The sequence below is a fragment of the Cyprinus carpio genome, unplaced genomic scaffold (genome assembly GCF_018340385.1).
Source record: "Cyprinus carpio isolate SPL01 unplaced genomic scaffold, ASM1834038v1 S000006694, whole genome shotgun sequence".
In the NCBI taxonomy this organism is placed as follows: domain Eukaryota; kingdom Metazoa; phylum Chordata; class Actinopteri; order Cypriniformes; family Cyprinidae; genus Cyprinus; species Cyprinus carpio.
Genome location: NW_024879306.1, coordinates 209,846 through 281,934, shown reverse-complemented (window position 1 = coordinate 281,934; position 72,089 = coordinate 209,846). Strand labels below are relative to the sequence as shown.

The following is a 72,089-nucleotide window of genomic DNA, read 5'->3' as shown; positions in this document are numbered from 1 at the left end:
CACGTTTTATGGGACTTTGACATGTTATTTGTTCCCTAGTGCATGTCGATGGACAGTCACGGTCCACTACAGCTTACTTCATTCCCAATTATCTTAAACTCTGGATGTCCACAAAACAACAAATGCTTTTACTTGTTTGGAACGCGACATTGGGGTAGTGAATTTATTACTGACAAAATCTTCATGTTTGGTGTGTGGTATCCCGTTAATTAGATCCTACTAGTCAGTTGATCAAAAAAACAAAAAAAAAAACAGAATTGGCGCGTATGATGCCACACCTGTTTGAACCGAAGTTTTAAAAAAGTGGGTCCAACATTCTCAAAGCAAACAATATACTTCAGCCTAACGCATGCTGTCGGTTTCCTACTAATCTTGAAGATATCTGTGATACTTGCTTTTAATGTGTAAATCTTATTGCTGCTTTTCCGTTTCCCCTAAGTCACTTCCTTAAGTCGAAAATCAATTCCCTTCCACTTACACCACAAAAACAGAATTCAAAGCAGAAATTTGGACGATCGACAGCTAAAAAAAATTACACTCCTGGCACTGAACTTATCGCTCTGACACACAGCGACAGCATGTTTTACAGATTAAAGTTCCATTTTATATTCCTGAAAAACTCTGACTTGACTTGACGTTTTGGAGTCTATTAAAACTAAAAAATCTTTGAATACTTTATCAATTGGAAAAATCTATCTCTCATACAACTTATACCTATTCAGTATAATCACATCAAATAGACTATTCCATGGGGACGAATATCCTATAACTGACTAATTTTCTCCGTAGTTACTAAATCAAAACATTAGATGCTCATTATTGCTTTCAATACGCTTCTCTCAAGGCACAGTACGTAGATAACATACGCCGGGTTTGTTCTTAAATAATTTCTGATTCCGCTACGCTACCACAAATGAAGAAGTCGGAGGCCTAACACAGACTTTTGCAGACAGCTTGCTGGCAATTCCCAAAATGCTAATTGACTGTTTTTAAGTACTTCATCTGCACTGTGTCCTGGTTTTGCACTTCGTACACATTGCAATAGTCTTTGAGATACTTTGAGCATATTTGAGAGAGAAAAAAAAAAGCTTTGACCTGGGAAGCAAATAATCCTATGTAATGAGACAGATCAATTATACATCACACCCAATCGTCTGCAAGTAACAAATAGCATACTCGTCCATACTCTGTTTCAAAAATAATATGCCCTACGTTTCATTGCAAGGAAATGAAAAATAATAATGATGGCGTGACCTCACTTTGCTAGGAAAACTAAAAAATCACAAAATCCACATGATTTTTCTGGAACGAACAATCCAACAAGAAGAATTAATAATTTGAAAACATCTTTGCCAGCCCATTATATTGAATTAGTAAGGTGTTCAAAGGAAAATACTCACGTTCGCTCGGCAAAAACATTATTATGAAACACTGTTTTTCGAGTTTTCTAAAAGTTTTATGATGCAGTTATGACATCGACTAAGAAGATTAACGAGCGTGCATATGGTATGGATAGGAGTAAAAAAACTCTGTCCTTCCCTCTTTTCACATGTTTTTTAGTTCATGGTGTTTTAACCTGAGTTATCTTATCTGATCTTTTAGTGCCTATTATAGAGACAAAGCTGGCAAAATACATAGCATGGATAACTTAGCCGGCCTATAGCTTTGGCCTGATTTTAAACCAAGGTCTTCATGAGAGGACTTTACTACTGAAGTTGGAACAGTTTCTGTCGCTACTGACCATCGGTCCTGCAAGAGTTTAGCTCCACATATTCTGAACGACCAGTCCTGACCAGCTTCAGATTACTAGAAACTTCCAGGCATGTATTTGGGGTACCAGGCTAAGTCCAACTCGATGTGGCACAGTGCTCAACAGTGTTGACTAGAATACTTTAATGTCGGCTGAATAGTTTCACATTTTTGAACTTTTGATTAGGATAGATTTCACTCACACAAAGTTGATACGCAAAATGCCGTTTTTGTTGAACATCACATCTTGGGCCTCCCCCTTGATTTAAAACCACTAAATAAATCGGGGTACACACCTTTTCATGAAAGTCCAATGTTATGTTAAACACATCTTCTAAGAGCGTATTCGTAAGGCATCTGTAAACTTATGCTAGAAGGCTATTATACAATTATTATAAAAAACCGTAATAGGTGTTTCGATCTAATTACATAATTCATAACAAATCACAGGATATAACAACCTGACTTATTGTGGTTCTTATGTAACCCTTTTATGATGTATTATTATTTAGAACAAACTATAAACACCATTTTTAAATCCACTGTTACATTTATAACAGATGATAAGTATAATATCTTATTTTTTGTTAAGAGCTGTCACAGTACCTAACTATCTTACTGATATAATACCATAAAGACTATTTTAAGATACAAATGTGCCATATTACACATTCATCGTGCCCATCAGATATACAGATCTAATGGCATGTTTAAGATAAAATCTTACTTTTATTTTGTGGTTGTTGTCGCTGGTGTATTTCTATACCAATAGTCTTTGTCTGCTGTTAAGGTGAAGAGAGTAAATAATGCTAAAACGACGCAGACTGATGCAGATTTAATAAATTTAGAACTATTGGGCAATATATAGAATCCATTGTTAAGTTAAATGGATGGCGTGGTGCTTCATTGTGGGGTCTATAAATCAGTAAAAAATTCTTGAAAGCTTTAACACACAACTAAGTGAAATATGTAGGTGTAAAGGAAGTAGTAAAAAACTGTGTAATGATTTACTCATAAGAGATGAGTATCAACATATTATAAGGTGTTTTTATAATGAAATCTATGCATTAATCACAATGCATTCTTTAAGAATACTCCTTATGTATGTGATGATACAATACGGGCTTCATTATGAAGAAAGTGGTAATACAAATCAATTTACCTTGTCAAACTAGGCCAGTCCAGTCGGTGATTTTGTTGGTTGATGGCAGGGGATTAGAATTGTTTGGAAATCACACAGAACAGAAAATAAAAAAAAAAAAAAGTGTAGAAGTGTCAAAATCCAAGGAATAAATACATTTGCCGTCCTGCCTAGTAAGGACTAAACTAACGTGCGAGAAGGGAAAACGGTAGGCCCACAACACAAAGTAGCTTAGGGTACTCATGAGGGATGACGTGAGGAGGGAAGGCTAGTGCAGCGAAGGAGATGTGAAGATAGGGAGGTGTATGAGGGACTAGAAGAACTGTCAGGCCGAGTGGTAAGTCAAAGGGCAGTGATTACGACGGGAGGGACCGGCACGGTAAAGATCAATCGATATCCGGGGGTGTCAAGCACACGAAAACACAAACCTGTAGTACTTCCATGCCTACTATACAAGAATGCAACGTGCTGTTTGCTGAGCGTTGGTGTGGTATAGGGTGTTGGCATTTGGAGCAATGTCTGTTGTTCCCGTTCCCCTGCCGAGCTGTGCGGCGCGAGAAAAAAGGATGGAAGACACAACATTGGGTGTAAACAAGGCAGCCCGCAGACCCAGGATTGGCATGGGGATCAATTGTCTCATGTACAAAACAAACCTCTAGGCGAGCTGAGATCTCTCTCTCTCTCTCTCTCTCCCCCCCCTTTCTCTTTCCACCCTTTCTCTCACCCCTCGGATTTCATCAACTCTGTGTTAATGATTTGGGTTAGTCTGTTTTAATTAGATTTCAGAGTTCAGGCAAAATGAAGATTGTCTCATCCCTGACAATCAGAATGAAATTTCTTCCTCACATAATCCAAAACAACGAAAATATGAAATGGAAAGAAGAGCTTAAGCGTTAGCTTGTCTGTCTTATAGCTTCGTACAATTTGGATTTTAGTTGGATTTTGTAAATATGAATTCTCAATGTACTGATCAAACAGATATGTGCAATAAACTGAAGTGCTTCAAGATGATCTACGGCCTAGTATTTCTGGACCTGGCGAGCTGAGAGCATGATTGATGGATTCAGCTGAAATATCTCTTGACCTTTTGGCCTTGATAGTTACCTTAGAAAACGAACGAAAAAAACATAAGAAAATAATGACTAAAAAAAAGTAATAAAAAGAGAACACAAGAAGGAAAATGAACTATTACTCGTGTGGGTCAAAAATTACAACTGTGCTTGCACTTGAGTTAATGAATTGGAATGGTCACACCCTCACATGGAGTTGAAATGGAAATTGACTAGCAATTTTTCCAGTTTTGGTGGCACACAACCCTGTTGTCAAATTTGTAAATTTAATGATAATACTTTAAAAAACAGACACTTATTTGACTTTTAAAAAAATAAATACAACCATAGTTATAAAGATTAAATAATAAGAACGATTTTTATATTTATTTTAAAAAAAAAAAAAAAAAAAATATATTATATATTATATATATATATATATATATATTATATATATAGATATATATATATTTCTATATATATATAATATTATATATAATATAGTCCAGCGTTTGTAACACTGTCCTTAAAAAAAACGCTACTTTTTTGTCATTGTGAAATTGTCCTTATTCCCTTTATTGTGGACTTTTTGTCCATTGCTTGACGGTTCAAAATGATTTACAGACAACCAGAGTATAATGAAAAGTAGTTGTCTGAAATGAATATACTGTATATATAAAACTTGCCACAACCTTCAACCCGAAACTTAAACTGACAGCAGGGCCACTACCGAACGAAGAGAGCAAGAATAAATGAACTTACGAATAAAAACTTGCGGCGGTCGGAATGTTGTCCTTCTTTATACAAATCCAGTCTGTTCTGTGGTCATGTTTAATATCTCTTTCCTTTTTGTTTTCCCCCCCCCCCATTGTCCACCTAAAAAGAATCCTCAAACACAAATAAAGCATCATTTAGTAGACAAAAGACAAATTTCCTAGATATCAATTGTTTTTTTTTCCCCACAAGGGCAATCCGTGGGGAAACAAACACACATTTCAAACGACAAATTCCAAAATGGAAGGAAACGAGGCTACAGTTATGAAACCAACAGGACCTGATGCCTCTGACTGTTATCGACAAGCTAAGCATCTTTATGGAAGGTCCAACGATGTATACCCATCAAACAGATAAATTCGTAGGTACTAACCATTTCTATTTTGCCACAACTAGTAAAAAAAGAAGATGTTCTCTTGCCATCGTACATCGACAACCAAGGGAACGATTCTAATGCCACGTCTTTCAGGCATGGACTGTTATTTCGTTAGTCAATCTAAGAGCATGTTTTTCTCTTTCACCACTGCCTTCAAAGTTGGGCTTAATCTCCTACTATCAAGTTAACAACCGTGATACAAATCCCACTTGGCATGTGTGCTGACAACCAATCTGAGGCAACCAAAAAAAAAACATATGCCCCAGTTGGACTAACTTCTATAGTAAGGTAAAACATGACTTTTGGCCACTAGATTCTGACAACTGGACCTTTCTCACAAAAGGCTTTATGCAATATCGTGACATATGAAGAACCAAAACCAGCCTTTAAAATCAAGTTCACTTCAAGGTACACAAGCACTGACTTAACGGAAGGTCTCATCTATGGTATTAAAGTTTACCTATCAAAACATTTCTTTAAGATAATAGTTTTAATCTAGGGATTTATTTATTTTGTTTTACTTCTTCTGCCATCTTTATTTTAACCACACAATGATGTCTACTTGACCAAATATCACAGAAGTAATCATGTTGTCTGAAATCACAAATGTCTCCGGCGACAAGCCTACGTTTAAAAAATAAACATAAATAAAATAGATAAAAATGAGGGAAGGGTGCCACACTTTTTTTGAGCCCAAATCAGAGTTTTTTTTAGAAATAGAAATACTCTAGTTTTCTGTGAATCATTTTGCACATTTGCTGACCTGACTTTGGAAGGAAAAAATAAAAATAAATAAAAAATGGGGAGAAATAAATAAATAGCTCCTTTAAATTTAATTAAATAAAGATGAATGTAATAATATTTTATTTTGTTAATTAACTTTAATTCTGAAAAATTGCCATGAAAAAATGCTTTCCAAAACTCTTTCCAACAATTATAATAAACGGAAATGCTTTACCACTGGCTCCTGTGGCTCAGTGGTAGAACATTGCGGCTGAAAAAAAGTGACATCGGTTTTGTCCACGAAATGGCAGTTCAAATATATTAAAATAGAAAATTGTAAATCAATTGTAAATGAATATTTTGCAATATTTCTGTTTTTACTGAAAAATGTTTGATCAAATAAATGCAGCACTAAATAAAATAAAATAAATAAATAAAATGAAACTAAATAAATACAGACTTCTTTCAGAAAAGTTACAAAGCTTGAATGTTGTATTGACTAATCGCATACATACATCAATCAAATAAAAAAAATATTGTAAATATATGTAACGCTGAATGTTTTGTACCATGTTTTTCAAGAAACATGTATCAATAACAGATGGTTTTGCAAAAAATAAAAATATAAAAAACATTATTTTTATCTAAACTCCCCCACCCTCCACCATGTCCAATCTGTCTTCTCGAGTTGAAAACAATCATAATTATTTTCTTTTCTGTCCCTATTAGTCAACTTTTTCCGTGTCTGTGACTTCTCCCATCTTACAAATACAACATGTGTGGACTCATGTGTTAGGCCAAACTGCCTGGATCCCATATGCAGTGTATCAGCGCCTGAGTACTTCCATGTGCACAGGGACTGTTGCCAGAACCAGGGGTTCCAAAATAAACACAGAGAGTGAGAGCAACAGGAGAACAATACCATGCCTCTGTTCTCGCGTGGGCTGTGTTCTGTTGATCAGAGGCGACGCACAGCAGCAACAGCAGCTGTAAAACATCTGCCGGAACGCTGAAACCCAGAGGCTCTAGATGTTCCTCAAAGCAATACCAGCTGCCATAAATTACCGCATTGACACTTCACAGCAATTAGTCTCAAATAACTTCCGACATTCTAACTGGAATTTATTTATATTTAAAAAAAATAATAATAATAATAATTGGATAAAAGGGAGATAAAAATAGTTTTTTTTGATTTTTTTTTAATTTAAATGAAGTAACCGTTATACTGCCATCAACTGCAAAGAGAAAAGCTAAAGGAATAGAGAGAACTTATGTTTTGTGCAATACCATTACATACTATACATTACATACATACATCCATATATATATATATATCTATATATATAATATATATATATATGATCTATATATATATATAATGTTATGGTAATTGTTAGTGCCTGTCAAATGGGGCAATTAAATCGCAATTAATCGCATCCAAAATAAATGTTTTTGTGTGTCCATACAAAAAGTATATGCGTGTGTACTAGTGTATTTTATTATGTATTATATCATACAAAAAAATACATGTATATAATATTTTTAAATTATTTACATCATGTGTGGATATATTTATTTATATATATATATATTATATAATATAGTATAATATCTATATATATATATATATATACTACTTTATATTTTATATAAATATTATATTTTCTATATAACAAAACATGGTTTTTCGCTAAATTATATATACATGCGTGTGTAATTTATATCTAAATAATAAGTGTGGCACAGTGACAGTACAGTACTAATATATTACTGCTCTCAAATTATTAATAAAACTTATAAATATATATATATATAACCAGTTCATTTAAATTGTGAGGAGATAACTGATTCATTCAAATTTTCTTAGTTGTTTCTCTCAAATTGTGATTCTTATGTAAATATTAAAAATCCACAGAAAGTAGCTGCTTTAGCATGTTATCATATCAGCGGCATATCACCTGTAACCCAAACATAACTTTTTGAAGTATAGCAAACACCAGTCTGATCTGATTAAGGAACGGTGTCATTAGTAGCTGGGACAACTTCTTTTATCGTTTACAGACGTGACCTAATGATGTGGCAGTATGCTCGAATTTCGTGTGAAAACCTACCCCTACCACTCAAATTAGAAAAAAATTATTATAAGCTAACCATTGTGAATCGGGCTAAAGTAAGGCGATAGTTTTGAACACTGGCAGGTTATGTACTTGCTCAAATATTGATTTCAGATCATTTTTAACCAAGTTACGGACTGCAGCTTTAATGAATTTGCTTAACAAATGGGCCTGCAGAATAAAAAATGTCTAAAAGCGTTGCAACTTCCTTTTGCAATTTTGCAATTTTAATATACACGAAAAAGCATGACATGTGGTACCATATTGCTTAATAATAATGGAGGGTTCAGTCACTCCTTGTTAATTCTGTGTCAAAGCAGAGCATTTCACATTAGTAAGTGTGAAATTACATTCAAATCAATGAATATAAAATCCATTACAATGTCACAGGGCACAATCAAATATGCTTGTTTATGTAATAGCATTGCGCTAATAAAGTTTAGATGCATTTGATCAAATTAAAAAGTGTATTTAAACAGAACCAAATTTTCTCAGCTGTCCTACATAGGAGGTTTTCATAATGTTTCTCCCAGAAAAAGAATAAAACGGAGGAGGTATGAGCAGACTCCTCTCCTTGTATTAGCCCTGATGTTGACACATTAGCTGATAGGTTACCTGTTGCACAAAACCCCACTTTCAATCTTCCCTCCTGTCATTTCCAACTCAAATAAATTCTCAAGATCAGTGAATGTGTTGGCTGAACTATAGTTTATGAGCAGAAGAAAGAAGAAAGAAAGGAGAAACACAAACAAGCACTCCCAGAGAGAGCTGGAAAAGGTGGGGAGGCCGCAGACGGGAGGATCTCAGAATCGCCCAGCTGACCATTGATTTAATGCACTTCATCTCAGTCAGTCACACAGGCGATGACACCGAGCGACTGGAGATGAGGCCAGCATGTGCACACCACATGATACACCACACACACACAGCACCTACACCCACAATATTTAGTTTGCTTTTAAGAAGCAATTTGTCTTCCTAAATATCATGCGATCAAACGAGGGAGGCTGGGGTCATCCGTCGTACAAAAAGGTGTGAGGGGTAAAAAGAAGATACAGAAGAGGGGCAAGAAAAATCCATTTTCGGCACCCACTAGCAAGGGCCTAAAGACTGTCTCATGCCTAGCATGCTAAACCCTGAACCCTCTTAACATATGATTGCAGTTGCTCGACTTGCATTCAATCTATATGGGGCAGACACGACTGTACAACACAACAGAAAGGGCTTAAAAAATTGCAAATTTTAGTTTTAATAGTAATAACGAGAATATAGTTAAAAGGGATACTCCACCCCCAAAGAGTGAAAAATTTTGTCATTGAATCCAAACGTACCCCATGTCGTGTTCCAAACCCGTGTTAAAAAGCTACGTGTTCATCTTCAGAGCAGTCTCCTCTGTGGTTTCTCTCCATAACCTCTCATTACTGTTGACAAAGGAATATTGTTGAATAAATAGTCGATTTATATTTTGTTTTCTTTGGTTTTCGTCAACAAAAAATGTTGCCCCGTCGCTCTTTAACGCTTCATAGTAACCCAGATTGCACATCTGGATGTCAGATGGAGAGAATTTCTGACGGACAACTTTCATACCTTTTATGGACCTTAAACACTGGCTATTTACTTGGCAGTCTATGGGGACAGTCACGGGGCCTCCCGGTTTTTCATTCCCAAAATATCTTTGCGTAATTTGTGTTCCGAATAGAACAGAGCTTTTACTGGTTTGGATACGACAAGGGGGGTAAGTGATATTAATGACAAAATTTTCATTTTGAGGTGGAAGTATCCATTTAATATGGTTTAGCATGTAAATTTTTCTTAAAATCATCAACTCACATAATAAAATAATTAATCCCCTATAACCAATAGATAACCACGCTACTACACAAAGATGGAGAAAAAGTACAGTATAAAACCCAATTTTCTCATACAAAACACTGTAAAAATTTTGACAAAAAAAGATATCCGTAGAGATATCGTTATTATAATCAAATATTAAATAGTAGATTGGATCAATAAAGGCAAATGCCCTGTGTAATTAATTGTGCATCTAGACAATTTTGTCACTCGTATAGGACCAACAAAAGACAACTTTCCCGTACACTAAACGCACAAATACACCCCTTTGCAGGACATCTTAGGTTTTCATGCAAAAGGTTATTAGGAGTAACTTCCAGTCTTTCAGTTGTCACATGATCCTTCAGAAAATCATTGTATAGTGATGATTTGCTGCTGAAGAACCATCTTCTTGAAAACATTTTGTTGCTGCTTTAAGGCTTACTTTTGGTGTAAACTACATTTTTTCAGGATTCTTTGATGAATAGAAAGTTCAAAAGAACAGCATTCATTTGAAACAATTATTTTGTAACAAAGTCTTTACTGTCACTTTAGATTACTTCAATGCATTCTTGCTGAATACCAAAACTGTACAGTATCTATTTCTTTTTCTTCCCCTCTCTCTCTCTTATATATATATAGATATATATTATATATATATATATATATACAATATATATATATATATAATATATATATATATATATATATAGTATATAGAACACACACAATTTTTTTGTAGTCTGCAGCAGAACACTACAGTGGTGGTAATAAGTGAAAATTAATGGATTAATTATTTACAACAATAGGGAAAAACATATATTGAAATACTTAGGAGATGAACTGAAGATCAAGTCTGATAAATTCCTTGATTTGAAACTATTGCTGTACCAACAAACTGACCCATTGCTAGGTATGAACGCTTTGCTTTTGTGAGTGTGTATGTGTGTTATGTCCACACAAAGGTGACCTAATGTTCCAGTTTACAAATACATATCCGCTGTCCTTGAATCTTCTTTACTTTCCTCAGGGCGTTTTCCATAGAAACAAGTGGGGTAAGCCTAGGGGTGTGTTATAACAGCATGTAAGAAAGCTCTGGCACCTTACTGAATATTTAAATCCTGTTCAGCCATTCATCTCAGATCTGATTTTCTGAACTTTCTTTGACTGGCACCGTTTCAGCGAGAATTGATGAAACTAAAATAATCATTATGCTGGATGACTCACAGTAAGTACAGTTACACATTACACATGTGCTACATACACATAATGTGTTTATGGGATTTACATTGAAGTGCTGTGACATATTGTGCTTGTCATGCTCTTTTTGTAAGTGCTTACAAATTTGTTTTATTTAGATTTTATTTCTTATGTATGTCATAACTGTCTTTGTTTTTCTTCAGAATAAAACAACACTAAATTAAGGTCTTGTTGTATACTAATTACACCATTCTTTAGGGACGTCCGAAAATTTTGCTCATGTGCCAATGATTAATATCACTTTAGTATGAAGGTATAACCATTACGCTGAAATGGTTTATGAAAGATGTGGTAAGAATTCCTTAAAGGTGTATTCTGAAAGGAAATACCGCACAAAAATAAGGGCAAGATCATTTTCTCTACACAGGATCCAAAATGTTTCAAAAAAATAGATGGTCACTTAGCCATCTGGGGTAATAGTGTTTATATTTGATGTTTTCTAACAGTGTTTGCTTAAATTTGGGGACCACTACTAATCCCTCATAGCTTTCAAGTTTTTCTGTGATACCTGTCCTTCATTCTGGAAATACAGAGATATCAACACAATCCATTTGTACCTCTACTTGGTTCAAGTATTCAAGTAAAAGAGAGTTGCTTTCTTAAAAAAAGGAAAGAGAAGGAGATAGAAGAAGGAGAAACTGGTGTTTGTTTCTTCTGACTTCATGAACAACCACTCTAAAGATTTAGTTAGTCAAAAACAAAATTTGGATACACAAAAATGAAAACATCTATCATAATACTTTCATCATTCATATACCTAAAAGCCAATTTTTTGTCTAAACATTAAAACGTATCGTTAACGCCCAAATGTCATCAAACGATGAATTATTTAATGTTGATCTGAGATGGTGAGCATACACAAATATATTATGTATTCTTTTATCTTTCTATAAATTTTTCTGTTTATTAGTTGCTATTATAGATATATTATTATTATTATTAGTTATCTTATTTATTTATTTATTATTTTTTATCTTAAATTCATTATGACCTGGCTTTATATTGCTTTTATGGATATGTTTAAGCAGGCCACGTGTCGACTTTCATTGTAATGGATATAAATCCATTAAAAGCCTATTGTTACTCATGTATGATTGTGATTTTTTATTATAGTGGAAGTAAGTTTTGTACAAATTATAAGGCTGGTCTTTTAGCAACTATACATTAGAAAAATGATTTTTTAATTTTATGCTCACAGACCGTTAAGGCAAAAAGCCCCAACAAGAAACCTTCTGCTTAGATTACCAACCTAAGCAAAGAATTCAGTATGTGTAAGGGAGGTTTAGTGGTGTGGATATGATGGATACAAGGAATCAATGGGACACTATTAGGTTGAAGATGTGAATTTACAATGTTCCACTGACATTTTGTGCTCTGATTGCCAATCTTCTTCAACAATCAGAAAAGTTGAAAGTTGTACAGCGAGACGAGTTTGAGCGCTGCATTACATAGGAGGTCCGTTCACCATAGAGTTCGCTCTACGGATAGATAAACATACCCCTGAAGCGAGACTCAAGTTAGGGCTTTTGCTTTGTCTGGTTAGCTGGGGAGAATTTTTTGCCTCCAGGAATGGTTCCATAGTAGTTTAGAATTTATCGCTACAACAGAACATCGATTCAACTGTCCTCTTTTCATCAATGTAAAAAGCAGTACCTGACCGTTTGTTCAGTAGCTTGTACTGTTGTTGGTTATCTAAAGGTGGGGGTAGCTGGGCTCTATACCTATTAATACATGTAAAAAATATAAAAAACACAACACAAAAAATCGATTGACGCCACCCAAAGAACAGCTAAGACACTACAATAATTATTATTGTTTATTACTCTCTATTCCACATTTTGCATAAGTTTCAAGTTTAGTTTATTGACAAGTTACATTAATGTATCACGAGTAACCCATGTAATGTTTAATCACATCTTAACTTTTACTATCCCTGTATATCGTACATATGTATTGTAAAATCCTTCTATTTGAAAAAAAAATATATAACTAATCATTAACAGGTTTAGAAATATAGAAATACTATTTTAGATTAAATTTATAGTTGATTTTAATATTCTTATTCTTATTTCGTTATTATTTATTCCCATCCGACACAATTAATACATCATACATACATCACAGTTATATGATGAATGAATAATGCTAAAAATAATAATAAAATCATTTCTTATAAATAATAAATTGCGAGAAATTATAATAATAGGAATGGCTAAAATTATCTCTTATATAATTGTATTATATATTACATTTTAAACACAATAGAATATTTGAAATCTTATTATTAATTAGTATTTCTTATTAATAATAATAAATGACGAATTGGATCCCCTTTCAAAACACAATATATTGTTATCAGTGTTTGTATTCTTAGTAGGAGTCGTATTAGTTACCAGTCATTAAATAATTAAACGGAAATTATATTTAAAATGTAAACATTTGCCTTTAATGTATTTATTAATTTTGTATTACTGTTATTATAAAATCTATTATATTGTATTATCAAAATATACTATTATATCATTCCTGTTAACTATATCATATTTTATTTTAACCCAAGATAAACTTGAATACTTTGAATCTTATATTATTGACTATTTAGTCGCGACAAGTAGATGTTAATAATAATAATAATATTATATATAAATTTAATATCAAACTTTATTAAAAAAATAACACCAGAGATTAATTTATTAGTAGTAGATGATAATTATTATTATGGAATACTAATAAAAATGGAAGTTATACTTAAAAAGTAATACATTTACTGTAACCAATTGCTTTTATTTGTATTAATTATTTAACAATTATAATAATTATTACAAAGTACAATTATAAAACAATCCAACATATACAGATGACAATATTAGTATTATCAAAAAGTTATGGACTATTTTAGTCATGTGTGTTCAAAACTTTGAAATGCCCGTGTAGGCTTCGTCAGCTACATATCCTAGCTGTTATTTGACTAAAAGTTGTAGATAATATACAGTTTTATTATGCATGAGAGAAAAGAGCAGTTCTACGTCCAAGGCAGCTCGGGGCTAAAAAATTAAAAAGCTGGTCTACATAGATCTGAATAAACAAAGGAAAAACTTTAACTGCACAATGTGTTCAGCGAAATGAGCAAAGAACACAAAAACAGATGACATCTGTACCCAACATTAATTGCTTGCAAAAAAAACAGGTTGAAAGCCTCAAAAGAAATGAACCAATTACCATGTACGGAACACAGACAACCAGACTGAGAGGAACTACGCAGCAAAAGAGAGGAACTGTAACATGGCTAGGCACGAACAGGGTTTGAAAAAGATGGAAAGAAACTGCACCAACCAGAATTGTGGTAATAAAATGAAAAATAATAAATTATAAGGTACGTAGATCCAATAAATGAAACTAATACGAAAAGAGAAAAGGAATCCACACACCAAACAAAGGCAAAGTTCAAGGTCATTTGAACAAAAAATTTACTTCTGAACGATTTACATGGAGAATATGCAACAAAAAACTAAAGTGCACTAAAAACAAAAATGTGACAAAAAAATATATATTTGAAAAACACAAGGGCGAAACCCCTGAAACTTGGAAATCAGTATAAAGCATTGATTGGTAGTGAATGCCGCTAAAACCAGTCATCTCTAGCGTCTAACACATAAACGAACAAAACGCTTCTTTCAGATATTTCATTCAGTGCGTCAGTGGGTGGTTTGTTTGGGTGCATTTTATGCTTTTACATTCACTGAAAATATTACATGTAATCTGTGAATTAAAAACCACATTCATTATTCCATAGGTGATGTTGAAACTCTGTATCCAATTTTCATATAACTACTATGCAAAACCCCACGTTCCAGTTTAAGTCTTGGAAGTGGATCAAAATAGTCCAATAACTCAAAATTTTCCTCCAGACTGTCGTGACGAGGGTGACTTAAATCTGGCAGACACGTTAGACTCACGGTAGGGAATTTGGCACACAACTCTGATCCACATGCATTCATTATAAAATAGCATGAATACTCACAGAGAATCTTCATTTGTAAAGCTTTAATCCGGGAATTAAGGGGTTTTTTTCTTTCTTTTTAATCTAAATATTACTTACATTTAAATATTTTGTCATGTCATATTCATTACTTTTACATCAAAAATTACTTTTCAGTTGACAGTAAATGTGCAAAATGGCCAAAATGTGTCATTTAAAAAAATACATAATTAAATACATAGAAAATTAAGATTTTAACCAACATTCACATTGTTTTTTTTTTTATCTTCTTTTATTCAGCCAAGATTGCATGTTACGTGATTAAAAAGTAAAGACCTTTTAAATGTTACACAGAATAATATTTTTCCAATATAAATACTGTGCTTCCGATACTTCTACTCAAATTAAACCTGAAAGAAAAAAATGGGTTCCCTCAAAAAATAAAAGCAAAACAAGTTGTTTCAACACTGATCAGAAATGTTTAAATGAGCACCCAAATGTATGTAACGTAATTTTTTTTATAATAATAATAATAATAATAATGCATTTTTCTAGAGTTAAAAAAAAAATCTTGAGAAATGTTTTGAACGGGAAATATCGCCAGCTATCGCAAAAAAAACAGTCGGTGATTGCCATTGGTTCAGCTCGTCTAGCCAAACTTTGTCAATCCCTACCTCTAAAATTAAAAAAACCAAAAAAAAAAATCATACCAACAACCCGTTTCATCTGTAATTTGCACGTGAGCACGCACAGCCAGGCCCCATACATGCAGTTGTTGAAGCAAGCTTGCTATTGATGCGTGGAATAGCGATGTGACCTGTTTCATAAACAGTTGTTCCAAGCGTTCTGTCCTTTAAAGTCGTTTGTGCGGTGACCAAATCCAAAAGCGAATAACCAGCCTTTAAAATCAATTTTGCGTAGCAAAGACAGGTCTCTGCGAATCAGAAAGCTCATAGGGGCGATACGTTGGCGCGCGAAATTAGTCCAAAAGTCAAGCCGCTGCCTTTGGTTTGGTTGGAAAGAACGTAACCAATCAAATTCAGTGCCAATGTCCTAAAGGACCCTCATTTATGGTAACGCATAGAAAACAACATAAAATCCTCCAAACACAACTCCATTTGTGTGCTATTTGCTGCCAAATCTGGTGATCAATATCATAGGCATAGTTGTGGGTGGGGGGGTGTTTGGCCACCTTGATGTTTAATGTGTATTATATACAGCTATGCGTCTTGTTGAGAGTCCTTTTGGTATGACGTAAGACCACGGTGTTCTCCGATTTCCAAAGATCAATGAACCATACGTCTTGCTGACTTCAAATACATATGAGAACCACTGGCAACCTACGCATCGAAGTTCAATAATGAGCGGTAAAGTGAGAGTCCACCCAAAACTGAACATTCTGTCATCAGTTTATTTTCACAACCCTAAGGGCGCTCCCAACCTGTAGGACTTGAAACTAGTAAGCCGCAAGGGGGGAGATCAGGTAAGCACATCCATCGGCCTTTAAAAGGAGATGTCACTTAACATGGTCTCCACCCCGCTGCGCGTCTGTGACAATTGTGTCATTACATACACTTACACGCCATGTCGTTTCCAAACACATAAAAGCTGGTTCGTCGTGCGGAACAGACACAATTTAAGATAGATTTGGAATGAAAACCGGGAAACTTGTGACTGGTACACATAGAGCTGCCAAGCTCAAAAGAACATGGCCAGGTCCAGAAAAGTATGAAAAGCATTCATTGGACAATATCTTCCAGCTGCCATCAGAGGTTCAACGCATAATGGTTATGAATCTACGACAATACCTTTTGTAACGATGAACTACAACCAAACTACACGACTTTAGTCAAACAATTTGGTCTAATCTTTGTCACTCCGCATAACCCTCGGAGCGCCATTTTGGAGAATCTGAGCGATACGCAGGCAGCTTACACTCTTCTGTGTCAGCTGCGCTACACTGATGCACCTGTGTTCCTTTCAGATCATACTAGTGTAACTTATACGTAATCAAACTCTTCTTTGTGGCATGGCGGACGCCGAAGAGGTTTAAGCTGAACCTTTATAGCTTATGAGTTCTCCAAAATGGGACACACGCTAATAGTGGGAGTGTCACAGAAAGCTGCCAAATTTTTTGCATAAAGTTCATTTCTTTTGTTTTATTCGAATGGGTTACACAAAAGTGTAGTGTAGTCGCGTCATAACGGTAGCGTTGAACCACATTTAACTGCCTCCATACACGTTGACTATGTCCGCCCTCTTGGCATAGTTAAACGTGTCATCACGCACAAATACATCTCAATGAGTTTCAAAATGGACACAACATTTGCGCACGATCGGCGTTGTTAAAAAATGCCTAAATGTAATAGCTTGTGGTGGTTTGGTGTTTTTAATATCCATTCACTCAATATTACAATGCTTTTTTTTAAAACTATAGTATTTTTTTGTTGTTATTTAGTGTTAGCTACATGGAGTTGTCTTCTTAGTATTAGTGTTAGTTTAGCAAAATCATCCTGCTGAATTCCTATTGCCGATATAGATCTTTATCCTAGGGCTGCCTGACCTACTTGCTCTCCGAGTTGTTCACAAGACCTATTTTGACCCTGTCCATATGACCAGAGTGCTTACATATAGCATCCCCCCCCTCCCCATAGAAACGCATCTCAACCATGACCTATCTAGGTTGTGTCACTTTTGAGCCGACCTCTTTTTTTAAAAAACATTCAAAAACCAACAAGGTGTTTCTCATATGACATGCCATCATACGGTACAAGTACGGTTGAGGTTCTGTTCTAATGTTATGACTGATTCAATGTCACATCGATCATGATGAATTACAAGGCCTAAATTGATACACCCACTTTCTCATATTACGCAATCGAATCATCTTGACTTCAGAAAATTTTGGACTCACGAGGCTGATTTCTATGAATTCTTCTTATACAATATCTCTGCTAATTGAAGCTTTTTGAAATAAGTAAAATGTGCCTAGAAACCTCTCAATGGAGTCACAGCATCTCTTAAGATTTCTTTAAAAAATACCTTCATGTTGGGTTTTTGAAGATGAACAAAAGTTCTTATGTGGGTGATTTCGGAGGTCTTAAGGGGGTTCCCTGGTAAGATGCCTCTTCTGTTCCACACGTTAGAATCATGATTCTGTGGTGTCGTCTACTGAACACAGTTTTATAAACAGTAGTGCTTTGTACTAACTCTACAATTCTTTTCTCTAATGGTTTAAGGGTTAACACACCACCCTTCTTTTACACCCCTGTCAAGAAACCAACTTTCTTCAGGATGACAAGCTACCATTTGGTAGCATGTTAATTTAAATGTTAATGATTTCTCTGCTGACCCTCGCCCTCACTTTCGTATCCCGAGCTGCTCACTTGAGTCTGTTTACACTATTTAGGGATGGTTTTACCGTCATTCACTATTGACACTTGATTATATTAGCACATATAGTTCGAAAGGCGCGATTCTGGCAACAGATTCATTAAAAAAACCTTATACTAACGTTATTCTTCTGGTTGTGAAGCTGGATTCACTAATGATTTCGCACGAACATCAGAGTCATTTAGGTAGATTGGTGGTTGCAGCAGTTCCCTCGTTCAAAAAACAGCAATGTAATTCAGTGTGTCCCTCAAGCAGGCGTCCAGTATGATGTCAGCGAGTAAATGAAGGATGTCTATGTTCATTAATTACATCCAACTACCAAACACCTGCCAATCGCGTATAGGAGACAGGATCTTGTCTGTCTACACCTCGTGTCTCATTGGGCGGTTGAAACCAGATCGCGCAACGAGTATCGGACCAGCTCCACAGTTGTCAGGGCCGTTCCAGTCGTGTCTGACACGCCACTTCTCAATCCAAACTAATCGTGAGATGGCCGCGCCTTCTCTGGGTGACTGTTCACACAGACAGACAGGGATCTTACGTATCGAGGCGTCACTTCTGAGAAAAGGGAACATATTGAGTATTCAGCCGCGAAATTTAAAAAAAAAAAAACAAACATCCTGTGCTGTGTTTTTATCATTATAGGGTGGTTGTGTACACACACTGTGCCACACCAAACGAGTGCGTCAGTGCAACAAACTTGTACCTCGCAAAGTGAATGTAGCATGTCCGAATACGTGACTCTCCTTTAAGCCGTGTGAGTAATTATGACAGAATTTTTCAATTTTTTGGATGAATTATCCCTTTAAGGAGGCTGGCGCTAGCAAGCATAATGACCTTGTGGTGATGAGTTCAAAAAAAAAAAACATCGATCTAATGGTAATTGTGGGCTTGACATGACAGAACCACTTGCACCGCTTCTGTTATAACGACCGAAATTGGACAAGTTGGGCTTCTTCATTGGTGAAATTATGCAAGCGCTCTGATGGACAAGGATCGTTGCAGCCACTGCGAAGCGCCCCATCATGAAGCCTCAGCTGTATTGTTTGGGCTCGTCAAGGCTACCTTAACCCCTTGTATCGCTTTATCGTATCTTAATTATCATGGGTGGCCATGAAGACAAATACTCTTTCCTGGCTCACAGTCCCTTGAGAATCAACGGCTCACCCGGAAGAGTATCAGGTGGCCCTCCCTTCACCAAGTCCGCACAATCGCGTGCATACAGAGTGTCTGTTCATGAAATAAGGCAGTATCCCTCAACACTGATAATTAAAATAAGACCTTTTCTCTGCCTAACATTTATTAAGCATCACTGACAAAATTGCCATTTGTGACCCTACCAGAGATACTGATACTCATGACAATATTGGCAGTTATAGTGCATTTCAGGTAGTTGTTCAATAGTACTTTTCAGACACTTTGTAGAAAGGTACTGTAACCATATTTCTACTTAAATGTTTACTTATTATATTTAATATGTTATATTAATATTGTTTGGTGGGAAAAAAAAAAAAAATCCTAACCATCCTAATCCTAAACATTTGCCGAGTCCCCACACGGCTCATTTCTTGCACCGCTCTTGTTTAAGCTTTCCCACTAAGGTCCAATATGAGAAAGAACCAAATTGCCTAGGGTCACAGCTAGTGCTGATGATACCCAGATTTACCTAGCCTTATCGCCACAATGACTACAGCCCCATTGACCTCCCTCTGCCAAATGCATTGATGAAATTCCCAGTTTTATGTGCCAAGAAAACTTTCTTCAGTTAAACAAGGAAAAACTGCAAGTCATTGCATTTGGAAACCAAGATGAAGTTTTCAAAGAAGCAATGCAGTACCTTGACTCTAGGGGTCTTTCAAACAACTAAAAATATCAAGACAGGAATCTTGGTGTGATATCTGGAGACAGACCTTAGTTTGTTCAGTAGTTCATGTCAAAGCAGTAATTTAAATCAGCATTCTATCATCTAAAAACATTGCAATAATTAGATGCTTTGTTTCCAGTCAAGACTTGGAGAAACTTCCCAACAAGAACCATTACACAGCTGCAGCTCATCCAGAACGCTGCTGCCAGAATTCTGTCCTAGGAACCAGAAAAATGCGCCTGAGCATATCACACCAGAGACCTGCATGCTTTCCTAACATTGACTTTCAGTTATATTTAGGATGATTTTAAAGTACTTTTAACCTCTGTTCATAAAAATCACTCAATGGCTTAGGAAAACCTTAAATACATTGCAGATATGCTCAGTTGAATATAAACCCAACAGACCACTCCGATCATTAGATCGATTCAGTTAGAAATACCAAGGGCGTTCACACAAAACAAGGGTAGTCTGCTTTTGGCCTGCCCGCAAATTGTGAACCAGCTTCCCGAAGAGATCAGGATGTGTTAAAACATAGCCACATTTAAATCCAGACTCAAAACTCCTCTGTTTAGCACTGTGCGATGTCCGAACTGATTGCAATGTATTTTATAGTATTGCACTGTAGTTTTAATGTAATCCAAAATGATTGCACTGTATTTTATGTATACTTCATTTTCTCTTTTTGTTAATGGTCTTAAATGCATTATTAATTTTATAAATTTTTAACCTCAGTTTTTAAATTGTTTTTATTTCCTTGTGGTCTTATTTTTTTTATGATTATTTTACTTCTATTTTATTTAAGCACTTTGAATTCTACCAATGTGTACTAAATGTGCCTATAGAACACTAAACTTGCCTCATGACCTTACAAGTACTTCAAAAATCCTCTCAATTATTATAACATCTGGGCTTCCCTGGATATATACAAACAACTAACAATAATAAATAAATGAAGAGGAAGACTAGAAAAAAAAATCATTTTTAATGCATCCTGGCGCTGCTAGAATATCAACAGTAAATAAAATAAATAAATAAAAAAAAGAAACTGTTAAAAGTACTCACTACAAAACCTTTGGACCAGTAAGTTGTAAAGGATTATCACAGTTAGTTTCTAAGGCACACATCAAAAGCTTGGTTTTGGCTTGTCATTCCTCCTGGCCTTGTTTTGCTTTATGGTCTGAAGCAGAACTTTGCGACCAGTAAATCAACACATGAAGCGAGTCAGTCATGTTTTTCACAGGCTTTTGCATGAATGCGTGTAGTCAGGTGCAATGGGTGTTGTTGTAATCTGAGGAAAGAGAAAGTGATGCTACGAGCGTCACACATCTGCTATCACTTAGCAGATTTCAAACTCTGCCACCGTCAGTGTGCAAGTAACCAACAGGCGCAAAAACACGGCCTCTCCATCCATCTTTAAAGGCCTACTGCTGCAAGATGAAAGCCTGGAAGGGCATAACCAAAACAGAAGACATACAAGTCTGCAAGGAGAAAATGAAAGCATCAACTATCACTGCCTTTACTTCTTAAGAGAGTGGATTTAGGTTGGCTCCACATCATGAAAAGTACAACAGCACTGAGCTTTATTTGCAGAATTGCAGTCAATTTTGATTGAAACAAGTTATTTCCCATGAGAAAAAAAATAAAATAAAAGCATCTAAAACTAATTCACACAGTACTTTTATAAAAAGGTACAGGTTTGATATAATCACATGCTATTATTTCAGGAGCCTAGGTTTTCACAAGAATGCTATGTTTTGTCTTTGTTGGTCTATGTTCTCAGCTCATATTTGTACCTCTTGGATGTGTAGTGGCCTGCTGTGGTCCTTCTGTTCACAGGGCACCACCTTGTGGATAATAGATCATTAAGCCTCTCAAGGAGAACAAAACAAAAAAGCCACTTATAAAAAGATTAGCAAAACACAATTAAAACTTTAGGTGAATGAGAGTGGCCTGACCTATAAGTAGCATAATGACTCAAAGACTCAGAGGCAGAGTTGTCCAAACTTTCCTGCAGATTAAATGAATTAACAACAGGTAATGAAGCAGAAAGAATTTATTATCAACCATAGATAGGAAAATACATTAGTGTAAAGGAACCTCTATGTACAGATCTCTAGAACTAAGAATACAGAGAACGAGAGAAAATAGTTGTTTTACCCATTCTTTTCCAGAGATTTTTTAAAGAGCTGCCTTTTTCGGATTTTGTTAGAGATTGAACATTCATTGAATATCATGAAAACTTTTTTTTTTTTTTTAATATGGATGTGTATCTCTGCTGGCTTTATCTTGAATGGTAAACAAGAGTTGATCCCATGTACTACATGATCTTATGTACAGTGTTAGTCACAGAGAAACTACTACAAAAGGACATTGGCCTCTACGAAACATAAGTATCTGGAGGGTAAAAACCAAAAGGTCCAGCTAATCTATCAATTTTATTGCAGCAGGTTTCTGTATTTAAAAAAGGCTGGAAAGTTTGTTCTATAATATAAAGGGTAAAGCAGAAAGAAAGCAAGAGGTAATGAAAAAAAAAGGAAAGAACAGTAAAAAAAGACATGATCCATTAATTGCACAGTTTCTCATTAGTTTAAGCATACATGTTGGAGGTGCACTACTAAAAGTAAGATTTTTTTTCATTTAATGTCTTTGTCTGGGAAGGATGAATTTTGAAAATAAATAAACACAAAAGTCTCTGAATTTAGTTTCCATTACTTTCTAGCACTTTAAGCAGCAATCGTCAAGTACAATCACTTATCACTGATTGCACCGATATCAAGTCAAATACTTCACCAGACAGTTTAATTTAAGCAAGGACACCATCTGCCGACAAACACCTGGTGTCAAACAGCTCTCCATCACGACATTCAATTTCATAAAAAATAGTCTACTAACAAGCAGGACGATCTACAGATTTAAACATGATCTGTCTTTCTATCATTCAATCAGAGAAGTAAAATATGTTATAGGACCAATAATCAAATGTTAGTAATTGTGAACCAGATCATTAAACAAAAATAGACACCAATAATGCAGGAGAATTCATTATATACACATACACAACACAATTCATTTGTTTTGTAGAAAGGAAATATTCAATACACATTTTATTCACACTTTTAAAAAAAACGAATCTCATTTCTACTATAATACCATTAACAACTCATGGTCACTTAAGACAAAACAAAATGCTGAAGAATATTGTGAAGAGGCCCCAAATAACAAAAGACTGCTCTGGTTCTTACTGCTAAACAAAGCAAGACGATAAAAGCCATGCTGCTGCATAGTTAAAAGACACTGATTAGTGACATGTTGAAATGTTGTGATGGTCATGCTGATGTCAGTTTAGTGAACCAAAATACATTAACAACAAATAGACCACTGCCAGGACACATCATTTACAAATCACAGAGATGAATAATTTGGTCCAAAGGCTCCGAACTAAAGGTTTTGGAGATAGTTTCAAAAATAAAAATCCCACATGGAAGTACCATATGAGGAAAATCTAACTCCTGCAATTGGCTTCAGAAGAAACACATCAAACTGGCACTACACAGAAAGATTATGGCTATATAATATGAAATTGAAAATGTAAGTGTATCAGACTTTAAAATGTCTGGTGCGGTTGCAAAAATTATAAATGTTTAGAAATTTGGAATAAAATGTGGATAACTAAAGATCAAAACATTCTTAGTACCCAATTTCTAAAGACTCTTCGACCTCAGAAAAATGAAGATACACTGATAGCATAATGCAATCTAAAAGGAAACTACTGAATATCCTTTTTTTTTTTTTTTTTTTTTAGACCAGTGGTTGGGAAGTTGCTCACCGAAGAGTATGCAAGACAGATACAGAGTTGCACGATATATAGGAATGGTAGAAGTGTTACTGACTTGATTCACACTAGACAGATGGCATGTTACGTAGCTTCGTGATTCCCCTCCCTTTATGTATATCTACAGTGAGACACACCTGAAATAATAGCTTAAGATGAATGATTGAATGGACAAGAAAAGCATGAAACTCTGAAATTTACAAAAGAAAATAAATTACTATAGTAAAAAAAAAAAAAAAAAAAAGAGTGCAAAATGAGCAATGAGTGCAAAAAGTATGGCAGTGAGAACCAGAAACAACATCTTTGTCTTTTACACAACTGGTTAATGTTTTGATTAATTTTGATACAAATGTACAACACAATCTTAATTGTCTGAATTTGGATCATAATTATTTCTTGATACAAAAAAAAAAAAAAAAAGCATTCTTGCATGTGGCTCATATACAATCAGGTCAAGCTTAAATCTGTCCATTTATATTATATTCGATTAAATTTTATACAAAGACCTGGGAGGACCTTTCTGATTCAATAAAGAAGGTGGCTAAGGCTAGGTCAGAGCATTACTACCTTAAGAAACAGTGCTACAGATCTTTCCAGGGATGTGTGTATGCGTGTGTGTAATGAGAGGATGAAAAGGTATGGGAAATCCTTTTCAGCCCAATACAGTGAGAAATCGCTGTGTTAAAAGACTCCCTGGTTTAGTCTTCTTATATAAAACCTCCCTTTCTAATAAAAACCTCCTGTTTAAATTATTCACATAGCCTGTGGTACAAAGAAACATAGAGAGCCTGCCTCCATAGAACGGGTTAAAATAAAAGTGTGCAAAAAGCAGTGCCGCTGAATCGAAACATCTAAAATAATTTGGTTTACATTTAGCACGATTAAGCTCACAACTTTTCCAATTCCCACCTGAGGGAGAAGGACAAATAAGTGCTTTTTTTATGTTGTCTAAGCTTGTTTAAAAAACATTCCGTTACAGTGCCCTCGCATAGAATGTCTAAAATGTTCTGAATATTGCACCATTGATGGGAGAATAAAAACATCAGGAGATGAAGCACCGATGTTTAAGCACCGCACTAGCTCCACAAAGCTCGCTTCCACTCTCCTTTCTATTTGGGGACTGATTTTACTTACTGAGTTTGGTCTGTAAAACACATTAGTCACTCATCCAAAGGAGAGTTATGCAGGTGTGCATGAAATGAAATTCAACTGCAAGTCCAAGTGGAAAATTAACTTTAAAGAACTTTAAATTTAGGCTGGAAAAAAAGATTAATGCTTATTTGCAGGATCAGAAGTGCAACAATGGCTGTTTGTTAGTATTAAGGTCTGACCATAAAAGGAATTAAAATAATCTGCAATTCCTTTGAGTGTGTGACAAAGTGAGTTACCCTCCTCTTACAGTTTGGACACATTTCATGCACACAAGCTATGCCCAACAATTAAAAGTATGATAATATATCAGCCTATGGGGAGGGAATGATTCAACAAAAATAAAATGAGATCTACAGCTTAACAGATAGAAAAAAAAAAAAAAAACTCCCTTACAAATAGAAACTATTTGTCTAAATATATAAATTGCTTAGAGGTTTCATTCATCGTTTTTTTTTTTTTTTTTCAGAAAAACTTATAAGAACCTGTGACTCTGCAGCAACCACCAGTGGCCAGAAGGGCTCACTACCTGTGCCCAGCTAAGTGGACTCCATTGAGAAGGGGAGGATAAGGCAGGACCAACTCCAGTTGTGCAAACAGGGAGAAGTGATCAGAGGGGATGTGAGGGTGTGGGCAACCAATGATATTGTTCCTCCAGGAGCCAGTCTGTGTCCAAAGGCCTGAGGACACCCAGCACGTTCAGTTGTGGTCTGGAGTAGAAGATGTAGTCAATGACACCCTAAAATGGGTTTAAAAAAGGGAGTTGTGAGCATGCACCGTTGAATCACAATAAACAATTAATTCTTTCTGCCATTCTTCTGTCATGTTACGGTACACGGCAGAGCAAGCAACAACACAATCACACAAACCTTCAAATACAACCACAACTAACTATGGAACTACCCACTCTATACCGTACCAACACATTAGGGCCTTTCAAACCACGGGAACCTTTTCATAGTACCAGAACTAACTATGGAACTACCCACTTTTTGGCGTTTTCACACCGCCGGAACTGGGTGCGATTTTAGTACCGGACTGCCTTTTTCGAGAACCAAATTATCTGCTACTCCAGAGCAGGGTCTAACCAGCACAACTGGTTCTCTACACGTGACGCAAGATACATTGACTGGCCAGACGCGTTCGGAAAACGCCCTCACCCGCCGTGATTTAAAACGCTGTGTAAACATACTGTAAACAATCAAGTGTCAACTTATTTCACAAGTTTGATGAACAGCGATAGATGGACGCTGAAGTGCAGGCACTTGTAGCAAATGTATCACTGCTAGTTGTCGTTGGAGATTCTTACTCCTCCTTTCCATTCTTTCAATCACTTTACGTATACGTCGACATTTCATGTCCATTATTGTGTAACCCGCGAAACACAACAAAAAAACAGCTCCGATACTTCAGTACTGTACATTTAGTTCTGGAACTAAAGCGGTGCAAAAGGCCCTACTGTGACACAAAAATAGGTACTATTGATCAGTAGAAATAATAACTAGATTTTATAGTAAAACTTGTCTTGGTACCAAAGTATTTAACATGGCTATTCGTAAACTCCAAACAACGGCTGTCACTGTGAGCTCAATGGTACTTACCTTGAAGTCAAAAGTGTAATTGGTGTAAGGCATAATCACATTCTCATAGGCACTCTTCAGCTTGAAACCATGCGTGATTCTCCCGTTAGATGTGCCGGTTTTGCCGTTGCAGTTGAAGTTGTTCAGACTGTCACTGTAGCGCAGCTCCTTGAAAGTCTTTGTGTGTGCAGTCCACCCCACCTGTGCTCAGGGTACTCCACAACACCTACGATCAGATTTAAAACTCAAATAAACATGTCTGACCAAAGCATACCTGTATCTACTGCAATTGAGACAATACTGCAAAAAAAGATGAACTCAGAAATCAACCTGATTTACTTTGATAAATGTAATTGGCCTTATTTTGTTTTCATCAGTGCTTGAAAAAAAAAAAAAAACATTTTCATTCTTCCAAAAAATCCTATATTTTCTGCTGATTAGGGGCCCCATGAAAGCGGTTTTATTTTTTCCCATTTAAAATTTTTAGGATTCTATTTTAATTATTAAATTAAAGGTTCAGTAAATCAAAAAAAGTGTCTAATTAATTAAAAAAAAAATGAAGCTTACACAATTTAACCAAAATTTATTAAAATCAAAAAATCCGGTTATTTTTTTTTTTGGTCTGCATACCTAATCAACTGAATTCATAAAACTTCAACAATTTAATAATTTAAATTTGATTAACTGTACAGCCCTACTTTTATTTAATTTATCCGAATTTTTCCAAATGTCTGTGACATTCAGAATTAAACTGTAAATTCCCTTTTTATGACTGGATTCCAGTCGGAATGTCCATGCTTTCCCACATCGCTGAGGTAACCAAGAGCATGTCACAATGAGCAAGAAAGTAGTTATTCCTGTTAAACTCACAACAGTCAATCATCTGTTTCAAGACTCAAAAACACCTCTATTCTACACAAAATAGAAACAAGTCACTTTGAATATTTTTGGCTTTAAGAAGGTTTACCACGAGTCAGGAGAGTGAGTTGAGGTCGGCACAAAGCACCAAAGGGATGCTGCTGGTTTCTCCAGATACGGAGGAGAGCTTCAGACTACGGAGGCTTTGTCTATGATATTCTTCACCTCTGACAGGAACATCATGGTCTGCAACCAGCTTCACGTCAGAATATTCTGGGTCCCAATGCATGTGAGCATTTGCCACTAGAAGGAAGCTGTTTCTCCATAGCATGGATAGATTTACCTGCTGTAGAAAAGTTTTTTATAAAGACATTGTTTTCAATTAAAATCTGACTGGATGAGCATAATGTAGACTTCATTTAGGGTAGTGAAAAAAAGTTTATAAATGACATATATTACAATAAATTACACAGCTGTTTGGAAATGGTGTGGAAAATAGGAAATTACATTTGCATTTTTTGTCATTTTTGTAGCATTATATTTGTGATGCACACATATTATATTCATTAATACTTTCATTAGATTTACATTAGATTTCAATACAGTAAACTTCACTGAATAAATACAGTAATATGTTTTTAGTAAGTGCATTTTAACTTATAGAGCATATTTAAATTCAGCTTACACTGACAAAAGTGCTGTGGAGAACAATCATAAAATACAGTAAAAATATAAAACTACAAGTTAGTTACTAGTCTATAAGTTAAAGTAATCAGGAAAGGTTATAGAGTAAAGATGTGTCTTAAGTCTAGATTTAAAGACAGAAATAGAAGGAGCACAACTTAATGTCAGGTGGCAACTGATTCCCTAACCGTGGAGCAGCAACTGCAAAAGGCTCTGTCACTTTTCAATTTAAAGTGACCCGTGGGGCATATAAAAGATGGCTTTTTTGGCAGATAGGAGGGATTTAACTAAATTAAAAATAATAATATTAAGATCAGAGGGTGTAAGATGGGGCTTGTCCATTAAGAGCTTTAAAAAACAATCAACAAAAGTTTTAACTGAATTCCAAAACAGTCAGGAAATGATTCTCAATTGATAGTAGCTGTTTTTAAAAGCTAAGCTAATTTGCTTTTCAAGAAAAAGCTCAGAGTCAAAAACACCTACATTTTATGCATGTGACTTAATCATATGGATGTAAGACTCTCTAAGTAACTGGCTATAGAGAGTTTCTGCTTTTGGAAGGACCAAAGATAATCACCCTCAGTTTTCTCATTGTTAATCTGGAGGAAATTTATTTGCCATCCAGCATTAAATATCCTCAAGACAGTCCATGAGAGGCTGCATAGATTTTAATGAAATGTACATCTGAGAATCAACAGCACAGAAATTAAAAGAAATTTTACATTTCCTATATTATATTACCAAGCAGGACGCATGTACTTTTAATTAATTAAAGAGTAATAGCCCCAAAATGGGGACCCCTGAGGAACCCCACAGGAGAAAGAAACAGATGATGAGAAAAAACTGGCCAATAGCCACTGAGAATATCTTGGGATTTAATGTATCACTCAAACCCCACAGTATCCTTAATGCCTACCCAATGTTCAAGGCGTGACAACGGATATTGTGTTCTACTGTGTCAAAAACTGGCACTCAGAGCCAGTAAAATCAAAACTGCGTTTTCACCCAGACTCAACTTCAAGTAACTGTTTTGAAAAAAGTCTCTTATGCTCACCACGGCCACTTACTAAAACAGTAGTATATTGTGAAATATTACAATTCTTTTTATGCAATTTATTCCTGTGATGCCAAAGGTGAATTTCAGCAGTCACATGAGCCTTCAGAAATCATTCTAATATGCTGATCTGGTTGAAAACAGTTCTGTTCAATATTTTTGTGAAAAGCAGATTTTTATTTTTTTTTATATATTATATGAAAAAAAAATTTAATTAAAGATTTAATTTTTAATCTTTATGTCACTTTTTTTGCTATCAGTTGAATGTGTTCTTGCTAAATAAATAAGTATTAATTTATTTATTTATTAATTAAAAATAACATTATACTGACCACAAACACTAGTGTACACTATTGTTTAATCTTTTTTTACAGTACAAATTAATAATAATATAAGATTTTTTGCATTATGCTAAAAAGAATAAGGGCAGGAGGGTGCTTAACTGTCATGAAAATAATGTCACGATGGAAAAAATCTGAATTGTGCAGATACTCACATGACAACTCTATTAACTTTCCTTCTTTAGCTCCAGCAGCACAGCCACTCCAATGTTGTCTTTGGTCATGACACGATTCAGCATAGCCTCTGAGCCATCTGAATTGGCCATAGCCAGCTGGTTAAACTCTACTGTGTGTTTCTGCACCATGCTGAACCTAACAGCAAAGAAGGAAAAATCCAGTTCCATGTGTTCATTCAAAACAACACTGAAACAAACCTCTAAGATGAAGTCTGATACCACAATTCTCAACCTTTGAGTGTTACTTTACTCACTTTTCAATCTTGTAGAATATTGCACATCCATCTACTGTTTCCTGTCCGATTCAGACATGGTTCTGGCCCGGGATTTTGGGCTGAAGAATCCATCATATCACTGTTTACTCAGCTCCACAAGGAAGTAGTTGTAATACTGCTCTGTCTCCACTTCCTGGGTATGATACAGCAGATTAAGTGATTTTGACAAACAGTGCTTTAGGGGTATACATGCATTGACTATTCAGAGCTACCTGTTGTGAATCACTGAACTAAAAAAAAAAAAGTGACCTCCAAAGAAACAAAACACAAAGAGAGCACTTCATCTATTAGGACAGGCATTCTCAATACATTCTAAGTGGCTTTGTTATGTGGTACATACATAAGTATTTAAAAAAACATGTATAAAATTACATTAACACGCATTTCAGTTATGATACATTCTAAAGAGTTTTAAAGACTGACCTAGCATTTTTGGCTGGTCTGAGATGTTGTAATTGTACTGCATATTTTGCGTTAAAACTAAATAAGAGCAACCACAAGCTATGCAATTTTAGTACAGCTGCATTAAAATTTAGGATTACATAAATTCATTTTACCTGTAAGCTGATAAATATCTGCATTACAGCTGAGGATCTCCTGCATAATGGACTTTTTCCTGTAGCTCCAGTTAAGAGCCCAGGGTGGGCAGTAGCCATAGAGCTGGCGTGTGGCATACTTATCACACAGCACGTTGTAGCACATTACAGTTAACAGGGCTGATGAAGCAAAGAGGAGAAAGAAGGATCAGGCAAAGTGTCCTTAGATTTTGAATGATGTTCCACTATTTAAAAAATAAAAAATAAAATCATCTACCGGTTGGTCTTGTCCTTTCAGGCTCCTGCAGCACAATCCAGGACCTGGACGGAGGTGGCTCTGTTGGGACTGAGAAGACAAAGCATATCTATTTCAGGATAATAATTTGAATCAACTGTGCAATTTTAAGCAATATTTTCTAATGAAACATTATATATATATATAGCACCCAAATCAGCATATTAGAATTATTTCTGAAGGATCACGTGACACTGAAGCCTGAAGTAATGGCTAAAAATTCAGCTTTGCATCACAAGAATAAATTACAACTATATATATATATATATAAACAGTTGTTTTAAATTACAATAATATTTCAAAATATTAATGTTTTTACTTTTATCTATAAATAACAATAATAAATGCAGCTTTGATGAGCACAAGATACATATCTCAAAAACGTGAAAAAAATGCAACTGACCCCACCCCACCAAAAAAAAAAAAAAAAGTTTTAAACTGTAGTATAATGAATAGTTGCAAGAAAACAAAGTCAAATGGCACAAGTCCTTGGGAAATTTCACATTAAACCCCCCCTCCAAAAATCTTCATCAACATACTGTGAATACTTGATAGATCGCACAGCACTAACAGTGAATATTACTAACCTTGGACAACAGTCCATGACACTATAACAAAAAACATAGACAGATCCTTTAACAGTTAATTAGCCTGTGACACCTACTGCGCTTGATAGCACCAGCAAGATTGTCCAAAAGGTAGTTGAGCAGTCGCCGGGTACCATCTGGCTCCTGGTAGAGAGTCATATAATTTCTTGAGTGAGTGGATTGCCTGCAGAGACACACACAAACAATCAGTAGGAAACATTCTCTACACAGTGAGGATGTCAATCACCAGAACAATGACCACTCACCTTTCAACCCCAGTGTTTGTAACTGAAACAGTTTCCCCAATTCGAACGGCAGAACCCGCAACTGGTTGTTATTTAAAAGTAGTTCCCTGTGGAAACCATGAAACAAATGTGAAAACTACCAATATACCAGCTACGTGCTTGATGCTAAACTTAACAAACAAATAAATAAATAAAACTTCTCAGTAAAATCTTGACCAATGTCACACTTTTCATGTCATTTGTGATGACTGAATAAGGACTTTTTTAAAATCATTGTTAACATTTATAATAATGTTCACATTTGTTAAAATTACTGAATTATCTAACATGAACTAACAAACACCTATTTTTTACAACACTTGTTAATCTTTGCTAATGTTGTGGCAAATACAATTATTTATATGTGAGATTTTACATTCAGCAACCCTTTTGATTAAAAAAAAAAGTGCACAAATAGCACTTTAAAAGGGTGTACAAATGTGCTGTACAATTTCAAAAAAAGAATAAAAATAGAATACAGTAAGATACACAAATAAAAGGGGAAAAAAATGTTAGAAAATATAGAAAAAAAATATCTGCTCAAACCTAATGGTCATTAATAACAGTGCAGGCCTCACTAATGTAAACAAATGAAACTTTATTTTAAAGTGTTAACAAATCATTTTATAAAGATTGGACTCAAAGAGTGTTTTAACTGTTATTAAACCAGTTTTTAAAGAATTGAAGCTTAAATTCACTATTTACATTTATTACACTGAGATAAGGAAATCCTGGAAATCACAATTTTAAAATTCCCTGACATTTTCATGACTGTGGAAACCCTGTCGGGAGTGATCTAGTTTCATCAAGTGTGCTCATGAAAACATTAAGGACCTTTTTCCGCTATCCCCCCCCCCCCCCCCCCCCCCGTGTTGTAAACACATTAAATGGAACAAATGATCCATGGAAAGAATAACGCAGCTCTTGCTCCGAGCAGCTCACCTGAGAGACACCATGTTGCCAAGCTCTGCTGGCAGGCTCCTGATCTTATTGGATGACACGTCCAAGAACACAAGGTTGTGCAGCTTGGTGATTTCAGGTGGGATGCGTGACAGGGAGTTGTCACTGAGGTGCAGAGCAGTGAGGTGAGTGAGCGACCAAGGCCCGAGCTGAGACTTCCGAACATTACCTGAGGCATAAACAAGCATTAATAAAAATATCTCCTTTGTTAATAAGTTTCACTTTCATTGTAGAAGCGATCTGAAGTTGAGATTTCTCTCAGAGGGTTTACTTTGAGACATACCAGTTATTTCAAGCCCATCCCAGGTGGATTTTTTCCCACTGTTTGCCTCCTCACTGGACATGATAGTGTACATCCGCCTGGAATCAAGCGGGTCATATTTCTCTTTGGGCATTCCTAGACCACTGTATGGCACAAATACTTAATCAGATTTATATAACAAGACAAATTATTTACATGACATGATTCAGATATCTCAAAGCCTGTTTACAATCCAAACAAGAACACAATTTACAGCTGTTTATTTTATAATAGTATAATATGTATAATACTCCTGTCTTCCAAGCAAACTAAAACTATCACTCTATGAATCATTCTAATATGATGATTTTGTCCAAAGACATTTCTTATTATTATCAACGTTGAAAACCGTTTTTGCAGCTAAATGTTTTACGGAGAACTCGGATACATAACCATTTAAAATGTAAAAATGTTTTCCCAAATGTCTTACTTTATATAACAAGCATATAATTAAAAGTAAATAATAAACAGGCAGCTAAATGACCTCGCTAACTGGAACTGTCAAAACAAACCTAACTTGACAACTACTAGCGCCTTACAAGACCTAAACAAACCAGTTACACACACACTGCAACGCTAATTAGAAACAAGTCTAATGATGTTTAATCATCATATTTATACCACATTTAAAATATTAAATAAAAAAAATCAGAAAATCAACACACACAAGCTAATAAACAACTAGCTCTGTGCTATGCTAATGACCCAATTAAACTCATCAATACTCTAAAACGCGGCCTCCACAAAGTGACATTACATGAAATATCATGCTAATCATACACTTGTAAAAGTAATATGCATCCACTGCGTCTGTTTACTGAAGAAGTACGTTGATATTTTCCCACAGCTAACCTGACATGCTATCAGCATTAGCCACAGGCTGCTAAAGGTGCAGCCTTCTAAAAGATTTATATCTCAATTTACACTTGTATATGTGTTCAGTTAAATATTTAGGAAATACTGTGCACGTGTTTTAAAAATAACAATTGTATATAATATTCTCTGCATATGAACAAAGAGAGGCTAACTAGTGTAGCTATAGCTAACTTGGAAACAAACCCAAACAGGGACTCATATCAGCAGGAAATCTTTAGAAATAATATTTCAGAATTACCTTCAATGGCATAACAACCCCTGAAGTCAGCTGTGTGTCTCACTTCGGCGTTAATTAATGTGTTCGTGTCGGCTGTGCAGCTACGGGAAGCAGCGCAGCATCATGGCGGTGGGTTTTTGTGCAGCTGTTGTGCTGCTCTCCAAAACAAGGGTCCATGTGCCCATATCGAGCTGTCTGTTCCTGTCTCAAACCCTAGAGACCTGCCTACACAGAACGCACCTGTGGTCCTCAAAAGTGTTGTCTTGGTATGCAGCTCGTTAGAATTTGAGACGCAGTCATTCTTATTCTACCGTTTCATTCTTAATGTTGTCTAATACGTTTTGGATGGAACATGTTCTGAAAGTGTATGTTATGATGTAGCACCATTGATGTACCGTAGATTATTTGCAGTGAATGAGCAGAGGGGAAATCTTAATTAACTTACTGTTAGTAATTATGATTTGGGAGTCTAAACATAAATTAAATGCCACACAACTTATTGAAAATCATATAAGCAGGTGCACAGGAATTTATAACAGCAAAATAGTCTGACAAAAATACCACACACTGCTATAGCTTGCAAACCATTTCAATGCAACATTTGAAATCCTGAAGCTTGCATGACCAAAATTGTTGCATCAGAATATAAATTGCAGGCTATAGCAGTGTGCGGGATTCATCTTTTATGTCTGCGACTGAAAAATAAAATAATGATATGAAATAGTAATATAAAAATACATTTATTTAAAAAAGGTATTATTAAAGGTTTAATGATGTCTGTTATATGTTCCTGTAGATGAGATGGATTTCAATGGGGAGAGCATAATAATAATAATAATAATAATAATAATAATAATAATAATAATAATTGTTCTTGGTTGGTTTGCATAGTAAACAAACACACAAATTGTATAAAAAATAAATTTATTTTAAAAACTGTCCAAACAAAGTTATTATAAAAGGTTTAATGACTTGTAGTAACACTGGACATGTCAGTCATGTGTTCTTGTAGTTGGGATAATAAATCCTGCATTTCCATGGAGAGAGCATGGCCGATATCGTTGGCTGCACGTGACAGGAAGATGTCCACTGCCTCTTGCACTTCCGAGCATTTCACTCGATCATTCGATTTCCAAATAGGAGCATGCCTCCTATCAAAACGCTTTGTGATGGGGAAGTGCAGATGACCTGAGGAACAAAGGTTGAAAGTAAGGTAGATTAAAAAAACTACAATGTTGGCTATATTTGATCACTTAAAATGTCTTATTTATTGGCTGAAAAAGCTGTGCTAGCACTGGTTTGTTACCTGTCACAACTTCTTCATAACTGAGCATCAGCATCCACAGAAGCTGAAGGAGTTCATCCCATTTTCTCCACTTCTCTGCTCCATCCTGGCACACCATGCAGGGAGAGCATGTGAGTTCAGCTGTTATGTAGAATAACAATGCAAAATGCTAATTTGTAATGAAATAGTGCAATGATCTTTTACAGAGGGGTCTGAGGCCAGTGTGGAGCTCTTAAAGTAGTGTAGCAGCAAGTTTAGAGACATGGGCAAGCCTGTCTTCTGAGAACAAGCCTCATCCAACAGCAGCTTCAACAACTTGCATTTCAGCAGCTTGCTATCCAAAGTTCTCAGCAACAAGAGTCTAGCACACACAATGAGAAAGAAAGCATAATTAGAAATGTACATAAATGCACTGCTATAATACAAAGAGCAGCAAAAACACTTCATTTAGAGAACATCCAATAAAGCTCTAATGATTGCAAAATGTAAATAGTGCAAGCACTGATTATACTGGTTCTCTGTGGGGGTTTTTTTTTGTTTGTTTGCCTTATCTGCCTGCAAGAATGCATTCTGCTAAGACAACTGAAGAGTTCTTCTGAGAGTTTGTCTGAACTGTAGTTGGGGTTCTTGTCCACTTCCAAGGCCAATGTTAACATCCTCTGAAGAGATAACACAATCCTGAAACAAAATAAAGTTAATGTATCTATCAACTGTTGTTGCACGGCAAAAATATATCACTGATAGAAATGTTATGCTATACTACCATTCAATGTTTGGGGTCGGTAAGATTTTTTTCATAAACTTGATCAAAAATACAGTAAAAATAGGAAGACTGTAAAATATTATTACCATTTTAAAACGTTTTCTATTTTAATATACTTGTAATGCAATTAATTTCTGTGATGGCAAAGCTGAATTTTCAGCAGTCACTCTTCAGTTTTACATGATCCATCAGAAATCATTCTAATATGCTGATCGAGAAACATTTTCTTATATATTATCAATCATGTAAGTAGTTTTGCCACTTAATATTTGTGTGGTAATGTGATATCCTTTTGTGGAGGGATTCTTTGATCAATAGAAAGAACAACATTCATTTAAAATAGAATTTTTTTGCAACATTAAAAGCATATATTTCTGTCACTTTTGATCAATTTAATGCATCATTGCTGAATAAAAGTATTAATAATTTTTTTTTTTTTTTAAATCTTACTGACCCTAAACTTTTGAACAATAGTGTAAAAAATATCACTTCATATACTTAAGATAGTTGTCCTCTTTCTTTGGATATTCCACATCTTTTGAGTGGTTCACTGACTCCTTAGCAGCATTCATAATCCAAACTATTATATCCCTAAGAACAAGAATAAAGTATTATGCCAAGCCAAAACCAATTGCAAATTTGGGGCTTAAATAAAAACAGCTCCAAAAATAGAGAATATAACTCACTTGACTTGCCCAATTGTTTCATTGCCACATGAAAGCATCTTCTTTGCAACAGAGTGAAGAAGACACTGAGACCTGAGTTTAAAATGAAAATCGTCTTCTAATACCTGCAACATATATTGCAGGAGCATGTACTGAACCTTCGTCCGCAACCTATTACCGTCATCCTTAAGACAGGAATAATGAAGCACAGAATGTTGAAGAAATAAAAGCATTACTTAACATTATACTTAATGCCATTTTTTATTATTTAAGTGTTAAATGTATATACCTGTTCTTTCATAACTGACTTCATCAGTTCCCAATCGCACGGCACCGTAGAAGCATCCACAGGATGGTACTTAACATATAAAAACAAACAACTTATAAAATAAACATGAATTGTATGTTTTACACATCATTTTTTGTTTACACTTGACTTTCTCATGAAAACTTAAATGTTCATACTCCCCATAACTGTTTTTAAACCAAGTAGTTGCAGCTGTGATCACACTCACCTCTGAGTCTTCATCAATAGGTTATAGGCCTCTATGACTAAAACATCAGGGCTTTGTGGGTTTAAGAAAATCCCCCTGAGCAGGTGTGTCGTAATATCCACTGGTGGGTAATACCGAGGCTGAATGAAGTCAGAAAGCAGCTGAAGAGTGCCTTCTGGGTAATTCTCCTCAATAGTGCTGTAGACTAAGCTAAGGCTCTGACGACATAGAGGCTCAGCGGGACCATAGTGTTCGTCTTCCTCATCGTCATCCTGTTAAAAACAGAAATTGACTGACTGACATCTATTTCGTATTGTAGGATATTCACAAATTCTCTGGCACATGTTCAGGTTGAGACCAAAGGGTTTGTCTTGCTGCAATTTTGGTCCTAAGGGCTGAGGTAAACACAAAAGTCTGTATGATTCATGTTAAAATGATGTATACACAGAGTACCAATATGAAAACAACCATATTATAAATATTGTCTATTAAACAGATACTCCACCCAAAAATGAAATACATCTGGCATGGTTTGAGGGTGAGTAAATATGACTTTCTTACTTCAGAAACCTGAAGAGTTTCAGAAAAAAATCATAAGTCCATATAGTCCATATAATGCATGTGTACAGGACCCCCAAAATATAATTTGAACTTTGAACTCATGTTTGCATGTTGTGAAACACAAGAAATTACTGTCCTCTGTGCTTTCACATCTCTTCTCACGTGGATTATTTTTCTAAAAAAACGTGTTTATGTTCATCTGAAGAAAAAAAAGTCATCTGTGACAGCATAAGTAGACGAAAGACTTTTGGAGTATCCCTTTAAATCTATCTATTAAAATATCAATGTGCACATCAAAATGTCTTACCATGTGTGGAACCATTCCACTCATGCACTGGCTAAATTTTCTGTACTGAGTCAGACAGATATGTTGTCTATCTTCTGAATTGTTTTCAGACACATCTGACTCCATATTATCCAGCACATTTTCTTCGTCGCTATCGCTGCTTGTGTCCCAAAGCCTGATGGGGGGCTTTCTGGGGATCCTGCATCTGAATCATTTCTCTTTTGCTCTGTTCTCTCTGGAAGATTGGGCGAGGAGGGCTGCGAAATGAGGAAGCTCAAGGAGCTACTTGGTGAGCTCAATATAAACAGATCAGGCGAATGTGCTGCTGTGTCACTGGCAAGAATCTCTGTGGAAGTGGGACTGTTGGGTTTACTCTGTTTAGACAAAAACTCAGGGCTCCAGGGAGGCGATGCCCTAGATGAGGTAGGTATGGAGGGGGACAAAGACTCAGGATGAACCTGATTATGTAGGTCCTCATTTTTGCCGTTATTCATTGTTTCACCGTCCTCTTTTAATGAAAGTGCATTGGACATTGATGCATTATGAGAAGCAGAAGGAAGCTCAGAGGTTTGAAATGACTGTTGACTGTTGCATGTTGTAAACGGATTATCATTATCTTCAGACTTAATGGATGAATCAGAGAATATATAAGCATCTACCTCACTCGGACAGTAATATGGACTGTCAATATTGTAAGGAGAGAGAAAACTGTCTTCCCATTTTTGTGATGAGTCAAGATTGTCTTCTTGGTCTGCTTCTATGCTGCCGACAGCTGGTGTACTAAGCTGTGTGTCTTTAGTGTTCTGCGATACATCTGCAACAGAGTTCTTTAATACCTCAGATTCACATTTGAATGGATTTTTGCTTTTATCACTGGGCCCACAATGTTCCAAAGACTTAACCCAGCTCAGCTGCTCAGATGACAAGCTTGAATTACAATTTGTGTCCTGATGCAAATAATCTTCTGTACTTTGGAGCACATCTGTGAGAGTGCTCTCCTGAATGAGTGACTTAGAGACAACAGACTGCATACTGCTTCCTATAAAACACACTGAATTAGCCACATCTTTGCCAATACAGGTTTGAGTTTTTGATTCTTGAGCTCTTCCAAAAGATGCCGGTGTTACATGCACTTTCTTGGCTCTGCTTTCTACTGATGGCAAAGTTGGCGATGGTTTCTGCACACCAACATCATCAGGAGGATCATCTTCACTTAGATCTATAACTTCTAGGGAGGAGCATGTATCTCTTTTTGAGCATCTTCGCCTTGGAGGGGTGAAGTTGTGGCCTGTGATATCGATGAGGACCTGAGACAAACAAATAACAAATAAAGTGGGAGAAACCAAAAGAAATACAATGAAAGATTGGTATTGACTTTTCTATGGTTTTACATTGTTTTACTTTTACATTTGTCCCACTTATTACACTGCTATGTGTCCAAATAAATAAATAGATAGATATTAAATACTGATTAAAGATTATATTATTTAAGTAGCTTACTTGAGAAACACTGGTTTCCCGGATGAGCGGTCAGTTAAACTCGACTGGCCAATATATATAAAATGCAGGTAAAATGCAATGTAATCTTCTAAACGCGCGTCTGTTAATTTATCGATAAACACTGCTTTGACATCAAAATAATTAAAATTAGATCTAAAATGAAATACGATAAACAAAACATGTATGTAACATACAATAAAATAATAATTTGTTTAATTTAATTATTTAAAATATATTTATTTAATTTTAAGTTTTGTTCTTGACGGTTGTTGTGTTCCGCAAACCGATGAAAAATCTATTTTAAAAAAAATTATAAATAACTCGAAATAACTTCACCTGTGCGCGTGCCAGCGTCTCCTGCAGCTAAGGTCCGTGCGTCATGTATAAAAAAGCAAAAACCACGTGCGGTTAGAAACAAGAGTGAGTTTACGCATCACTCTAAAACAAATATGCATTTTTGCATGTGGACACCACGTGAAAGTTCTCATGTTCTGCATAGAAACTGATAACGTGCAAACGGCTAAAAAAAATAAGCAAACCGTGATGTGGTACAGACAACTGCATAAAAAATAGTTGAATAAACTTACAGGTGTGACTGGGAGCAATTGTCCTCGAATGAACGGAACTGCGTCTTCTTTGTCATCATTATAACTGCTTATAACCTCTAAATCAGAGTCGTCGTCGTCGTCGCTGCCCGAGCTGAGACAAATAATATCCTCCATAATCCTGCCTCACCCTGTCCCAAAATTAATCATGTTTGTGCTGACAGAGCACAGTCTTGAACAACAACAAAAAAAGTTCGTCCAGCAGAGAACATTAATCGTGACGTTATTTGTTGTTTAGCTATTTCTTTCAAACAAGCCTCAATGAAAACAAATAATCACGGAGGTAAAAATCAATACGAGTTTCACATAGCTGGAAATGTTTTGGTTTCACTACTGTAGAATTGGACGAAGGAACTTCCGTAAGTGAAATGTTGTCGGTTTATGCGGAAGCGGATTTATGATTCAGAGAGATGCTTTATGCCTTGTCTGCGTCTGAATGATTTAGTTATGCAGCCATAGATTCCCGTTAAGTCAACATTACTGTTTATGAGCTTCGAACTCTACAGTTTGCAGTGCTATGTTGTAGGTCGGTCTGGTCGATGTATAGGTTTTTAGCTCAGTGGTAGAGCGCATGCTTTGCATAGGTTATGAGAGGCCCCGGGTTCAATCTCCGAAATTTCCATTTTTTCTTACACTTTATAGTTTTGTTTTGTTATATGACAGGCTATTGTCGAAGATCACGTAGATTTCTATATAATGCTGTCGATTAACATTTACATATTTATCAAAAGATTAATCAAAAAAATGGACCATCAAAAGCTATTTATTTTAAGAGCCAACAACGTTTTAAAGTACTGCCAAGTGTGTGTGTTGTGTATGGTTTACCAAGCCTGCTTTTATTTGTTAAAAAATAATATAAATATTAGTACAATACTGTGAAATATTACAATTTTAATAACTTTAAATAAAATATAATTTTCTTCCTTTCAGTTCTGAATTTTCAGCTTGATCTTCTTCTTCTTCCGCTCTTGAGTCTATAGAACCACTTGCAGGAAAGTTGTGAAATTTGGCACACTGATAAATGACAGTTTCAAGAATCCCATAGTCTCAGCCTCAGACATCATGCCTACGGACTGTTGGCTAAACGTCTGATGCATATGGGACACAAAAGTGGAAAACCTTTAAGAGTTTCGAAGTCGTCATCGGATTGGTTGAATTCTACAGGATTTCCGCGAGACGTGTGTGTTGCGTTATATAATGTTCCACCTGGAAACAAAGATACCTTGGCACCAACCACCCTCATGAAAGAAGCAAGTTTGTAGGGTTTACAAATTGTGATGACGAGCGCTTATCAGGATAAACTAAACACTGTAGTTTCAAAAGTTCCCGGCATAGAATCTTTTAAAAAACATCCCAGAGTTTTACACACTGGTCTGATATTGTGGCGACATTTCCATGCCCCAAAACGTGACGCTGAATGAAAAGAACTGTGATTGGTTGTTAGACATGTCGGTCAAATGGACTCATGGGCAGGCCTTGGCCAATGAAAGCTGCCATGGATTTCCAGACGGTCAGTCTGAAGGTCTGGCTACAGAAGACTACATTAACCATAGCAAATTGGGGGTCAAACTCAAACTCAGTTGCCACCGCTTATCCAAAGTTTCACTCATGTTTATGCTAATAACTTTTGAACCGTAAGGCACATAAGGGAAAACATTGTTTTTCCTCTGAAATCCTTGGCTCATGCCGAGTTTGAATGAACAATCGCAAGCTAACCGAAGTTTGCTCACTAAAAATTTTTCAAAAAAAAAACCTAACTAACCCCACCTAGACGGTTTGTCTGATTCTCACAAAAATCAAACCATATATTCAACATAACACTCCAAAAAAAAGCTAAGTAATTTAAGTTGATTCTTCAAACCATTCTCGAATAACGCGTGAACGAATTTGACGAAATGCACAGAAAAATGGATGTGAGGCAGTATCTCCGCAACAGTTTGGCATATTGAGACCAAACTTGCGGTGCATTCCAAACGGGTTATATCGCCCTCCAAAGGGCACTTCAGAGTGAAAACAATCATGACAGCCATATTGCAGGGTCGTTCCAAAAACAACCGAAGTGCTCAAAACTGGCCATTTTTTTGAAGGGTACAACTGATGGACACTTCGGGCTCCCATGATCCTTTGTGCAGTCTCTGTGCATGATGATGGCGCCTCTGTGTGGGGCATGTGATGATGACGCAGAAGGGCACTTCAACGAACAGGTGTTTGGTCCCCTACACCCTTCAACCCTGCAAAGCTCTTCACTCTGGAGGGTAAACCCATTGAAGGGATTAGGGCATAGGGACGAGCCCTTCTGAATGGAACGCAGGGTTGGTGTGTGTTATAACAAGCATGACCTGAGACTACCTGCAGTGTTTTTGGCACTGTGCCACCTAGTGGTCAGGAGATATGAAAAATTCATTTTTTTTTGCTTATAACTTCTGAATGGTTTGGCCAAAAATCACAAAACTGGTCTCTTTAGATTCGGTGAATCATTCTGATTTGAATGAAAACATAGATGTATCGTTACGGAACTTGGTATGGGTCATCAGCACGATGCCCTGAAGGAGCCTGAGAAGTTTACCTAGTGGTAAAATCAAATATTCACATGCTTATAACTTTGGGTGTGTTCGACTTATTTTCACGGGAGTTACCTTTTTAGACTTCTGAATCCTTGCCAAGTCCCATGATACCAAACATGCCAGGTTTTGCCTTATGGTTTGTGCAACGTTGCATTTTATCACTTAAAAAACTATAATTGAACAAAACATGAAATTGACATTGACTATAATAGATTATTATGATATAAAATGCTATATTTTATGAATGGATTGGTATACCATTACGAATCTTTTATGTACCATCGAGACCATGACCTGAAAGTACTCAAAAAGTTTTGAGACAGTGCCACCTTGTGGTCAAAAGTTATAATGAATTTTTTAAAAACATGCTAATAGCTTTCTGTGAATTTTGCCAACTGTAATGAGGACTGGTCTTAATATGTTCCTTGGGTCATGCTGAGAACAGTGATACCAATATTGCCCATATCAGCCAAACTTCCTCTCCGCTATTTTGATTTTTCTTTAAAAAAACCCCTACTTTTTCATACTCCTCCTAGAACCGTTGGTCCAATTTTCACCAAGATCTAATCATATCATCTTCAGACCATGCTGACAAAAAGCTATGGATTTTGTGTTGATAAAACCGTTTTCGCATACTACCGCAACGAATTTGAGGCATGATGCCAAAATGACACTTGAGGCTGTATCTCTGCAATGCTTTGGCATATTGACACCAAACTTTGTGTGTGCCATTGTCAACTCACGCGGAACACACCACATCGATTTGTTAACAGCGCCACCTATTGGTCAAACGTGATAAGCCAATAAATCATGTTACTTAAGTCATGTATTTATAATTTTTCAGCCGTTTTGACAACAACCATCCTAAAATGGCCTTCAATTACTCATTCCTGCAGTTTGGTCTGATGCTTGCTTCTGTAGTGCTAGGCCCTAATTGCTGATTAGAGCTATATTTTATTTGTTTGTTTGTTTGTTACTCCAGTCTTCATAAATCATTCTAATATGCTGATTTGCTGCTTAAGAAACCATTTTTTTTATTATTATTAGATCCATAGATTATCTGATGTTTGAATACAGTTGTGCTGCTCAACTCTTTTTTTTCAGGATTCTTTGATGAATAGAATGTTAAACTAAACAGTATGTTCTTAATGTCACTTTGATTAAGTAACTGTGTCTGTGGCCACTATTAATTTGTTTTAAAAACAAGTCTTACTGAGCCCATACTTTTAAACAGTGAAATAGAATACTTTTCTCTAAACAGAATTGCAGGATGAGTGGGACTCACTGGGCCGGGAGTCTATCTTTTGTGGTATTAGTCAGAGGTGACCATAGTAAGAAATTCCCGTGCCGTTCCTCAGTGAGAGCAACGTTGAGGTTCCCATGTCTTGGGTGCACAATGAATATCTGTATTGTGGAGTTCTTCTTAAGGCATCTCAGTTGTCTTTGGAGACAAGGAAGTTCTTGAGATTATGGTCTTTTGTGGCTCTTGATCGCTCTCTTTTGAACACACACTTCCATTCACATATAAACTTCCTGCCTTGTGAATCTTTCTAAAAATACATTGAACACATACGTGCCCCTCTAGGCCGCACACTTAGACCTGCAGGTCAAAATCATTAGCAGCGAGCAGAACAAGGCACATAATACATCCTTTGCTCATACTGCACTCTCTCTCTCTCTATCTCTCTCTCTCACTCTGTTGTTTTGAAAGTTTTTTTTGGCCAGTTTGCAGTTCTCTTTGACAGGTTATACACTAAGAGATGTTTACCAGATCAGGAGGTCAAGTTATACTATAAAGCATTCAGCACACGCCTCCTTTGCCCTTGTAAGTATGCTTTTCCAATCCAGCTACTCCATTGGGGACTCCCTTACAGTATTATCCAGCAAAAAAGACAGATAGCCCCATCTGGAAATGTGGTTTCTCTCTCTTGCTTTTTTTTTTTTTTTTTTTTTGTCACAATACAAGTTTGAACAAGTTAACCACTGCACAGAAATCACAGGTTTTCATTAATTTTATAATGTGCCAACAAACTTTTACATTTTTTAAATACAGAAATTGACAACAAAGAAGGTGTATATCCTAAATATTATATGTCATAGGACCAAATAGCAACAATGCATTTAGCTAGATCTGTTCCAATCTTCGTTTGTAATTATTTATTTTTTTAATCCTTTCGTTAAAAAGGATTTAATCCCAATATATCCACACTAGCACAAGCCCAAAGATAAAGTGAAACCCCTAATCCGGCAGTTGACTGAGATCTCACATTAAAGGATGCATACTGTATATAAATATGTAAATGTTCTTGTACTATGTTTAGAATCACTTTAGTGTTTCATCTGTTATTTAAATCTATGTAAGTCATTTGAATATGAAGTATATGAAATTTGATAAAGAGTGGGATGGACATGTGCAACTAAGCATGTATCTAAATCTCCTCGCTGGATATAAAGAGGCTTTTTCAACACTGGTATCTTCCAAGCACAGAGAGAGAGAGGTGAGCAAAATGCCCGATGCACTTAGCAAGCGAAGGGTGGGTGGGTTACATTATTGAGGGGGTATTAGGAGTCCATTGTGTGAGTGCAGAGGCAGAAAGGGGCAGGGAGGGGTCCAGTTGAGGAGATGAGAGAATACCCAACATCTGTTCAGGAACAGAGAAGGAGGGCAACGGGACAGAGCAGGCGAGAGCAAAGAGGAAAGACGTTGTGAAGGTAAGCATGCCCCATTTCATTATGTTTTGAATAAGATCATTCATTGCTTTAACTTCATCTTGGCATAAAAATGTTTTCTGTTTTCTTTGCAAAAAGTTTGCTTTGTTGTTGTATGACTATCTTGAGCTTATCAGTGTGGGAGAAGATTAAAATGATTCTGGATCCTTTGGTTTGTCTTAAACATCTTTAACATGTTAACAGTCATTACCTGCATCAATTAAATTTGAAAAAGTCTGAAAACTGTTTAACTAGAAGCACAAGAACTGATGTTTATTTCTTTCTTGTCACTTAGTCTACATTATAGTACATCATGTGATAATTTGTAAATGATAACAATGAATGATAAAGCTTTATAATGTACAGAATGCAGAGTATATAATTTGTCTATATAGTGTTTTAAAGCATTATGTAAATTCTAGACATATCCTGAAATTTAGAGTATAGAGCACAGTCTTGAGAACATGACTTCAGAGGACATGTAAACAGAGCAAGACAAACCAAGTTGATATTGAACAAACATGAAATTAAATGATGACACTAAAAACACAACTTACTTACTTACTTACATTTTTACAACAGCAGTTCATTTAATATACTGTTATTAATACTACTAATAAAAAAATGCTTAATTATAATTATTAATTTTATTGTTTTAAAATAATTTGGTTTTAATTTAATTTGCTGTGTGTTTGACATAAATTTGACATAAATTCCACACATCTGGAACTGTCAGATATTCTGGGATGTTGACTGAATTGCATATCATAAATGGCATGCCGATGCATTAGGTTATTACATTTATTGACCGTCACATTTATGCAGATTCTCCCCTACTGTCTTTCTGTGACTGGGTCAATGTCTCATCTCTCAGACACTAATAAATCCATACATATTTGCATGCATACTACGTGTCTCTTCCCCTTTTTCCCGTCAGTCTCTCTCCCTTTCGTATACGGTCCTCTGTCTTTTTGTCCGTCTGATACTGGCAGTGTTTTCCTTTTAATTCCATTATTCCATAACTCTTATTTTCACATGCCCCATTCCCCCCATCTCTCCTCCTCGGACTTACTCGTACAGCCCGCCATCTCCCACATTTCTTTAAGATGAAATGACACATGCTAATTTAATTAAAGCCTCACTTCCCAGTCACATCTGGGGTATTGTACCCTTTTCCTTTAAAATGAAAAACACATAAAAACCTCTGTAGCCTCTTCCTCCTTTTCTCTTTGATACTAGCCACATCTGCAATTCAGTCATGCAGCATTACAATCAAAGCAATCAGCAGTTGTAGTGAAGTAAATTTATTTTAGGACCGAAAGAGGTCCTAACTTTTGATTAGATTGCACTACAGATTTATATTTATCATCTTATATAAAGTTTTTTTAGAATACTATAGAACACAATCTTGTATAAATCCATTAAATGACCCCCAAAACTCTGCATTTACAGTGCTGGCATCAATCCTACTATTCCTCAACACAAGAGAGGCCACCATCTCTGATTCAGCAAAGATGACATCATTGAAATCACTTGACTAAGGAGGACATGAGATTTGCATATCTATTCAACAGAATTGGTTTCATAGTTCTACTATTCAAAGCATATGATGTATAAACATCTCAGTATGATGGCGATGTTTTGGACAGTAGTTGTCTTCTACAGGTGTGGACCTATAATGGAAGTTTATGGAAAATTGCTTGATAAAGATTACCCTCCCAACCACTTTGGCGAGCACAGTTTATGTCTACTGCTTTACCCACTGTGTTGCCCACAGAAGATGAGAGCATCAAACTTGTGGTGAGAATGTGTTGGAAGTTTTACATGATTTACAGTTTCACCTGCAGTTGGAAAAAGATTTTTCAGTGTTGTAGTCTTATATTAAAAGTCAACATGAAATTTATCCTATAATGCTTCTTATTGTGTATGATTCATTTGTGCACATTTTTTCACATTAGTTTAGTTTTTTTAGTAAAAAAGTTTGTTTAAAAAGATTGTAATCTGTTCTTTTATATATCATGAATTTTGTTTATCATTTACAAATGCATTACATAATTTACCAACAATTATCATAAAATGCTTAGAAATGCTAAAAGATTTTTTTAATGTTTTTGAGAGAAAAGTTTCTCTATGCTTACCAAGGCTGCATTTATTTGATAAATAATCGAGCATATTTTTAAAATTTATTATGCTAATGGAAAAGCTGAATATGCTATTTGGTGTTTTTTTATATTATAAGTGTTGAAACGTTGAACAGTTGTGCTGGTTAATAATAATGTGGAAATGGTCATATTTTAATGAATAGAAAGTTGACAAAAATCAGCATTCATTTGATCGTTCAAATGCATCCTTGCTGAATAAAGTATTAATTTCTCTTTTAAAAAATTTCAATGGTGGTGTATTTGAATATTTATGGTTTCATTATTGTTTCTGTTGGCAGGATTGGCTCACAAAGTATGGATATCTCCCGCCCCCTGATCCCTCTACAGGTCAGTTACAGGCCTGGACAGCTGTCACTCAAGCAGTGAAGAAAATGCAGAGGTTTGCTGGTTTGAATGATACAGGAGTGTTAGGTATGAAAAACAGTATGTCCCCCACGATGGTTTTTTAAATCTCAATCTTATTTCATAATCTTCTATTGTACCTTCATCTTCACCCTTGCCTTCCTCTCACAGATGAAAGAGACAGTTCAACTGATGCAGACCCCCCGGTGTTCACTTCCAGACGATGATGACCAAACCATTCAGACATCAACACTACACAGTGATATGCAAAATCAAAGGATGAAAAGAGCAGTTTCTACCGGGACAAGAAGAAATATCAACTGGAGGTTAGCCTGATTTATTTTACCAGTTGTGTTTTTTTTTGCCTGTTTTTTTCCATCCTGCTTTCACTTACTTGATGTACAGCATCACAGCAAAGTAAAATATAAAAAAAAAAACACCTCAGCAAATGTATCTTGGTCTATTATTCTTTGTTTTTTTCTCAGGCTGCGTTCTTACCCGGCGTCCTCTCAAACTGTCCCCGTGAAATGATTCGCTCCCTTGTGTACTATGCACTCAGAGTGTGGGCCGATCCAACTTTACTTGAGTTCCATGAGGTTGTGGTTACTTTTTAATACTCAGTGTTCCTGAATACATTTGTGTTCATGTAAGTTCATAGAGTACTATGTGTTGAAACTATTTCAAATAGGTGCGAGGACCAGAGGGGGCAGATCTCCAAATAGATTTTTTTGCACGGTCCCCCATGGAGACGGATTATCCCTTTGATGGAGCAGGTGGATCTGTTGGTCATGCGCCTTCTTTCCCATCAGATCCAGGCAGAGCAGGTGGAGTTCACTTGGATGCAGAGGAGGAATGGGCATTCAGACAACCAGGTAATTCTGCAAAACAATCAAAGGTAAGGAATAATGCACAAAGCCAAAGTAAAAGCCAACAGGACAGTAAAGTCCAATAATGTTCATCTTATGAACAAGATATAAAAAACACACATTATTTTTTTAGCAAGTGAATTTAAGTTTTACAAAATTATAATGTACAGTATGAAATAAAAATATTCATTCTGAGATTTGCTAACCCTCGATTAAAATTATTAAATATGTTTTTTGTTTTAAAGATTAGCTTTACCATCATCTAACGTAGGGGTCGGCAACCTACGGCACGTCGCGCAATAGGGAAAACTGCGTACTGATGTACATTTTGAGGTAATAACTTATCCTTCGTCAAACAGCCTGTTAGAAGCTGTAAACACTATTAAAGTGTGAGAATTAACTTGCGCTAGTCAACGGATGCGCGCTGCGACCCGCTGCACATACTATAGTATGTAAGTATTTTTCTCTGAAAAGCGAGGTGTGCTGTGATTGGCCAGCTATCCAGCGCGTTGTGATAACTTTACAGATCTTCTTTATTCACCAAGAGCTCCAAAGAGAAAGGAAAACTTGAAATCGCATATGACCCCTTTAATCTTTATTGTTTAAAATATGAAATTATAGCTGAAAATATATAATAGTTTATTGAAGCTTTAGACAAAATGCATCTTTAAAAAATGTTCTAAAAATTATTTTTATTATTATTATTATTATTATTTTTTTTTTTGGTGTTGAGGCTATCATATTCTATACATCAGACTTTGTTGGCTCTTATATAGTATGATATAAGGAAAATAATGAGCTCATTCTAATTCAGAGGCCCACACTGAAGAAAAAAATATTTTGAGCAGTTGCTTATATTTTCATAGCCAATGAGATCTTTATAACAGACTACTAAAAAAATTCATATAAATATCATTTATCACACTGTATCTCCCATTAATATGTTTTAGTAAGATTTAAATGCTCATGCAGTTTTATGGTCAGAGATCTACAGTATTTATTTTTGTGGGTAAAACATAATGCAATGCAATACAATGATGAATGAGAAATTCCTCAAAAGCCTGGTGTATCATATCTGATACATTTTAACATGATTTTTTTTATATATAGATATAATATTATATAGCTTTTTTATATACGTATAGATAGAAGTTGCTTTAGTCCAGTAAGGTTAATTTTGCAAAATTATAAACAATATAAAAGGTTTTATTACTTTTACTTTACTTTATAAAAATCAGAAAAGACTTCATAGCAAAAAAAAGACATGTTCTGAAGGTAGATGTTACTGAAAAGCCTTTTACGTAATTTTTTTTTTTTATATAAATTATCAATCAGATGACAGAAGATAACATTTTTCAGCAAAATTTTGACTATGTTGATAATTTAGAGGCTTCAGATATTTACTTATCAAATATGATACAGGAGACCTTTAGGCTAATAGGGTTAAGTATTCAGTATCAGCTCATATATATATATATTTATATATATATATATATATATATATATATATATATATATATATATATATATATATAGCCAGTATTGATAACTAAATTCAAGTCGTGCAACATTTATACACAGCAACGGGAGGGCACAGATCTGTTCACGGTACTGGTGCATGAGCTTGGTCACGCCCTCGGACTAACCCATTCATCAGCACGCCAATCTGTAATGCGTCCATACTACCAGGGGCCTCTAGGAGACCCATTACACTTCAGCCTTGGACATCATGACCTTCAACACATCACAGCCCTTTATGGTAAACTGTCATTAAACATCTGGTTTGGTATATCTGTTTGGCAATTATAGCTCATAAAAACTCAAAGTATATATTCTGCATGTGTCTCTGTTTATGAACTTCAGGTAAGAGAGGGGTAAACCATGTTCCAACGGACAGACCTCTTGTGAAGGAAACTCAATCGCGTCACCGGGCATGGAGGAATACACAAGCTCACACACACATGTACCGGCATGCTCACAGTCATTTGCATAGGTAAGAAAGAATCAGTTAAACCTTTTGAATTGAACATTAAATCAAAACCCATGATTATATACAGTCATGGCCAAAAGTTTTGGCCAGTGACATAAAATTTGTGTTTTGCAAAGTTTTGTTAACATGAACACAATGATGTGCTGGAAGTGCTTCTTCCCTCCTTTTATAGCAATCAGTCTGCTCTAACAATCTAAATAGTATGATAGTGGATTTTACATGACTAGTACTCATTCCACACTTTTCACATGTGCTTGCTGATTGATTATAGTCAATTAATGTTAGCCTGTCATTTTGTGTCAGGATCAAAAAAACAGTGAAATTTGTTTTTTAGTGAAAAGTTAGTTTTTTGGCCAATGGAGCTTTTAACAATAATTTAAAATGCATCTGATCACTCTACACAATAATCTAAAAACAGTGTTGAAGGAACACCACAATAAACTTAAGCAGCTAACTTTGCAAAACACAAAATTTATGTCACAAAACTTTAAGCCATGACTGTACACTAATTCTTCAGTAATATGCTCGAATACCACTACATATAACAGATTTTTTAAACACTAGGAGAGGTAACTGGAGAAAAACTAAATGATCAAATTACCAAGTATCACACACTACCAGACTTTTCAATTAGTGTGTAAACTCAAGCAGAAACATGAGCCTCATTGATAGGAGGCACATGACAATACAATAAGTGTTTATATAATATGGGCTAAATATTTGATATTTGAAATCTGTCAGCTCTGACTGCCCATAATCTGTAGACAGGCTCTGATTTTTTTTTGTCGGCAACAAGTATTGACTAGACTGCAAATATGAGGAAATATGTGACTAAGAGTCATGTGGTGTATTCATGCTTTAACTTGTAAATACATCAGATTGTAGAAAAACTGGTTCAGGCTGACTTTAAACGGCAAAAGATGTTTAAAGGGATTAGTTCACCCCAACAACTGTAAATTATGTAATTATATTAAAGAATGCTGGTAACCAAATAGTGGCCAAAAGCCATTGACTTCCCAAGTATTTTTTTTTCCATACAGTGGGAAGTCAGGGGCTACCGGCTACCAATATTCTTCAAAATATCTTCTTTTATGTTCAACTCATACAGGTTAAGAACAACGTGAGAGCAAGTAAATAATGACAGAATTTTCATTTTGGGGTAAACTATACCTTTAAATATTCAAAGTCATGTTTCTTAGTTTGCTAAAATGTTTCAATGTATTTTAATTAAGAGAAAAATAATTTTAACGAAATGTCTCTCTTTGTCTCAAGTTCTGTGGATCGCTGTAACAACCAGTTTTTGATGCAGTTTGCCAAGATTCGAGGAGAGATCTTCTTCTTCAAAGGTAGATACTTGTAGCTTGAACTGATTTAGGAGTTATTTGATATATTAACAAAAACACTTCCTCGACTTGTAGTGTTGTCATCTTCATAGTCCTTCTGTTATTGGTATACAACACTCTTTATCCATCCAGCCAGTGTCACCACAGTACAAACTATTTATTTATAATTCTCCTACTTTTTATGTCTCTCTTGCCTCCCTTTCCTCATGCATTTTGCAGGGCAGAACATGTGGAGAGTGAGCCGAGGTGGTCTGGTGTCAGTCAGGGCTGTTCCTGTACAGAGACTTTGGTCAGCTCTTCCTTCTTCACTGCCTCCACTGCGAGCGGTTATGGAAAGACACACAGATCATGCCATCATCTTTATCAGTGGTCAGTTTCCCAGCACAATCACTTCACAAAGCGCCACATTCATGATGGATTCCAATTGTGCACCACAATTTTGAGAGGTCATTTATGTAATATAAAGAGATTTTATTTTACTTGGCCACAATACATAGAATAAAAATAGGGCAGAGGCTAAGTGTAAATTTTTGTAAATAGCAGTGGTGTGAAGAGTAGCTACAGTATCTGTAAAAGTACAGACAGTGAAAATTACTCCAAGTTTAAAAAGTCACCAATTCCAAAGCAACTTGTAGTAAAAGTCTGATTTTACAGTACTTAAGTATTTTTACTTATATTAAATATAGGCACTCATAAATGCACTATCAAAGAGACATGCCAGTGAAAAACAAGAAAAAGTTGAGAAGTATCACTTCTTTTGTAGCAGAAATAGTACTGCTGCAGAAAAGCAAAGCTAGGTGCCATGCAAAATGTAATGTGTAATTGCAACACTCATTACAAATTGTAGTGAAGTAAAAAGTACAGATGCGTTATTCAAAATGTAGTAAGTAAAAGTTGGCTAATACTTGATACTCAGATAAAACTACCTAGTGAGTATACAAAAAGATACTCAAGTACCAGTAATTAATTACATTTATTCAAATATTTTACACCTCCGTTAAATAGTGTGTAAGTAAAATACAAAATTGTAAATAGTAGTGAGATGCTATTTTGAATTTAGTGTATTGAATGCTATTCATGCTTAAAGGCAGAATCCTATTTGCCACCATAATGTAATGGGTATTCTACTTATACAAAACAGCATTGCAGTATACACAGTCACAAATATTCAGGTGTAATTCTTTATATTTATTTATCATAATCCATATATGAGTGCTGCCCTATTGAGACCTTTAGTAATTTTTTTTATGTAATACTACATAATAATTCAGTACATTATATATAGCGCTTTTCTTCTTTTTCTATAGCACTCAAAGTTGCTCTACATTGTGGAGGATATTATCTCGATTCCTTCCACAACCTAGTGTTTCGCATGCTAGCCACCTGCGATGATTGACTGAGGCGGGGCAGCCCCATAGGTGCGTCCCCACGGAAAGACCCCGCACACCCCCGCATTATGGTGGAGAGGAGACAGAGCGTGGATGAAGCCAAATCAGTAAAATATTGGTGGATTGTTAGGAAAGGCACGTTATGGTATCAGAGGACCAATGGGATGTCAGTTGGCAGGTTGCCCGACGGTCACACCTCTACTTCTTTGGCAAAAGGAACCAATGCTGGGAGTTTCAATGACCCACAGAGTGCAGGATCTACGGTACTTAACAGGTCTCTGCCCGAAGGATGGTTTTTCTTTTTGACCGTATAGGTGTCCCCATCACTATCCTGGGATGTTATGGACCCCCAACACACGACCACAGGGTGAGCACCCCCTGCTGGTCATCACTTACACCTGGTCTTGCCAATCAGTGGCAAGCCGCACCCTGCGAACCTGGTTTCGTGTACCCATGGATGTGTCGTGTACCGCATGCCAGTGTAAGCTGACCCGGGTCGCGCATCCCTGCTTAGCTTCAGTGTTCAACCAGTCTTGGTGATGCAAAGTCCTCCGTATGCAGCCTCTTGAGTGGTCTCGGGTGTGCCTATGGCCGTTACGCTTAGTACATAGAAATCCTTACGCCTCCATCGTCACACAGGTTTCCTGTTATCCAGATGGGTTTCTCTTGTTGGTCCTGGTGGCAGAGCTAGAGTACACGCGCCTTTGTCCAGACAAAATAAGTTTTAGTTTTGTAATCGTAGGTATAGACAACGGCGATGCTAAATAACATTACTTATATTTTTACAGAAAACAACATTTTCATATCATTTCTTACATACCTGCGATTTTCTATGTGCCCATGGCCTTGAACACCACTCTACTTAAAGGCCAACTACCAACCTCTATGTGCAGGTTCCCAGGGTTATGTTCTGTTCACAAGGAGCTTTCTCTCCAAGCGCGGGTTTTTTCCCTCAGTCACTCTGTCTACTCTGGCTCCTGAGGACTCCAGCCGGAGGGTTGCACGTATATGTCAACTGGGGACCACATCAGGTTGTGGTGGTGTGGGGGTCTGTGAAGGGAGAGGCTGGTGGGCACGGAGAGGGACCGTCGCAAACGTCGAGAGAGCGTATTCAAAGATGGAGTGAATGAATCATCCAAATAGAATGCCGATGAGAGAGATGCGCCTCGAGAGCGTTAAAGGTGTCGTCTTCAAAAACCATTAGTTTAAACCCCAAATAATACAATACTACTCGCATTGCTGGGAATGTATGTGTTGGCACTGTTTTATTGAAGAGGGGTTATGCTGGTTTATTTTAAAAAAACATGTCCTTTCATATATCAATCAGTTCAACCTACCTTTTCAAACGGCAACTCCTACTGGAATTTGACTCACCACCCAGGTTCCAGCCTGAAGAAGGCTATTTCCTCGGCTTCGGCCACTGATTGTTGGACTGCCCTTCAGCGATCCTTTTCATCTTACAAGCTCCTGATGACATCTCTTTTAGATCTCTCACGACTTATGGTCACCACTATTCACCGATAGGAACTTTCGCTGACGCAGCCAAAGGGCAAAAATAATCAACAACAGTATCAGGCACAAAGCCAAAACACGAAAGGGGATAAAGCCTTATCGCTGGGACTGTGTCACCAGTCTAAACAGTGCAGTGACTCAAAGTGGGCCTATTTTACTACTGCCCCATTTTATTTCTGATTCTGGGACTTGTTATATCATGCACTTTAATTTTGCAATAACTAAACCCATAATTTCCACAATAACTTTTCCCTTGACTTTCAATCTCTGACCAAAGGAAGTACTAAAAATCGTTTGGTAACGTGTAGATTTCTAACAATCATTAAACTTTAATGATTTTACCGAGTTTCACAGAGTCTGTCCCCCGCCTCACTAAAGAATTGACGGCAAATAATATTGTACTAGAGTTTAAAAGTATAACGATATATACATGTAGTATTTTTGATTCTGAAGGATGTACAGAGCAAATGTCATAAAAGACTCTGACCATAAAATGTCACTAAAAAATTATCCAGAGGGTTTCAAAATGTGATTTATATGTATCATACATTCCCCTTATTACAAAATAGTTTGAGAATTTAGATTAATCATGAAGGGGCATCCAAAAATGGACTGCTTGTCATACACTTGGAAAATACCAAAAATGCACTTTTATGAAATAATCCGTACTACTGTGGGGAAGGACGGCTGATCCAATACTAACGACAGATCAGTAAAAGGTGTCATTTACAGAACAATCTATTATAATAAAATAAAAATTAGAAAATGCAATGTAAATTTGATTTAATATATTTTTATGGATACTATTACTAAAATTCAGTTTATTTTATAAATAGTTGGTTATCTTTGACAATTTCTTTATACTATATTTTTTCTAAAAATGTTACCGTAAAGACTGTACCAATAAAAAGTAAAAATAACATTATTTCATTCCGACAATTACTTGCATGTTTATAAGTCTCAACTCAAGAATTTCCTGGTCCCTAGTCCACATACTTTTTAACCCCATTGAATTCATTCAGTATTCTGGCACTGGATCATCACAAAGCAAACTGTTGCACACTCACTTATTGTCAACATCCAGATTGACATATATGTGATAAGCTGTTCTATATAAAAGAACTTGTTTCTTCCCCCAGGGCGATGTGCAGCATAAATTTTCTGAAATCCGTCTTCTGAATCTTACTGCAATTGTCTACTTCCTGTGGTCTTGGCTCTCTTGCTGTGCCTGTTTATTTTTAAATCAGGCAGTATCTCTGCCAGACTGTAAGGACTCATAACACCACGGAGACCCTGGAGGATGCCGAATGAAAAGGTGTAAGAGTGCATTAATATATTTGAATCAAGTACTCTTTTATAGTAAATTAACACTATGAGCAGATTATGTCTTTCTTCGCTTTTCTCTTGCCAAACAGATCATGGGTACAATGGATCTTCCTTGAAGGCATAGCTTTATCACCACTTATCGTTACAGATATCTTGAAAGACTGTGAAGGCAGGCTCATACACGGATGGAGGTTATCGGCCCAAATGACACTCTTCTATCCGCAAAAACTTTAACCCTCAGTCAAGGGGATATGCTGTAAGGCTGTCCTGTTATCTAACGCTAAAGCTAACCTGAATTTTGATCAGCGTGATGACTGACCATCATTCGTTATCTCTCGAGATTTCTCATCTCCTCACGAGACACATGGCAAAGCGGTATGGACGTCCTGATCTCTGCGGCCCGTCTAACCCAACTGAGTAAAGCATTAGTGTGTTTTGTGAGTGCGCACCGGCATTGCCAGTCGGTAACGGTGTTACCAAAGAGCTTACGATGAGCATAATAGTTCGCTAGGCTGAAAACTGCTCAATGCTCTGAGTATTAACATTACTGGTTCAGGAGTTGGTCGCTACAGGGTTTTTCGGATGTCTGTCCACCTATTGTAGAAATGACGTAGCGTTTTTCGGTCGAGGCTGAGGTTCTTTGCCATCCCTGTCCTGACTGTCTGCCGCGCCATGACAACTCTCAGCAGGCCATTTAAAAAAACTGAGACCATAGAATTCTGTATACTTATTCCGTAAGTAACAAAATCCATAGGATATATTATTAGGACATCATGGCATCATAATTTTAACACATGGATCGTATAATTCCATGACGTGACCAATTGTGATGTGAAAATGCATTCATATCCCTGACTATGTGCTTCCTGTACTGTATGATTCATTCAGGACACGAGAAGAGACAGAGCATATCCGAACCGAGTCGTGTCACATGGACAATCCTAGCTTGTGAAGCGAACATGAGTCAGTCCTTGGATTTAAATAGAGAACACACAAACATTATAACTCCTAGATAGTTGACTAGTAATACAGGAATACGGTTATTAGGGTATACAGATGTCTTTGTAAGATATCGAAAATATACATTCACTCTGTAATCGACAGCTCTTAGTTCCTGATGATAGAGACAGGTCTCACCAGCTGGCCTGGTCATTTAAGATGTGTCGCGTCTTTCTCACTTATAAAATAATGGAAATTTTGTAAAAATACTGTATTTGCAGAGTATGAAGTGGTGAGCAGTAAAGCTGCGTACCGAAAAATCTGTACCTAGGATAACATTTCTAAGGGGTCTCTGATAGATTTTTGACACGTCGCAGTCAGGGCCGCCAAATCACAAGGCAATCGCGAAGAAGTATACGAGAACTACGTAATTACATATGACATAGCCATTAGTATTTGATTTTTTTTCTTTTCTTATTTTGAGAACTATGTCATGTGTCCAAAGGGACCCTCTCTTGTGACCAGAAAAGCCAATTTTGAGGTGTTCGGGGACGACGGAGGATCTCAGGTTGTGATGGGTGCGAATAATAGTACGTGGTGTGCATCTGAGGGTTGGGGGTGTGTGGTGAGAGTGTCAACTTTATTGTCACATTGGCACCATGTAAAGTACACAGGCTGAGGGCGGGCGAGGGGTAATTGGGGGGGGGGCCAGTTAGCATCTAACAAGAAGTCTCAATAAAGCAGTAAGTACAGGAATATACAGTGTCGGGCTACAATATGTGTGACACACGTTCGGCAATAATATATAGCAGTAGGATAAGCACGTGTGGCTGGATGGACATAATTTACAGATTTTTAAATACATATCGGGCAAATGGAGTATCTGGCGGATATGGAAGATGTACCTACTAGACCATACTATACAACAGTTATGGCGTGATGATGTACACTGAAGTATGTATGTGACACTAAGGTAGGCGAGCAAGCGAAACTATGAAGACTCATACATTGTACAATATGAATATGTAGTAGTCGATACATTAAACTGTAACAGAAACACTAGTGCATATGGACCATTTAAAAAAGTGCATTATCAGAAAACAAAGTGAATCTATTAAATAGCTGTCTGTGTGGGTACATTCTAGTAATCTTTACTGGGTATCTGTCACTCGATTTCTAAAGGCTAAAGGTCCATTATATCTGACTAGTGTGTTCATTCCAGTTGCCCAAAGTCGCAGAGATGTATACGAACACGTCAATTCAATCCAGTTTAACTAGAGCAATGTCTCAGAACAACTGTTGCAAGAATCAGACGTCAGGGAGAGAAAAAAAACAGTACTGTGTATCTGTGCCTAGTTAGGGTAATTGATCCACAACACAGCATGATTTTTTCTGAAATCCTCTTCTGAAGTTCTACAATGATCCTAGCGAACTCAGTGGCTTTTTTAAATGCCTCTGCGGCCTGTTAATTTGAGTCAGGCATCTCTGCCAGACTGTAAGGGGAAGCTCATAACACACAGCTACCGTCACCCGTGGAGGATGACAATAAAAGTGTTAGGGTGGGGTAGGTGAGCAAAATTTTTATTAAGTATATTATTTATGAGCAAGTATTATTTGATAGGTAATATTAACAGTAAATGGAATCATATTATGGGGGGTGAAAACAGATGACCTTTAGTTTTTTTCTCGCTCTCTTTTCAACACCATGGGCAAGGCCTCTACAAAAAACGGGGCGCGGGGGTGGGGGGGGGGGTATTTGGTACAACTAAATTTTACCTAAAAAAATTGATGAAATAGGAAATAATCAGAAACTCCACATTTATTTTGTGAATTTATTATTAATGGTCCTAAAACGACTGTAATTGATAATTCCAACATTAAAAGGGAGCTACTCTTCTTTAAATTCCTGTAATGTCATTTTGTTCACAATAGGGACCAATGAAAGTAAGTGGCTTGTCCTTGGAAGAAGTCCCTGATCAGGCGTAGACTGTTTATTTGATGAACAATTTAGGGTTCAACTGCCGTTGTGTATTGGCCTTATAATTGAAGCCCATGCTATAAGGTTCCTGATGTAAAGAAACAGCTTGTCATTATCGTGAGATTCATTGTCATATAGCACAATTATTTTCAGGATACAGTGTACAGCGTATAAAGATCCTAAAAAAAGTCCTGTTAAAAACATGTCCGTGCTATACTTTCAAAAAAACCCCCAAATCAAAAAGAAATGTCAACGACAGCTCATCTGACCAGGAACCACTGTTTTGGACAAACAGAGACAATAATACTATGCTGGTTCCCCCTTACCGCTTTTTGTTCTAATAAAATTTTCATGACAAAACAGAACTATGTGTGGAAAAGAGTGTGAAGTGATTCTTGAAATTAAATCTTTGTTATTCATGTTCTGCTATGTGATTTTGGTGATCTTGACTGTTCTTCTCTGCATGTTTAATTCAGTCACGTCCATGCCAGACTACAAAGAGCTCGTAAACACTAATAAACCCTGGGAAGATACAAGAGTGTAAATACTGTGACGAGTCAGTCTGCCTCGGGTTCCCCCTAATTATTAACTCGTGACCAACCGTCCCAAAATCGCTGGCCCAACCAGGCTCACCCCGACAGGGTTGGGGTGTGGTGATAGAGGAGGGGGCGTGGAAGAGCCAGGGCTGGCTGGCGGTGTGGGGATGGGGGCACACCCTGATGCGCAATGGAGGCTTCATCACCCGCCGCTCGTTTAAATGCCAGAGCGGCAGCCTCTGCCTCAGAGACCCGAACGTCCTCTATCCTCGTTCATGGGCACGCTGGTGTCTCCCCCTTCGTGGGTCCAGGAAGGTGTGCCGTAGAGGGACTTTCACCAGACCTCACACCCGGCCAGGACCAGAGCGGGAGCTGACACGGATCGACCGCGCGGTCGGACTTTTTTTCTGAACGGAACAAAGCAAAAAAACACAAAAAAGCGCCGCCGTTTCACAGGCCGTCGGGCCCTCAGTCAGGATACTGAGGGATGCGGGCTGTTATAGGGAGTGCCCTCTTAAGAGCGTCACGATGCACGCCGCTCTGGAAAGTAAGCCCGACCGCCCCCTCGCGGCGCCGTCGACACGAAGAGGGGCGCGGCGTGCGGCCAGCCGGCTCTCCGCCCCTTACCTGGACGTCCTTCCCATATCCTAAAACACTACCTGTCCGTCACATGCCTCCCGCAGCACGACGAGGACGACCGCGATCCTCCCTGGTTTTTTATTATTGGACACTCTTCCCCTTTGGACACCATCTTCTTTCCCTTTGTACTTCCCTATTGTTTGTTATGTTAATTAAAAGCCTCTCCTCTGAGTGCTGACAGGGGCGGCACTGGCTCGGCTACTATCTTACCTTTATTATGCTGGACCACAAGGCCCCACTTGTCCCGGTGCTTGCTGACGCTACCTCCCGGCTGGTGCCACAAAATAAATACTAAAACTTTCCCGGTAGTGTAACGGTGTGCTCTTCGTTCGGGAGTGAACAAACACATCACAGAAGTAAGAAACAAGAAACCCTCGCCTAGAGGCAGAGTGGCATTGAATGCAGATGCTACGCGCAAAGTGATGCTGCATACGTGTCAAAACTCAGTCAATATCGCTTTATATGGTCAAACTAATATGCGCGTGTTCATAATAAAAAAATAAGATAGCCTGACGCACACTCGTATTGTTTATAGAAAACCCCTGTACTAGTGGTATGATGTATAATTTGATTACTGTTGACTTAAAAGTGTTAAAAGCAGAGTCCTTGCGGCATTCAGGAACTCAACTGAGGAAGACCTTTGGGGCCGAATCAAATTCCTAATCGTCAATTTCCAAATTTTTAATGAGAGGTCGATCAAACGAGGGTAAAATAAACTGAGTTAACATGTAAATTTTGGAATTGAAAGGAAAAATATGTAAATAGGCTACTCTAACATTCCAAGTCTTTTTTTTTAATAATACTTGTACAAACATATAGGGATTTTGCATTTAAATGAACATAAAAAAAGAAAATGTCGAATTAATTTTTTTTAGAATACAAATTTTTTCTAGGCGGCATTCGTATTATTAATGTTTCTCAGAACTAACATATGTTGTGTATATAAGTTTAGGTGTTAGCCTACTGTATTGAAAAAATATAGAAATTATGATTAATATATTAAATTAACTTACATTTGTAAATAGGCTAGCTTACATTTTTGGACCATGGTGGAGCAAAGTCTTATGAAGTCTTATAAATTTTACTAATTAAACATTGTGTACAATTAGATCATCGGGGAAATGTATTGTCCGTGTGAAGGTGTCTCGTGATCACCAGTTTATTCATGAAACTCACTAAATTAGAGCTCCAGACAACTTGGAATGGCTTGTAGATGGATGTTGGACCGAGAACTCCTGCAAAACACTGGAGCTGAACCCTACAGTGCTGCTCACGAGAAACATCAAGATAAAAATTCTTTACATTAAGATGCTTCCAAAAACGAGTCTGAAGCATAGTGAACATTGAAACGGGAAAGCAGAAGCGTGAGTGTCTTGGATGATGGAGTATTCCAGCCAGTCTCAAAGCACCCCAGGCTGTTTGTTGCTCTGAGCCAAACATGTCAATATCATGATGTGGATCAATATTCCTAACAGAGGCCTACTTGAAATACATTTGCCAAAATACGTTTTCAGTGTTGTTTAGAGACTACTACGCGTAGGTGTCACTTTTTTCCACATACAATCCTAGTCACTGATGTCTGGAAAGCTCCAGATCATTGCCTATAAATGACCAAACAGGGAAGACGTTTGGACAGACGTGTAAACGCAATGTGTAAAAAAATGAACACAACACTATACTCCGAGCCGGCTAGGGCGGGGCCCCCAAGCGGCAGCACTGATGAGGGGGCGATTGACATGGCACAGAGTTAACAGATAGTAAAAATAAAATAAATAAATAGAGATGCAATAAATAAAAAATAAATAGAATAACATAGTAATAGAATTGGGGGCCCATTCCCGTATTTTCGGACCGATATTACGAGGCAACTATACAGGAATGCAGGGTTTCAAAACAAATATAGATTTGGTCGCGGGCAAGTCAGTGGAAGAGATTAGTGATACCCCTAACGTACCACCAGAAAAACTTAACTGTGTTCTGCTTTACAGTGAAACAAGCTCATTGCGACCGATTCCCCTGACATAATCAGTTTCATGTACCAGTTACCCCCAGCCATTTAACAGATGCATTACTTTAAGTAGTTAAAACAACTTTGAACAGCAACAAACAATAATACAACAAAATTAAACTAACTACGATATCATCTAGCCCTCTATTAAACATGACAAAAAAAATTCATCATTCAAGTAAAAAAAACAAATTCATCATAGCTACTTAGTGCGCTTTCTTAGTTACAAACAACAAACGCTGCGAGGGAATTTTGTGTCGGAGTAAACAATTAAAAGTCGACTTTGTAAAAGGCGCGTTCCCTCGTGCCATATGCAATCGACTGATGAATATTGATAGAGCTGGACATAGGTGGAGGATAGCGCTTCTGCTGCTTCAGGGAGGTGTGAGCGGATGATTTTTACATTCCTCGTGTGGAATCAAGTCATCAACCACACAGCGCGTTTCGACTCAATGTAGCTGGCCTGGTCTGAGAACGCAGGGTGCAACTTTAAAAGGCCATTGTCGTCAAATTGTGAATTTTTTCCAGTTGTTCACATCCAGACGTCGCGGGAAAGAAGCAGCAACTAATCTTTTCTTAGGTTGTTATATCTCAAGGATTTTTGTAGTAGTATTCTGGTATTTTCTGTGGAATGTAGATGAGGTCCTTGAATTGGCAAAAACTTTTCTCCTTTCTCGCCTGTTTTTTTATATGTGTTTGATGTTATACCTCCTGGCACACATCAAAGCTTCAGGTGAGCGTGAATCATCCTGGTGAAGATTGGCCTCTGAAATAATCTATTTCCGATTGGGTTTTATTCGGAATATGAATCTAATTAAACAATTTTCCCCCTTGTTTGTTTTGTTTGACAATTTCTGTACTGACAATTTTTGACTTGAAGGAGTTGTATATCAATGCCAAAGACGCCATAATTGAGATATTTTTTTTTTTGTTTTTTAGAATTAAGTGTTAAGTTTTTTTTCTTTTTGTATTCTTCTTTTTTGTTTTTTTTTACTACTCAGTTGTCAACCTGTGGGACGTGGTGCAATATCAGCCTCCTGTGTGCCACACAAATGGCTGGTATATCGCAGGAACTTCCAGTTAGATTTCTTTCAAATGTGAGACAGTTTGATTAAATAAAACCGATTTGTCAATAATACAAAAGATGGATAACATTTTAAAAAGGTGATTTCTGTAGTTTTGAAATTTGACCAGTATTTGTTTTTTAATAAAAACAAAAGTGCTGATAAATTGCAATGTGATTATCTCCTCCAAGTTTATAATCAATTAATATTTAACCTGAAGATAGGAGGTAACAATTATTGACAATGCCCCATGCGTTGCACTTTTCAGTGTAGGAAATAGTAGATGAAATGATTTGCCAGAAACAGACAAGGTGCATGGAGTGCATCGCGAGGCTCAAAGGGAGGGGAACTTTTTTGAAAGAGAGCTCATCAACAGAGATGAGTGTATACTGTAGAATACCGTCCATAGCAGCATATAGCAATTAAACAGTACATAAACTTCCTGAATACACTTACCAGCTTCCTTATAGTTTTTATATTGGGTAAGCTTATGTTCGACGCTTCAAGAATTGTTTGTTTGCAGAAAGCCAAATGAATCAAATGCTTTTTGAGTTTCTGTTCTGGCAAGCAATTAAAAAAACATGATGACTGATATAAATTGCATCATATGAACATTTCATTTCATGATTTTTCCACCCTGCTTTTTTTTTCTAAACAAAATTATTTTTTATAGAACTGATTATTTTCATTGGTGATGATCAACAAGGTTAGTGAGCCACAAATGCTGTTGCAGTTGTCCCAAGCTTACCTTGTTAATAAAGCTTAATAAATGACTTGTTTGCTTTCGGCCTGAAACATATCCCCTTTTATTTCACAATCATGAGATGAGACTTCTGGTGGTTTCAGATAACTTCTTGCCATTTCAGCTGCTGCGTTCGGGGTCTATGAGAAGGTTAACTGCAGGGCAGAACAACGAGGGGAGGTCTACTTATCAAAAGAAACTGAACTGCTTAAAGTGCTTGGTCAACTTCAAAAAAAACCGCAGCACTGCTACATTGAATCGCACAAACTCAGTAACTCCTCAGGTGAGTCCCAACGGCAACGAAATCACATCTTTGCTTGCTGTATAATATTTTGTGTTTATTACAGTTTATGCAGTATTTTTCATCCACCTTTTTTAGCTATAATTAGAAGAGAAGGTCGTTTGGTCACTTGTTGCCCATTCACGACTAATGCCTACCTATACTTCTCGTCTGAGGGAGGGGGGGCATGAGGACGGTCTGAAACCCTACCTTCACAACTGGGGGCCTAGCGACTTGCGTCTGCCACTGGTTGGATGTCTGTCTCCCATTATTCATTTTGGTTTTCAATTGTAGTTGTTACAGGTGCTTTGCAATATGTAGCAGTTTAATTTGATATTATCAACATACTTTGTCATATGTAAATATCCAATGTCTTAATGTTAAACACTTCTATTAACAGAAACAAAAGACCAACTGTGTCCCCCCCCCCCCCCCCCCTTTAACAAAAGAAGAAGCAAGATCTCAATCTCTCCCATCCACAAAATTTAACCACAAGGCAAGATACATTGTAATATTTGCATACTTAATTCTGCCCTTCCTTTTGCATAATAAATTTTGGCTCGTTTTCTTTCATCGTGTACCTCTTTAAGAATCTGCTGTTACACTGCTTGGTGCTAACAGGTTTTCTTTTGTCTTGTTAAAGCGCCGGCCTGAAGTATGCATGAAACGCAGCAACGCCATCAAAGTTGCAATGATTTATTTGAAACTCTAATTAGCCCTTAAAACCCCTTCACTGAAACATTAAACACTATTTCATTTGCCCCTGCTAACTAAAATTATATTTTGTATTATGAGGTTTTAGTTATGTTTGAACATATGCTATCATATTGGTTTCGTTTACTTTTTGTCAGTTGTACTGTATTTCTAATAAGTTTTAACCTGCATACAGTAAATACACTGTAATGCAGTCACCATAGGAAGACAGCTGACAACAGTTTTAAACGTTTACACAGTGGTCCTCTGGTGTTAGGAGTGCACACCAAAAACACAACCGTGCACGAGATGATAAACAGAGGTTATCTAGTGAAAACACCCCAGGCTCTCTCCTAGTTGACCTAGGGTTGAGTCTCAACTATGACCAGAGGCAAAGAATATTGTCATTGTTATATTTAATGGCCGGGTGTAACACCTTATTTGCTCTTTTGTTCTCGGATCATATGTTGATATCTCCTTGCTCATACGTGTGGAATCGGGCTTTATCAGTATTTGTGTGTTGCTCTGTAATGTTGTCATTAACGTGTTATTTTGTTATATCAATTCCTTGCCTTTGAAGGCCGTTTTTATGTCTTCAGGCGGCTTTTAAAGGTGTCTTGAAATTTGTTAACCATGGCTTTGTTGATAGGGTTATTTATCCAGCACTTTCCTCAAATCCTCAGTCCTCCCGTGCCACTGCTCCTGTAAATTTGATAGTAGATTTATCACTGTCGAAGTGTGTTCTATTTGACCGTAAGTGCACGCTGCAGAAGGGTACCTCCCAGGATAGTCTGTCATTGATTCTCAGGTTTTGCGACTGAATACTGTAGTAACGTGCTAATTTTCGTTCAATACAAAGGGCAATTAACGTGTGTGAGACACGCTGGAACTTAAAATTGGTATTTAATTATTACAGAGGTACAAAACGTAAGTGCGCTGACAGAACAGCCAAGTATAGGGGGTGACCCAACCTGCCGCCAGAATGCGTGCTCCTCCTGGCATTTATCTAAAGTCCGATGCTAAGCAGTGAACACACCAACGCTGTGAAACACACACATGGAGCAGTGGGCGCCTCTTTATGCTGTCGGCGACGGGGGAGCAGGTTGTCTCTCGTTTCCTCTCTCACGGGCACCTACAGTCTTTGGTACGTTTTTTCGGTGCCACCCTAGACCTTAACTCCCACAACCCGTAGGGTTTTATTAATGATCAAACTTCTCATATTTTCGCTAACATTGTAGCCAACTACTTTTCTGTCCCTCTATTTCCTTTTTAGCCATATATGTCACTTCTGCGGTAGCATTTAGTTATCTCTGTTTGTGAAAGGCACCCACTAGCAGGCATGTTTCCGAGAGTGAAGTAAACTTCAACAGGCAACTGTGTAGGGATCCTTTTTTATGGGGCAGCAGTGTTCATGCAGTTGAGCATGTCTCGCCGTTATTCTGTTCTATCCTTTCTAACGAGCTGGTTATCTGAATATAGTGGGTGCTACCAGATAAGAGATGTACTTGCAAAAGATGCCAGAATACAGTGTTATGCGAGGTACTCGGACTTTGTATACAAATAACAGTTTGGTGTTTAGCATAAAGGTCTTTAACTACTTGTGGCTGATCTTAAAAATGATAGTGGAACGTCTAAGTTTTGGGGGTGTAGCTAAAAAAGTTGCAACACTCAATGGCATAAGTGTTACTGCATCCTTTGCTGTAATAAAAGTATTAATTTTAAAAGACACTCTTACTACTGATCCACCCAACTGTTTTGCTACACAGGTTATTCTTGGCACAACGTTTCTTATGTTTACTGATTATGTATTTATTAGTTCGTCCTTAGACAAATGCCAGATTTGTTACTCGAGGCAGATGTTTGTACAGAGTGTACAGGACAAGTGCGTATGTTTCCCTTTAATTACCCATCTGCTGTCATGAAAGATGTTTTCCCTGATGTTTCTTTAAGCTGGCAGTGCAACGTAATTGTATATTTTGACTCTGTTTAGTCTTCCCGGGGGGGGGCAAGGGGGGGGGGCTGCAGATCAGTTTTCTGGAGTGATAGAGGTTATTCTCATCAATCTTACTCAATATTACCCAGATTTAAGTAACCTGAAGGAAACTTTGGGAGATCCCAGGGAGTCCGGTCAGGTTTATTGCGATTGCTCACTAGTGTGCAAATGTGTAAAAACAACTGGAAATAGATGGTGTGTTAATTGTGTAAAAACAGTAAGTACGGAAAAAAATAAAGAAAGAAAATATATATATGGCGGACCAAGCAGAGAACCGTTACATAATACAGTTTTCTCATGTTGTATGCCCCGTCGATAGAGGGCCCATATTATGTCCAGATTAATGAGGCAAGACACTGTCATGCAGCTCCATGGTTAGCTCTATGTTGTCATTGCCCTCGGCATCAGTCTTGAGTCTGGCTGGGCATGTGTTGTTATCCCGCTTGAGGATGATGATTGTAGAAAAACTAAGGATTCTATTGAATCCATGAAAAAAATATATAGCGGGATGTGCTTTCAGAGGAAGTGGCTTTTCCTGGAGTTGTTCAGCCAGCTGTTATTCATTGTGTCATTGTCTTTGTCCTCGGGCGGGGGGGGGGGGGGGGGGGGGGGGGGGGGGGGGGGGGTCTGTTCATGGCTTCTTGTCTGTCTCCACCATCATTTCTGTTTGATCAGTGGTTTCATATATGTGCTGTTTTTTTATTTTGTACACCTGGACCCAGTAGCTGCAGTTGAAAAATATGTGTTAATGTGCCGTCTCAGTTGTGAATGCAAATGTAATGGTCTTTATATATGTTCCCTCACTGTGTTCAAACTCAAACACAGCTTCTGTTAGGATTTGCTTATTTACATATTTGACTTTAAAAATAATTCAGTGCAGATCTTCTTTTTATTCAGATAGTATCTTAAAAATCAACCAGGTTTTCTTCTGCTCCAGGAGAATCAGATTTCAAGTAACATCGTCAGTGTCTCACAGCTCCCATTAAATGCGGTTTTACTATGACCAGAATCTAACCCTATGATACTCTTTTGTTGGTCCTAGGATGGAATCTAATTATATCTGCTTAATTTTTCATCATTATAGGCAAGCTTTTCCGCACATCAGATCTACCAATGATTGTGGATTTCTCCGTTTCCTGATGTTTCATCACAAAGCAAATCCAGATCGATTGGTCTTCTGGATCACATCCTGTGGGTTACAGTGATGTAACCCCTGAGCACGCCTCCCGGAAGTTTTGTTTGTATTTAATTTATTTGTTTGTTTTTGGGGGACTGATGTAAGACAATTCACATGGTTTATTGTTATAATTCATTGCACTTAGAAAACACTGCGATAATGAGAAGGCCCGGATGAAGGGGAGGGAAGAAGAAAAAACTTACAAACCCTCCCTGTTTCACGCATGTTGGTTTGGTTGCTTCCCTCACTCACCCGGGTAAAAATTCAAAACCTAAAGTGTAATTTAAAACTTCCTATTCATTGTATGAAGATTTTTATATGTAATATAGGCTTGAAGGTCTATTTTTAAATTGATTGAAACCCTAAAACCCTGAAAACCAATAAAAAACACTGTTACTTGAAAATAGAAAAAAAGTAAAAAACCATTAACTTAAATTAAAAGTAATAACATATAGTTTTAAGGTCCGGTTTTTTTTATGTTTGTTTTTTTATTTTTTATCAGGTAGTTCGCCAAGACCACATTGAACTAAAAAAAAATAAAAAAAACAAAAAGTAAAAAAAAATAAAAAAAAAAATTTAAACATTCTAAAAAACTAAATATTACAAAAAAAATAATACCTACTGAAATATTACAAAAACACAACAAAACTTAACTACTTTCTTAAAAACCAACATTATCTCAGTTTTAATTGAAAATGGAGAATTAAAAAAATTAAGCAGATTTTAAAATATTATAAAACTATATATTATATGCAATTATGCATTTCTAGAAGAAATAGTGGGCCACCTTCTAAAACCCTCCAAAAAGTAATTATAGGTCTGTAGGGCGTAGACAACAGCTTATCTACATTGCAAAGAGGGCATTTACATTATTTCTATTAGCAACATTGTATTTCTATAATGACCTTACAAATTTGTAATAACACAACTCATGAAATTCATCTTTCAAGGGGCAGCTGTGTCATTTCTGGTGTGCTAATTGGCACCAATTATTTTATCATTTTATTTTGTTATCTATTTGGGACATCACCCACACCAATTGGTAACATGTAGTTTTTCCTCTGAAAAAATAAACTGGGGGGCTATGAGGAAGATTTTCTTTTTTTTCCCTTCAAAGATTATTACACACTTCACCTTTTAAAGAAACATTCCCATTAAAAGTGCAGGAATATAAAGTTCCAAATGTATCCAGAGAAAAAAATTAATAAATTACAAAACTAGCTTGGTTTTTTTTTTGTCAGGAAATTGTGAATGAACCAAAATGCATAACAAACCAGATGTGTTTTTTTTGTGCTTTATTTACCACAAAAAAAATAAAAAACATCAAAAACCACCAAACACAATTGTCAGACAAGAAAAGAGCACACATGCAAATGAACATAAACATAAGCTGTGTACTCTATATGAAACATGACACAAGACAGTGCCCGGAGCCTGGCTGTCAGGATGCTAGGAAATCGGAAACCAAAGTAAACACAATTTGAGTCAGGGTCTAGACACCAAGCCCCAAATACAAATACATATACAAAAGAAATGCAGGGCTCAGAGGAAAATCCCTGAACCCGCACCGCTCACAGAGGGAAAAAGACCAGAGGACAAAATACAACTTATGAGTGTCAGGATCTTGTCACCAAATCAACAGCCAGCACCAACCGAAATGAGAGGTCTCTCACAGTTTACTTGTGCACTTCTCATGATGCCTACAGTATGTATACTGTTCCAAATCGCTCATTTATTAAGTTCTATTACAGTTAGGAGGCTGCCTTTGAATGCAGCAATCTGTGCAGACAATATACACATCAAGTCAGCTCACTAGGTTTTGAAACAAAGCGCTTATGAATGTATTGTCTGTGATTTTATGTTGATGTACAGGATAAAGACTTTGGGAATCAGGTGCTGTTCAAAGGTCACGATAACCCACTCACCAGCAGAACTCATGATTCAGCCATGAGGCCTAGTCTCTGGAGAAATATATGTCTCACACTCTGGAGAGATTTCTTACAGTGGAGTGGATTTCTTCTGGGCCTCACACCCAAAAGAGGAGATTACAATCCTCATTACTTCACCACCCACACCTCAAGCTGTCAAAGGGTGAGACACACAGTGCAGGGACATTCATTTGATGAGTCTATACAAAGTGTACATGGGAACAGCAGGCGATCTTTGCTAAGTTCCAGTCTCTATATCCAGTTTGCATGTGACCCGAAATTTAAAATTCTGTCATTAGTCCACCCTCATGTAGTCCAAAACTGTCTGTTTTTTTTTTTTTTTTTTTGTTTTTAGTTTGGTTTGGTTTTTTTGTGTGCACAAAAATGATAGTTTGAAAATCATTGGCCATGTTATTATTTTTTTTTTCATAACAATGAAATTCAGTGAAGTCCAGTTTTGTTCAAAATCTTCTTTTGTGTTCTGCGAAAAAAATAAAGTTGTATAGGGTACATTTTTGGGGGTAAACTATCCCTTTATATCTGGAAAGAAAACTTGATATGGCTCATGTATGTTTAGTGGGAGTCTGTCTTTCAGCCAGCCATGGCTTATTGTAATCTCTCTTAACCGACGTGGATATATAAATAGAAGTTAAAAACCCAATGGACAGTGTAAATGAACCCAGCTGTCTGTTTGTGTGCTCTATATTAAATGTGAGTTTTGCCCTGCTGAAAGAATGTGAACCAATGGCTTCTGTTTCATACTCCCTCTGAGCAGGATATTCTATACTGGCAACGTTTGTTCAGAGAGCTGAAAACTAAAGCTGACATTTGGGGGAAGGTCTTGTAAAGAAATCTGGACATTCTCAGTTTCTATTTCTTCATGAAATTGTAGGTGATGGGTGCAATCTGTCACTTGACAAAGAGTGATGTAATGCGCCCAGAAAATTCCTAGTTTACTTTTTTTTGAAACGCAGCAGACCCGTCTCTATGACTTGCTAAACACAATTCCACTGATGCTACAGAAGAAACAATGGCTTGTTTAAGCTACATACATAACTTACAAAACCACCCCATTAATTTTATACAGTTTGTAAGTTAAACTCTATCATCAAGCATCTAAGGCATGAGAAACATTTAGACTCCAGACATATTTAGACAAATAACTTAAAGTGAAACTTCTATTGGCAGATTTAATATTTTTATATTTTTATTCCACTCACTTCCAGGTACCTTTTTCGATCTGGCAATATTGAGAACAAATGGTGACAGGTTTTACAACACAACAGTGGAGGGTGCTCCCTACTAGTGTAAGTATCATGCCAAAAAAGGTCTGGATACATTACTGGTTTTCAAGGCGTTTTGAGAGAGAGAGCAGAAAGATTGTTGATTTATTGTTTTTGAAAGAAAGAAAGTCTTTTATGGCTCACCAAGTCTGGCATTTATTTGATCAAAAATACAGTAAAAACAGAAATAGTGTGAAATATTTTATTA

General features: G+C 36.7%; 1 protein-coding gene and 2 pseudogenes across 1 annotated transcript; 1 reads left to right on the top strand and 2 right to left on the bottom strand.

Annotated features, from left to right (window-relative positions):
* Window positions 1–25,726: 25,726 nt before the first annotated feature.
* LOC109066289 lies at window positions 25,727–34,612 on the bottom strand (annotated as a pseudogene).
* A 555-nt stretch (window positions 34,613–35,167) lies between these two features.
* LOC109066224 (SUMO-interacting motif-containing protein 1-like) lies at window positions 35,168–40,945 on the bottom strand. Its single transcript, XM_042755384.1, has 10 exons — window positions 40,402–40,945; window positions 38,336–39,621; window positions 37,489–37,739; window positions 37,263–37,353; window positions 36,995–37,158; window positions 36,807–36,899; window positions 36,092–36,223; window positions 35,750–35,906; window positions 35,567–35,651; window positions 35,168–35,448 (listed from the first exon to the last, which is right to left on the bottom strand). Exons 2-10 carry the CDS (start codon window positions 38,438–38,440, stop codon window positions 35,225–35,227), a joined length of 1,302 nt encoding a protein of 433 aa, XP_042611318.1. The 5' UTR covers window positions 38,441–39,621; window positions 40,402–40,945; the 3' UTR covers window positions 35,168–35,224.
* Window positions 40,946–47,319: 6,374 nt separating this feature from the next.
* On the top strand, window positions 47,320–52,838 carry LOC122144471 (annotated as a pseudogene).
* Window positions 52,839–72,089: the final 19,251 nt, after the last annotated feature.

Coding starts and splice junctions, on each gene's coding strand:
- LOC109066224 (XM_042755384.1), bottom strand. CDS start 38,440: ATGGAGTCAGATGTGTCTGAAAACAATTCAGAAGATAGACAACATATC. Junction 37,740..38,335: donor GTGGAATGGTTCCACACATG/GTAAGACATTTT, acceptor TGTTTTTAACAG/GATGACGATGAGGAAGACGA. Junction 35,449..35,566: donor TTATGAAGAAGTTGTGACAG/GTAACAAACCAG, acceptor TTTGTTCCTCAG/GTCATCTGCACTTCCCCATC.